This window comes from Cebidichthys violaceus, unplaced genomic scaffold (genome assembly GCF_023349555.1).
Source record: "Cebidichthys violaceus isolate CVI_PGR_0920_01 unplaced genomic scaffold, fCebVio1.0.p SCAF_5, whole genome shotgun sequence".
Taxonomy (NCBI): domain Eukaryota; kingdom Metazoa; phylum Chordata; class Actinopteri; order Perciformes; family Stichaeidae; genus Cebidichthys; species Cebidichthys violaceus.
The window spans coordinates 18,119,961-18,180,908 of NW_027176705.1; the positions used below are offsets into that span (position 1 = coordinate 18,119,961).

General features: G+C 42.8%; 2 protein-coding genes and 2 pseudogenes across 2 annotated transcripts; 3 read left to right on the top strand and 1 right to left on the bottom strand.

The window, feature by feature from the left end:
- Window positions 1-6,132: 6,132 nt before the first annotated feature.
- On the top strand, window positions 6,133-10,810 carry LOC137887778 (putative gonadotropin-releasing hormone II receptor). Its single transcript, XM_068730983.1, has 4 exons — window positions 6,133-6,221; window positions 6,861-7,470; window positions 8,511-8,715; window positions 8,880-10,810. The coding sequence occupies exons 2-4, from the start codon at window positions 6,922-6,924 to the stop codon at window positions 9,359-9,361; spliced, it is 1,236 nt and encodes a 411-aa protein (XP_068587084.1). The 5' UTR covers window positions 6,133-6,221; window positions 6,861-6,921; the 3' UTR covers window positions 9,362-10,810.
- A 12,509-nt stretch (window positions 10,811-23,319) lies between these two features.
- Window positions 23,320-24,280, bottom strand: LOC137887737 (high choriolytic enzyme 1-like; annotated as a pseudogene).
- A 65-nt stretch (window positions 24,281-24,345) lies between these two features.
- On the top strand, window positions 24,346-24,837 carry LOC137887738 (high choriolytic enzyme 1-like; annotated as a pseudogene).
- Window positions 24,838-30,350: 5,513 nt separating this feature from the next.
- LOC137887912 (solute carrier organic anion transporter family member 3A1-like) lies at window positions 30,351-58,096 on the top strand. Its single transcript, XM_068731160.1, has 10 exons — window positions 30,351-30,671; window positions 34,363-34,822; window positions 47,963-48,061; window positions 48,289-48,558; window positions 48,718-48,882; window positions 49,053-49,251; window positions 50,043-50,178; window positions 50,332-50,504; window positions 51,621-51,685; window positions 51,957-58,096. Exons 1-10 carry the CDS (start codon window positions 30,513-30,515, stop codon window positions 52,331-52,333), a joined length of 2,103 nt encoding a protein of 700 aa, XP_068587261.1. The 5' UTR covers window positions 30,351-30,512; the 3' UTR covers window positions 52,334-58,096.
- Window positions 58,097-60,948: the final 2,852 nt, after the last annotated feature.

Below are 60,948 nucleotides of genomic sequence, written 5' to 3' on the forward strand. Positions count from 1 at the left end.
CTGCTGCAGTCGCCCATGGTAGCTGTTGAAACAGTCCGAGCCGCGTGTTGAACTCCTCAGATTCATTTAGTAATGCTTATTTCATATCCTCAGCTATTGACGTTTCATTTTTGTCCAACAACCGTGATCAGCCATGACCCATCAACAGCTGTATCAGACTGAACTCTGATGCTGTGATAGTGGTCGCAGTGGTAGCATTGTTGAGACCATTACCAAGGGTCCCTCTTTGCTCAAATCAGTTCCCAAACGTATGACTTGAACTGAATGCCATGCTGCATAACTATGAGCAGATTATGAGTCGCTTTGTCATTTTTTTTTTGTTCTTCTCAATAACTCTGCCAGGAGGATGGCAATGCGTGTGTGTGTGTGTGTGTGTGTGTGTGTGTGTGTGTGTGTGTGTGTGTGTTTGTCTGTCCCCTGCTAATCTCGCATTCTGCTGCAGAAAATAACAAAACTAAAAAGAGTCCCCAGTTATGGCTTCATGCTCAAAGACCTCTTGTGGTTGCAGTGACTCACAGTTTCTCAAAACACCTTTCATTGCCTGTTGTTATGCTGCTATTGCTGACTCCTCACTCACCACTCTTAGCCGGCCCCTGGTCGGTAGGGCCGCTAGCGATAACACAGCTGAGTGCATATAGTCTGCTCACTTTTATTGTTTCGGACGGTGTGGTTGGCTAACTGCTAACAGCTAACTGACCATGAGTGTATGTGTGGCCACCAGGGACCAGTGAGTAGGGCCGGTGTAATCACAACGGATGAGAACAGGACATATGGAAACAGGCGGCAGGGTCTAAAGTGAGGGAGACGGGGATGCAATTAAGAGACTTGGGATGAAGCCAGAGTCACGGGCAGCTCTTGTTGTCCGGGGTCACACCACTTTCTGGTTTGTGGATGCTGGTATTAAGATGGGTGAAAGGTGTGTTGTTGTCTTACACTTAACAACTCAAACAGGCTTTAAACAGATTTTGACTTGCATTTCATTACTTGACATTTTGCATTTCATCTTGTATTCTATTTTGTAATGCATATTGTAAAGTGTGTGTAAAGTATTGTGTCTTATTTTGGTAGGTTTGTGTTCAGTATTTTGATGTTTTGGGGAGTAAATGCAATCTTATCTCATTTCAGAGTCTTTTGCACACGGCCATCGGCATGGGTTGTCAGCTGTGTTTTAGGGTTTTAACGTTGTTTCCTATTTGGCGCTCCCTTTTGTCAACCTGAGCCGAAGCACACAGGGTTTTTAGGGGTTTCAAGCAAAGTGCAACTAACCTGTCGTACAGTGAGTGAAGTGTACCTTCTTTTGCATGTTCACCTCCACAGAGTTAGCTGTGCGTGTCATCCGACAGGTTAGATTCTAGCCAGAATAGTTTCTTGCTGCGTATTTGGAGTTGTGCATCACTATGATCTAAACCTGTCCGTAGATCAGCTGTCAGGCTTGAGAACTGAACAACCTACTACTATAAAATACAATGAAAGACAACCTAATGCTCTGCAGCCTATAGGGCAGGGGTATTCAATTAACATTCCAAAAGGTCCAAATTGAGAAAATCTCCTTGGGCAAAGGTCCGGAACGTTACAATAATATCTAACTTGCGCTATTTAGTGCCAAGAAGCCTAGTAGTAATAATAGCGTCTCTGTGTAGCCAATAACTGTCAAATCAAATAAACAAAGTACACATCAATTATATTTGAACAATTATTATTCTCAGTTTTCAAATTTAAGTGGATGAATTATAAATAATACACAGAAATACATGAATAAATGTTCTTCTCATTTCAAGTAAAATAAGGGCTGGATTAAAGAATAACTGACATAACAGAAAGCTTGTGAAAAATGTGCATCTTAATAGCAGACCACTTCAAGGTGTCTCTCAGAGAGAACCAGGACATTCTGATGTAGCATTTCAAAATAAAAGCCCTTCAAAATCTCATTCATGAGCTAACTTCAAATCACATTCATGAGACAATTTGTCTAATTTCAGATTAGATTTTAGAGGAAATGGTGCATAGTTACAAAATCATTTCACCTCAGGTTAAAATTAAGTAATTCATTTTAGAAAAATGTATTTCACTGAATTGCCCTGCAGCTTTAAATGCAGTTCATTCAGGTGTGAAGTGATGTCAATCAAAAAAGCCACTTTATTGATTGACGGTTTATTTTCTGTCTTCATTTCAGATGTGAGTGGGTACGTTTGCTCAAAAGAGTTGTGCTTTGTCTCGTGGTGGCGCTTCACATTACCGCTTTTAATAATCGTCTCGGTCTCTGAACATATGAGACACACTGGTTTTAAACTGTCCGTGTGAAGAATGAACCTATAAGAGTCTGTTCATTCCTGTTTAAAGACTCTGGTCTCTCTGACCACTTCTCTCTCTTTGGAGAACGTCATGTGAAATAACTTCTCTGACTGACGTAATAATTCTCTTTGTTCTCTTTCCTCGTCTCCCCGTGTGTCTACATCTCACTCGAGTCAGGAAACTTGTCAGAATACCCATATTTGATTGGCCGAGCTGCATCACGTGATGTGATTTACGCCGCTGAACAAGTGCCGTAAAGGCTGGAAAAGCTGCGCCGGTTAATGTAATGTAAAATGTAATAATTCTCAATTATCTATCGGTTTTAGGTCCTGGGTCCGGATACAACGGCGTCTGGGTCCGGATCCGGACCGCGGTCCGCCTATTAGTGACCCCTGCTATAGGGTCTTTATTTATGATCTTGATAAATACATATTGTTCACTTGATGATAGCACTCCCGTGTTAGTGGTGTAGTATTGTGTCTCTTCGTAGTCATTTTGAGTCTCTTTGGTGTTATTTGGCCCTCTTTTATAGTCGCTGTGAGTCATTTTTGTGGTCTTTTTGTGTCTCTCTTTTGCAACTTTGTAGTTTTTCTGTGTCTCTATGTATTTGATTCATGTTTCTTTGCGGTCATTGAGCGTCTCTTCCTGTCAGGTACGTGTCTCTTTGAGTGACATTTAAGGCCAGGGTTACCCCTGACACAGCAAGCCCGTTCAGTAATCCATCCATATGCATTACATATCGTAATGAATCCTAATGACTTTGGGGATCCCCCCCAACTGATCCTTTAGTGTCACACGGTTGACATTTGTGGGTTTCAGCGAAATGTCTCAACAACTGGGTTGCTGTGAATTATCTTTTGCACATTTTGCCCTCACAACCATAACTCTACATCTAGCGCCACCACCAGGTTCGGGATTTAACTCGTCACATTTCAGTCGGATAAGAACCAAAACCTTTAACGAGGAGAAAAGGTCCTGCATGTTTGAGAAACAAACCGTATTATGGAGGAAAAAGCAGGTTTTAGGAATCCAGTAAACTATCAGCTTAAACACGCTGTTGTGTTGCAGTAATAAGTGCTTGTTGTGGAAGGTGAGGGCATTTCAGCAAGATCTCGCTGAAGCAACGAATGATAATAATACTGTGGATTAACGTGAAACACAGTCTGTAAAGCTGGGAAGGTCACTGCCTGTTTGGAGAATAGCCCAGAGTCTGACATTCAGCCAGCACCAATCAGCTGCCCCGTCCCTTTGAACGTGCTGATAATCCACCGCTGTAGAGTGAATAGAGGAGAGCTTGGGTGCGGCTGAGAGGTACGGCAATGATATCCCAACATGACATGAGGTAAAGGTCCTTACAGATTCAAATCAAAATGGTTCTTACATGCATATTACCACCACCTTATACCTCATGTTCCAGTGATGAGCAGACGCTGTTCTGTCTCATCACGTAACATAGCAATCTTCCTTCAACGGAAGGGAAGTGCCGTGATGAGCGAGCAGTATCTAAGCTACCAGATGCTGAAAATAGTATCAGTATCTGCCCATAGATACTGAAAATCCAAATAGGATTCATAACCTATTTGGTTTGAATCCAGGTCATGGCTTGTCATCCTGTCTCACCATCATTTCTGTCGCTCTCTTTTGTCTAATAAGTGGAAAGGAAACGTCCACATATACATTTCATTCAGTGGATTTAATTTTTACTCGTTTAATTTCTCTAAACTAGCAAACAGCAGAAGTGTGTGGTTCATAGACGACTTAAGGTTGAAAAGTGATCCGTTTGTTATCACATCCAAACAACGTGGCTGAATCTTTCAATCCTGGCTGTGCTATTTTCAGTAATGTCTTCCAGTCAGCGCCCTCTTTTTTTCTTCCTTGAGTGTCTCACTCATAAGACTTCTTTTGTTACTTCACATAAAGAGCTCAGATGATGTGAGTGTATAGAGCAGGTCTTTGATAACGTGCTGTAGAAGCCAGGTCTGCGGGTGTTTTCGTTCTTCACATAATAAGTTAAGTGTGGGACACAGTGCAGTCCCACTGGAGACCTTTTTCTCCTGTGTAATCCCATGCATGTCTATAACATTGTTCCACAACACGTTCAGTTGGGGACCTCCTTTCTGTGCAACGTTCACTCTCCTTTTAGCTCTGCTTTTGGTCTCCACCTACCCCTGAGAAAACTACATTAACCAGCTAGTCGCTAACTTTGTCCGTAGATCGGTTTAAGTACAGTACCGTAACGGAAACACGTGAGGCCCCCCCGCAGAATAACCCTGAGAGCCCCCCCCCCCCCATATAGGCAAGATATCAAAACTCACGCTTTTCTTTTGAGGGAAATGTATTCAAACAGAAAAAACAACAGCTCAACCAGAGAACAAATATTAGTATAGGCTACAGGCTGTCAAAGTAGAACGTTAGCGACGTGGTAGCATTAGCTATAGCAAACAGTACAACACCTGTTTCTTCTGGCAGATTAGTGCATCTTTCACCGGCCGGTCAAAAAATACTTGTTATTTTTGGAAGTTTGCCATTCAATTCAGCAATTTTATGTTTTGAATGCCGCTTTTGGGCACCGCTTTTGAATTTGCGTTTCTTTTTCTTCTCAGGAAAAATCAGCGCTAACGTTACCTAGTGAATCAGCGCTAACGTTACCTAGTGAATCAGCGCTAACGCTACCGAGTGAATCAGTGCTAACGTTACCGAGTGAATCAGTGCTAACGTTACCTAGTGAATCAGCGCTAACGTTACCTTGTGAATCAGCGCTAACGCTACCGAGTGAATCAGCGCTAACGTTACCGAGTGAATCAGTGCTAACGTTACCTAGTGAATCAGCGCTAACGTTACCTAGTGAATCAGCGCTAACGTTAGCGAGTGAATCAGCGCTAACGTTAGCGAGTGAATCAGCGCTAACATTACTGAGTGAATCAGTGCTAACGTTAGTCACCTATTTGCCGCGGGCGCGCCGGTCTGTGACCTTCTGACCTATGTCGTCACTAACCTAGCAAACAAAGAAAGCGCAATTAAATATATTTTTCTTTATTTTTATATCAACTCTGGAAACACAGACAAGACAATAAGACCATAGCATGCATCCCATGTAATTCAAATTGAAAAAAAAAAATGTTTTGGGGGGTGGGGGCCACGCGATTTATTTACTGCGCACCATTATTTGCCTGCCTGAGTTCTGCTAATGGAACATGTAACACGTGAGGTGAAAGCGTCCCTCTTGCTTTGACTAGAAAAAACAAGAGCATCGTGAGTCAGATGTGAAAACGGTGGAGATGGAATTTGTCACAATGAATAAAAAACACAGGTGAGGTGTGGGCAAGGTAACACACATGGCAATATAATGCAGGCCATCTCACGCAACAGCACAACACATGGCTTTAAGAATGACCAGCTCTCTGACCCAACCCGTAAAAAAACTGCGCCATGGTCTTACATTTGCATTGCGTTCGTTTATTTTGCGCCTATTCTTGTGATTTTGTCCGTCCCCTTTGTACCGTCGCGTGACCTTACAGCACATAATTACTGCAATTACAACGAGCAGGTTTGGTGGCGCTACTCGGGGCTGCGTGTGTCTCATCCAATTGACTCCGGCCACGGGTAAAATGAGAAACTAAACTGAGCCCGGAGCTCAGAGCTCAGAGCTCACCGAACTGACGCTCCTGGGATGCGGAGATCGCTCGTTGAAGCGCGCGCGCGCACACACAGCGGCGGACGCGCACACGAGGAGGGAGAGCGAGCTGCGCCTGGTAAACTCCTGAAGGGGGGCGCCGAGGTAAAAACTGAGAGGGAGGACCGGAGACTACTCCAGAAACTCGGTGCTGTGCTCATCAGAAGGTCCGGGGACTTCCAGAGAGAGGATTTCTTTTTTGGTATCACTATCTGATTTGGGAAATGCATCGCTCCACGACAACACGTGCGTAGATGTGAGTCTGTTCCTTCTATTTCTTCTACATGTTAATATACATATATTGTTTTGCGGAAAGGAAAGAGAGAGGAATTGTGTAAACAGGGTTCTTAACATGCAGTATTTCGTTATGTGACCCTTTGTTGCGCTGTGGTGATGGTACTACTGTTTGTAAGCATCATTGATATCAAACGTATATGTCACCAAACTTAATTCAAGATAGTAATAATTACATTTATTGTAGTGAGACTTGGCTGTTGCATTTTTTTTGGGGGGGGGGTGCAAATTAGAAGCCATAACTTGAATTTAGTTTATTGCAATTTTTTCACTATCAAAGATGGTTGTATCATGAATACCAAACAACCATGTTTTCTTTTGTACAATAAGTGAATATTGTCATTGGAGTGTGAGTAACTTGGTTGTCAGGTGCTGATGTAAATTCACTACTCTGGAGACCCCATTATGCACAAAGGGCAATCGTAGCATCTGTCCATGCATGTCAGAGAGCAACAAAGAGAGAGAGGGAGAGAGAAGTGCTCTATTGCTCACAGAACTATTATCTCAGCCTCCTTATGCAAATCCATGCAGATGAATATGTTGCGGCAACTTCACGCAAAAGCCTCACGTCGATGTGTTTTGCCTTATCTCCCTCCCGCAGCCGGCGCCGGCCTTCCATGTAGCTGAGCGTAAAACACTGACTCCTTGGTGAGGGTCAGAAAATGAACGCCTCCTGCGATCCTGCGGTCACGGCGTATCAGCAGAGCTCCGGGTGTGACCTCGACGGCAGCTGTGACTGGCTGCCTCCCCCACGCTGCAATTGGACGTCAGCGGACGGTGCAGCGCCGCGGCTGCCCACCTTCTCCACGGCGGCCAAAGTCAGAGTGATCGTCACCTTCATCCTGTGTGGCGTTTCCACTTTCTGCAATCTGGCTGTGCTGTGGGCGGCCAACGGCCACAAGCGCAAATCCCACGTCCGAGTGCTGATCATCAACCTGACTGCGGCCGACCTCTTGGTCACCTTCATCGTGATGCCCGTGGACGCCGTGTGGAACATCACCGTCCAGTGGCTGGCCGGCGACCTGGCCTGCAGGTTCCTGATGTTCCTCAAGCTGCAGGCCATGTACTCCTGTGCCTTTGTCACCGTGGTGATCAGTCTGGACCGACAGTCGGCCATCCTCAACCCTCTGGCCATCAGCATGGCGCGGAGAAGGAACCGGGTCATGCTGGCGGTGGCGTGGACTATGAGCGCCTTGTTCTCAATCCCTCAGGTAAGGCCAGGGGACAACGGGTCACTCGGTTGAGTTGAAGCAACGGATTCGGAGAGAAGTGCCGGGTTATAGGAGATGTTTTGAACTCTCGCTCGTGTTCCTTCAAACAGTAACACAGTGAGGTCTTCAGATTATAGGATCTGCATGCATTATCTCAGTTTCATTCTGGTATTAACGTGTGGGTGATCCACACTTGCTCGAGGAAATTAAAATCGCTACACACAGTTCATCATGCTCTCTACATCTCTGTGCATTTACATAAAATGTGGCAATTCGTAGAGGCTTTGATGCTAGCAAACATGCGTGTTTCAGGGAGCCCAAATGGTCTCGGTGTTGTGGGATTAGTGGCTCCATCATTTAGTTACACAAGGATAGGAATCCCTAATCCTAAATGGTATAAATGCTTTACTGTAAACAGTGAGACATATAGACAGCCTAGCATGCAACACGGTTGATCGGGTTCATGAGGGGGAAAACAAAAAGCTGTCGATACGGTGCAATCTCCAAACTGAATGTTGAATGATTCTGCAAAAGACAGTACAGTACAGTACAGTACAGTACAGTACAGTACAGTACAGCCAATGGCAACATTTTGAAATGGTCAGTGGCTTAAATCCGAAATTCCTGCAATATCAACACAGATGCAATTAGATTACAGCTGAAACGATTGCAAAGTAATCTGCATATATTTTGAGAATTAATCCATCCTTTTTAAAAAAAAAAAAAAAAATTCAAGCAAAAATGCAAATACGCTGTTGCTTTAATGCAGATTAGTCAACTGAATATCTTTTGCTTTTGGACTGTTTGTTGGAGGGACAAAAGCAATATTATATTAAAATATATAATTATGAATTTCCATCAAACACTGGCATTTGACCTACATGAATGTAAATCCTATACTGGGCTATTTGGTCAAACCAACATAATGCTTTAATCTTTCCATCCCACCTCTGCCAAACAAACGGAGCAAAGAAAATACTGCATGACAGCTGCCGCCAGCAAAATGCTAACCTTATATTTTTCCATTTGTGTTTCCACAGATGTTCATTTTCCATAATGTGACCATCACATATCCAGCAAACTTTACTCAGTGCACCACCAGGGGCAGCTTCGTCACTCACTGGCTGGAAACGGCTTACAACATGTTCACCTTCTCCTGCCTCTTCTTGCTGCCGCTGGTCATGATGATCATCTGCTACACCAGGATCTTCATCCAGATCTCCAAACGGATGACGACGAGGAACTGTGAGTTCACAGCCGAGTCTTTTCCTGACTCTGGGTGGGTCAGAAACAGACCTACATTTGATGCATTCATTCCATCCGTCCATTAATACTGGACTCTCTCTCTCTCTCTCTCTCTCTCTCTCTCTCTCTCTCTCTCTCTCTCTCTCTCTCTCTCTTTCCTCCAGTGCCCTCCAACGAGCCACATCTTCGCTGCTCCAAGAACAACATCCCCAAAGCCAGGATGAGAACTCTGAAAATGAGCATCGTCATAGTGATCAGCTTCATCGTCTGCTGGACTCCGTACTACCTGTTGGGTTTGTGGTACTGGTTCTTTCCGGACGACCTGGAGGGGAAAGTCTCCCACTCCCTCACCCACATCCTGTTCATCTTCGGGCTTTTCAACGCCTGCCTGGACCCCATCATCTACGGCCTGTTCACCATACGCTTCCGCAAGGGGCTGAGGAGCTGCTACAGCAAAACCGCGGCGATGTCCGACCGTGAGATGAAATGCACTGCCGCCGCTTTGCCCTCTAAGAGAGGGATGAGGACCGGTGAAAAGGACCGCAACTGTGGACGGGCTGAGCCCAGTTCGCCTGACGGCAGGCCTCTGTCCGGTCGAGGGGAAGGAGGTCAACCGTGCCATTTCAGTGCTGAGAGCACAATATGAGCAGAAGCGGGAACTTGATACGTGTGTAGAATAAGTGTGAACGCTTTCAAGAAAATCCATCAGCTCGACGTGTCTCTCTGTGTGCTGTCTTTGGGGCTGTCCATCAAACTTAAGGCTTACATCACATCTTCATGAACCTACTAAACCGAGCTGTTTGATGTTTTGTGTGTGGCTCCTATTTTAAGACGAGTTCGCCATTTACAATATGCTTTTACCAGTGTGGAAAAAGCTTCAGCGTGTCGTGCATGCAGCTACACACACGCTGCCGAAGATGACGGTGACGGTGGAGGATGAGAGCTTTCCTTTTGTAGCCAACACAAAAGAAGATTGTTAAATTAATCGGATGGATTATCCAGTCTATTCCCTTAGGAAAAACGAAGAACCAGTTGTCCGTCACGTCATAGAAGGAAAAGCACAACGAGGTCCTCGTTATGACATCAACGAGGCCCCCGTTGATGTCATAACGAGGACCTCGTCCCATTCAAGTGTGGTGGTCAATCAGTGTGACGGTGATCTTGCAGCATGCACAACCAACACAGGGACTTTGGAAGCTGAAGCAGCTAATTATTCACCGCAGTGTTTTTCATGCAGGGACATAAAAAGGTCCTCTGTGAAAGCTCCTCATGCTACTGCAGTGCACACCTGTAACACAAGTTTGACAAGGTTTGCGTTCATTCATCATAAGCAATGCTCTGGAAATGAGTTTAATAGTTATTTATGTTTTTCTTTACAGTTTGCAACAATATAGAAATAACTGCCTGCAGTGATAACGTGGAGGAAATGCAGGACAGCTGCTGACTTCCTCCTGCATGCCCTTTAAATCCAGATTACAGCATTAAAAGACATTCTTAAAGCCATGGTTTACGTTTGCAGTTGCCACCACTTCTTATTGGACTCCATTGATTGGATTATGTGAACACTGTTTATTATCCAATTTCTCTGGATTAACTGGTGTTCATTTCACCTGTACATCGGGACAAAGCCGATAAAAAAAGATGATATAGTGATGCCAATAGGGCTGCAACTAACATTTATGTTTGTCATTATATAATCTGGTGATTATTTTCTCAATTTATTGTCTGGTGTGTAAAATGTAAGAAATTGGTGAATTTTGAAGTTTCCAAGCTGGTGTTTTCAAATGAGATGTTCGGCTGGACCAACCCAAATCCAAATAGATTCAATTGGAAAGCAGCAAATCCTTATAACTGAGCCCACGGAACAATGTCATCTTTGGCTCTTTTTACTTCAAAAATCATCAAAATGATTAATCGGTTGTCGAAATTGTCAATGGGCTAATGGAATAATCGACTAATTGTTTAACTCTAGCTGTGACCAGCGGGTCCGTTCTCCCTCAGGATCGTTCAAGTGGCATATGGTTCACCTCCCTTTGAATATTTATCAAGTTATTGTCAAGTGTTTTGGGTGCAATATAAACAGATGCAACACAAAGCTTTTGTCGTATCAAATTTCAGAAACATGCTCATCAAATGTGTCCAAATAAATTGCAACGAAAAGTCATGTTGAAAAGAAACTATGTCACTGGAAGGTTGTCAATGAGTGAACATCAGCATTTTGTTTAAGGAGTTCATATTTCTGATAAGTGAGTCTTCATTATGAACAGGCGGGAAGTAGCTGAGGCATGGCCTCAACAAACCCCAATAGGCTAACGGTTAGCATGCAGCTACTTTCTAGTAACTATTGTTTCAACATTAATGGTAACACAATGTATTTATATGTATTGGATTTAAGCTGGAACCGTAATGATTCAATGATGACACAATTTATACATAACTTAACTACAATACCAAGCACTGGTTTTCTGATCAGAGGGTAGCGTCTGACATGACCCGACCAGAAATCAGTACCAGAAAACCAGTGATGGAGCAACTTTTGTGGCAGGAAAATCTTTCTGAAGATTTCTTTTGCAGAACAGCCAATAGGAACGCCCTCTCTCGGAACTGACCTGTGATTGGCCAAAGTTTGCCGTTCATGTGCTAGATTTTTCGAGAGCCTGGAAACAGGTGCAGGAGTCTAGTTTTCCACTTCAATTGCAATAAGCAGAAAGGTTATTATATAATTTTTGCCCAATGTTGCAAAGAAAAGAAAGACAAAAAACTGCCTACCCCTGATTTCATTATTTTGGGGCCCAAACTACTTAAACTACTACAGTAAATAGTATAGTATAGTAAATAATACAGTTGGTGTGTTAATTATACCCATGTTAAAATAGCCTTTAGTAAAGAGGAAAGAAGAACATCAAAATAACAGTTAGTTCAAAGCGTTTGATCTACAGTATATCTATATCAGGTAAGCATAAAGTATTCATCTTTATTCCAACCTCCGCCCTTTATGGAGTCTCTACTGCATCTATATGTTCAACACAAATCATTATTTGACATTATTGTCAGTGAATGAGATGACACGTGACACGTCTCTACAGCTTATGGATATTTAGTTTCTACTTTGGACAGACGGTAGCTGTGTGTCAATTAACTCTAATCAAGAAAAGCTCATTTTTCGTAAATGTCAAACTATTTATTTAATTCCATTCAGTATTTCTAATAATAGTCTATCATAAGTCATGATAGACAGCAGAATAATCCAATATTTGGGATGACATTTGTTAAACCCGTCATCTGCAGTGCAGTATAGTGGATCGTGCTGTTGTGACACTGCTGTGAACAGGATGGAGCGGATGGTCAAAGAGTCTCTCAGGGGACCGGGACATTTTATCGCTGATGTTTGTCATCTGGTAACCGGTCCCACTGAGTCCTCTGGAGACCCCGGAGCTGTGTCCCTGTTACCGGGGAAGTCAGCACATCTGGTCCAGGGCTTGAACTCGGTTCTGACACGAGGGAGAGAGTAAGAACACAGCACACAGCTCGTGACAACGCTTCTAATCCGGGTTGTCACCTGCATCCACATCACTGATACTGAAGCTGTTCTCAGTCTGATCCCATTTTCAGCCCAGACTGTTAAATAGTGTGTTTGATGACTGTTATCGCGTACATTGTTTTGGACTCGGCCCACATCACGGAGAATGCCAACTCACTCATTGCTCACTGATCCTTCCCAGGCCTGTCCGCTCCGATTACGTCTCCTCTGGTGTCGGGAGCGCAAATCGTCTGACGGGCACATCGACGCGCACGGGCCTCCCAGTCGTGCCGCGGCTCGCAGGACAGATGCGCGCACCTGTAGCTCGCTGCGAGGCAGCTGCTGATGAAGACGTGTACATGCTTTGCCTCATTGCAGCCGCCGATCCAGTGTATCGACATGAAACCAGCGCAGGTGTGGAAGTGTACGCAGCCACTCGAGGACGGCCCAGAGTCACGGACCATTGGCTCCGTGTGAATAGTGCTTTACCTTTCCAGAATTTCAATTTGAAAATCGTGCTGCTTCATAGCGCGGGATCAGCCGAGTGTTGTGCTCCGGATCTTTCAGCCTCTGGTGAAATCACCACCGCTCACTCTCGGGGTCCGATGATGTTTATCAGATATAATTAGCCTGCATGCATTATCTGGCCTGAGTGAATTTCATGGCCAGTAGAATACATATTTTATAGCTATTAGACTGTGGAGGTCTGAAGAGACTTAATCTCGTCTGTCACTGACAGACACGTTGCTCTTATTGTACAGAAACTACAATAGGAGCACCAGGATGTGCAGCACAGTAACGTGATGCCTACTGTCTTATCCAGGCGGTGTTGGAATCATTCAAGCGCTGACTGTTCAGTAAGTCACAATGCATTTCTTCTCTGTGCGGGAACACTCTTGAATGAGCGCCGTGGAGTTATTTGAGCCCATATATTGCCCCATTTCTCAGTGTGCACACTGCCTTCACCACTAAGTTATTACTGTGCAGGGTTTATATGCTCCCACGGGTCTGTTTTGGGCAGGAAAACATCATTTTCGAATTATCTTTTAGTAGCTTTAAATTCAGAGGAAGGTGCAACAAAGATCTCGCTTGATTTGTGCCAGCAAAAGCACCTTGCTCCCCCCCCCCCCCCTTGAAGACTTGGTACTCTATCTGCAGTTAAACTACTTTACCCATAGCAGACTAATGCATTTTTTTCCCCTGTCAAAGACTGGTGCAGATAAAGTGCAGAGATAGCACAAATGTGTGAAGGGCACATCTCATCAGAGTCCTCTTCAGACGCATCGTTGGTAACCGGATTTGGTCATGACAAGGTGGAACCTGTAGTGACCTTTTGACATTTGTCAACACTATCAGGAACTGGGCTGCACTTTGAGTTCAAATTCATTTTGATTAAATCAGATTACAGTTATATTCTAAGTGACATGTAGTCATCACGTTTCCTCGGTCATGATAATCAGTTGTTAAAGGATGTGTGGTGATTTTCTATTTTTCTTTGTGAACAACGTCTTTTCCATGAACAGATCCGACTAACTAACATGTGTGTGAACACAAAGCTCTGTACAGCTTATTACTTCTCTGCCAAGGCTTTTCAAAGGCTGTCAGCGTGGACTCCGCCTGGGAGAAAACTCTGACGACTGTTTCACACCGGCATGCTCCGTGTTATGTTGTTAAGTAAAGCGGAAGAGACGGCTCTCACAGTGTGAAAACCTCTCCTCACGTCGACCTCCACCGTTGCCCTAAAAACAGTCATATATTTTGAGTTGATGCGCTCGCTTTTATTATTCCCCCGCCGGACCACCGTAGTTGCAATGCTGCTTTCTTGCAGTGTGGTTTCATCTGCAGATGGGTCCTATCCAGAGAAACATGCAGCCTTATCTTCCTAGTCTCGTGATATATATAGGAGCAGAGGGTAATGGCTGCGCATGACAACACCACTGTTACTTTGGCTCTGTTGGAGGACACTGATAAGGATTCAAGAGCACAGTCGAGCTGATGATTACCATCTACGTCTGAACTCATGACTCATGGTGAACTGGGTCTTGAAAAGTTAAATCAACCCTGGTAGGCAGCCGAACTGCATCAAGAGGCTTTACAACTGCCTGGTGTCGTGTAAAATGCTGACAGAGATTTGACCACTGATCTACTTCCCTGGGTTTAATTAAGACTCACGCCCGATTGACCAAACGTGTACAAGCAACTTACAGTGCGCTGACGCATGAAGATGATTGGTCAATTCTGTTCGCAGCTCTATTAGAGGGTTCATTTTATTAAAAAAAGAACACCGTTTTAGGAAAACAGCTGAGGGGCTGAATGTGCTGCAGTGGAACATCCATCATGAAGTGATTTATTCTGAGACTCAAAATAAGGCAAATTCTGCAAAATGGTTGAGGTGATTTTAGTTCGTTTTTGGAAATTTAAAATGAATAAAGGACACAACGACAGTTACGTATGACAGTTAGTTATGTCATTTACCGACTTCCTAAAGGGTTCGGATTGGTCTTCTGTAATCCTTCGACTGGCCAAACACTCTGTTATCTGACTGCTGTGGGCTTGAGTGATTGTGGAATATCACTGCGCTTTGCATTCATGTATTTGTTAATCTCTCTTTCTCTGACGCCGTGAAGCTTGTTCTGTGGTGAAAATGTCAGATGGGTTTTGTTTTCTGTTAAAGGGAGCTTCCCTGTTTGAGGGATTAGTGCATACAGTCCGATTCAAACCATGAACTGCTTGGTGTAAACTAAACTTAACAAAAGACAGTATCTTACCAGCTTTAAGATGATGGTGATGGGACAGCGTAGTCCCTAGATGTGGCATGAAATCACTGAATGCTTTCACTTAAAGGAAGTAGCAGGACTTTGAAGTTTCCCGGTTTATAACTACACACTCATAATCAGAGAACAAGTATGACTTCTGTTAAAGGAAATATACACAGTTTATGATTTTCAAGATAATTCAACTTAACATTTCCAGTAGTTTCTCTGACTTTAAGTCTTTTGACTGACGTATGATGGATGTTCTTATATGATCAGCATATTAACAGACTTCCCAGCATGCATTGTTCGTAATGATGAAAAGAATGCAAACCACCTGAACACTTAGAGTTAAACAAGTTAGTAAGCTGTTTATTGAGCTTAATTCCCTCTATTGATTAAACTTGTCAACTCAAGTTCAGTGAACATAACAGTCGGTTTTACATTTTCATAACTCATGAAAAGACTTATTCTACTTGTGTTCAGTCAGTCAGTCAGGCATTGGGAAGGGATATTGTTTAACACTGCTTAGCTGGAGCTGTGTTATCTATTTTTTTCTGCATTTGCACAAAATATAATACTTAAAAAAAGGCTGCCTCCCATAATGTGGTGCACACACACACACACACACACACACACATACACACACACACAACTCTTCTCCACAGTTGCGGATGTAGTCAGTGAGTGCATGCCTCCATTTTGGACACTAAAATAATAAAATAACTTTCCCTTTAAACAATTAATGTGCTGAAGAGCTTGAGTGGAAGTGCATGGTTTACTTGTAGTGATTTATTCAACATGTTTAGGTTATTAATCTCAATCTGGGGATTCAGAATGATCGGATTAAATGTTTTGGTTGGACAGAAAAAGAAATAAAACAGAACTCAAATGAATTGACAGACAATCTGTTAACCATGATATTGATTTCACGTTTCGTCAGTCACTTAATTAACACTCCTAACCGGAGCAATTTAATAAGCCAGTATGGTTCAATGCTTCAGGGACTATTTCACAGGAGCGTTGACTGATATCCATTGAAAATGAATCCTTGAACTGTTATGACGTTCAGTTCTTTAAAGGAGAAATGTTAACAGCAAGACTGCTTCCAGCTAAGACGAAGGTGGAACTCAAGGTTCCTAAAAACATGTTCAGTGTGTAAATAGCACATTCTGGTATTTGACTAGCATTAGATTCATATTAGATATGTATTCAATTCAATGAATCTTTGTATAGCCCAAAATCACAAATTTGCCTCAGAGGGCTTTACAATCTGGACACATGCGACATCCTCTTGTCCCGGGACCCTCACCTCGGAACAGGAAGAACTCCCCCAAAAACACCCTTTAACGGGGAGAAAAGAGAAAGAGACCTCAGGGAGAGCAACAAAGGAGGGATCCCTCTCCCAGGATGGATGTCATGTGTACAGAATGAACAACATAACACAGAGTTACAACACATTCAATGCATATGACAGAACCACGACAGGAGGCAAGACCAGGGTCCAGGGATAACCAGGACCCACGGGAACCTGCGAGGCGAGAAAGCACAGAGACTCCGGTGAAGAAGCAAAGTCAGTAATGTGCGTTAATGATGTCGGTGATATAAAATAGTAATGTGAGTAATATTAAAAGTGGTATTAGCAGTGGGAGTCAGCTCTGACACAGCTCTGCCGTTTATCTATCTCTCACTCACCTCATCAGCTTATTCAGTGCACCTGCTAGTCACGCCCACCTCATCAGCTCATCACTCTCACCTGCTCACTCTGCTGCACCCACTATTTAGACCCCAGTCACACACACACACACACTCACTCACTGCCAGATCGGTCTCCGCATTTATGCCTGGCCTTCCAGCGTTTACCGTCCAACTGCCTTCCCGTTGCCGACCCTGCCTGTTTGGACTTCTCCGCCTTGCCTCTCCCCCGGTAAACGACTCAGCCTCCTGTCCCCGACCACGAGGTTCTGCCTCTGTCTGATGCACTTAGAAGGTCATTAGTTATTTTTTTTTTTTTTTACCAGAGCTGTCTCTGTGCTATGATGCTCTCTAAACCCTGACTAAAAATCCTCAAACTGTTGTTACGTAGAAAGTCACACAACTGATTAGCGACTGCTTTCTGAAGGACCTTTAGAGAGGAAGGGAAGGTTAGAGAGGTCTATAGTTAGCCAACACCTCTGGCTCGAGAGTGGGCTTCTTAAGAAGAGGTTTAATCGCAGCTACCTTGAAGGACTGTGGTACATGTCCTGTTAGTAAAGACATGTTGATCATATCTAGTAAAGAGGTGATAACTAACGGTGACACTTCTTTAAGCAGCCTAGTCGGTGTGGGGTCTAAGAGACGGGGAGAAGGTTTAGATGTGGACATTGTTGAAGTCAGTTGGTGGATGGGAGTGAACAGCCTAAATGTATATCAAGGTTTACAGCTGTTTCTAAGGTTACTCCATTTGAGGATAGATCGGTACTAGTCGAGGGATTAAAGAAGTTCGTGGAGTCATTACTGCTGAGGTCTGAAGGAATACTGTCTGCCTGGCTACAGTGCTGAAGAGAAACCTGGCTTGTTCTTCTTTTTTCTCTTTTAACGATGAGTAATAAGCTGCTCTGGCATTACGGAGGGCCTTCTTCTATCTTAAGACTGTCTCGCCAGACTAACCGAGACTCTTCCAAGTTAGTGGAACGCCATGTTCTTTCACGTTTTCATGATGTTTGCTTTAATTTGCAGGTTTGAGGATTATACCATGGAGCGAGCCTCCTTTGTTTAATCATCTTTTTTTTTTTTTTTTTTTTTTTTTTTTTTTTTTTTTTTTTTTTTTTTTTTAAGAGGAGCAGTATGTCTAGTGTCATTCTCAGTGAGCTTGTAGCACTATTGACAAGATGATCAATCTGGGTAGACTATTAAATCTTCCATTTTAATGCCATAAGTCAGAACCAGGTCGAGGGTGTGGTTAAAACAGTGAGTGGGTTTCTGTACATTCTGACAGAAACCAATTGAATCTAATTATAAGATAAACGCAGTACTAAGGCTATCATTATCAACAGCCACATGAATATTAAAGTCACCTACAATAGTTACTTTATCTGTTTTAAGGACTAGACTTGATTAAAAACTGAGAAAATTCCGATTAGGAATTCAGAATGCGGCCCTGGAGCCCAGTACACTATAACTAATATAACTGGCTGTATTGTTTTCCAGGTTGGGTGTGAAAGACTAAGAACCAAGCTTTCAAATGAGTTATAATTTAGTTTAGGGTCTAATAATAGGCTTGAGTCAAAGATGGCTGCTACTCCACCTCCTCTGCCGGTGCCTCGAGGAATGTGAGTATTAATATGACTTGGAGGAGTTGAATCATTTAGACCTATTCTTCATGACACAGCCAGGTTTCAGTGAGGCAAAATAAATCAATATGTATCTGTTACTCTGGCCGCTAATGACGTTTGAATTGAATGTCCTTTCACACTTCAACTCATGATTCAAAAATACAAAGCATAAACTTGGACTGCTTGAACCTGCACTCGGAAAATTTGGCCATTAGTCAGAATTTGTGTGACGCACACAAAATGTATGGTCAGTTTTTTTTTGTTCATTTGATTATTCATTTCTTGAACTTACACATACCGTCCTACTATTAAAGGAAAAGTGTTCAGATAAAAGGATCTACCAACTTTAACCTATGGACAGTAGGGGGCAGCGCAGTGGATTCGCCTTTCTACTCTGGACTGGAACGTGCGCCTGTTACGTCTTCATCCTCGAGGAGACTTTGAATGAGAAGCCACACGTATGCCTCCCTCTAAAATGTAACGGGCACAGAACACAATACAAATAACTTGGAGACGACTGGTTGTCCATTAATTTAGGTGATGGTGATTCTGTTTCATGTAGCTAGTGGTTGCGGTAGTTATCGTTGGGTGCTAGCTAAAAACATGATAGCACAGCAGTGCATTCCCTAGCATTTTCTGGCCCCCGAACATTGTATTAGTTATTTAGAAAAAGAAGCACATCGAATCTATGTTTTTAATGGGTCGTTTTATGCTAAATATGTTGGTTAAACGTTATGGAAAAATACGTATTAGTTGTTAGAGGTTGAATTAGCCAATGCTAGCCCCTGTCGGCTAGTTTAGAGACCGTTTGCCATTATCAGTGCGATATCTGTGTCTTAACATAGCTAATGTTACCCCACATCAATTTTTTTTTTTTTTTTTTGCAAGAGTGCAAAATGGCTGATATGGATTATGCTGCAATCCATTGTACTCTGAAAAAAACTGCCTCCGACAAGGAAAAGTGCAATTGAGCGGTCACTTCAATCCAAATTCCGAGGTTGAAAAGTTTCCCGACATCGAAACAATGGCAACATGGCAGCGCTAACAGTGAAATACCTTTTCATCATTTATTGTTTGAGTTGTGAAATGTGCTGCAACAACATTATTGACACTTCAAAGTGATGCATATGGATTATAGCCATTACAGATCTCAACCACACAATATATAAAACAGGCAAGCACCCACCCGGAAAAGGCACACACTGCATCCTACCAGAAACAGTCAAACGTGTACGAGCTCATCGCAGAGAATACAATATCAAGAGAAATCACCTTCTTCAGGCAATAAGGAGGTCAAACACTATTGGCCTCGTGCAAGAACCACTGGTACAATTACATTTGTTCTTAAGTGGATTGTACGAGTGATTTAGGAGAAGTCATTCCCCAATTGTCTTGTATTTTTTTTTTTTTAATTCTTAGGTAAGAACACAATGTACTAGTGGTCCAGACCTGTCGCAGGAGTCGTGTGCAATTATTCTGCTGTCGTCCAAACCTAATTCTTCCAATAATGGATAATATATTTCATGACTTTAAAGAGTATTTTGCATTTGAAAATCCTATATAAATTTCACGTTATAATTATGTTGAATTTTTTCTGTTTGACTCTGCAAATCGAATTACTAACTGTACGATATTAAAATGACCGTTTCAAACTATAAAACGACTTAGATGATGCTCTAATTGAAGGTTAATTTGTCCCCGTATATAAAGTCAGTGTAACCAGGCGCATCATGGCTGACTTGCCTCTTTTGGATGCCTGAGGGCCGATGGAAGAGAGCTTTAGTCAGCGTCCTGATATTAGCAGAGACGGAGGGATGGTTCTTCACATTATGCAAATCCATGTCCAGGAGGAACGAGCTCCTTTACTGTGCCTGACCACCTGTAACCAACCGTGTTCTTTGGTCCATCTCTGTGATGGAGACTTCCCCATGACCCCCCCTCCCATTGCATTCATCGATCGCCTTGCTGTGGCGAGACGTTTTATTTATGCCATTTTCATACTGAACCGTTTCTTCTTCATTCCAGTGACAGTACGACCCTCAGGTGATGCGACAATAGCAACACTTGTTGTTTCCTCCCATGGGCTTTAGCAGGTCCTTTTTAAGTCTGTGTTAAAAAGTATAGATTTTCCTTTATGGATCTCCGAAAGTCTAAACCCTCTGAATTTGTAAAGTTATTTGTATTCTTTGATGATATTTTCATGAACGAACAGTTCTGGACATATGGGGCAGGACACTAGGCCCTTATATGGTGTTATTGGGGCATTAATGATGCAAATTTACAATTCTCATGAACACTCATTTATGCACAGGTGGATTTCCTCATGTTTACGCCGGCCATGTACAAAGTTATCTGAAGTTCATTTGCTGATTCTGACATGGCACACTTGTATGAAGAGAAAGTTGGGATAATCATATGAAAATGTTTTGTATGAGGCCCGTTGATTCTTCATTCTCTTGGGGAGAAAAGCAGGCAAATTGCAAAAAGTGTAATGGTTTAAACATGTCAAATATGTTGTAGTTTTTGACTTGATACAGCAACTGTCAATCTGTATGTTTTATAAGTCAATGGGGACTATCGATGCTAGATTTACACCTTCACGCTTCCTCTCATTCCCGTGCTGAGACCAACCTGTCAGCTGCTGCTGTGGAGACCAAGCATGAATTGCAGATAAGAGAAGTTTGGTGGAGTAAAGGGACAAGATATTGTTACGGAATAGAGTAACGTAATTATTTGGTGCTTTGCTGCCATCTAGTGGCATAACGTTCACATTGTGCAACACTCACAAAGGACTTGGATGCATTTATGTCAAAAAGCCTAATTGTTAAACACGATAGTGCTTTTCCACAGAGGGCATCCTAACTTGTTATAGTAGGAAAGGAACATGGCTTTGTTAATTCAAGAGTCCCAGACATCCATGACGGTGTGAAAGGAGCCAGCAGGAACAACACCAGCACCCGGAAACTGAAGCCGCTAATTTCATTTCAGCTAAATTGTATTATTGACACCTGTTATTTTCCTACTGTGACATGTCGACGTGTCCTCTGTGAAAAAGGCTTTGAGTTAGCCTTTTATATGCTAATGCAGTAGCAGTGGTGATAATGTGCTGCTCTTTCAAAAACAGCCACAGACGACACTAAACCTCATTAGCAGTGTATTAGATGGTCACCTGAGAAGTTTCCAGCACATGGAGAACTCTTAACGATTGTATTTTAAACTGTATGCATTTGGCTGTTTTTATTTTACAAAAGGACAGATGTTTATTATTATTATTATTATTATTATAATAGATGTGTATAGTGTGGCTGTTGTAAGGTACCGTTTGCTCACTCAATACTTTAAATTCAAGTTTTACATCATTTTATATTGAATTGTATTCAGTGGTTGAGTAACTAAAATAATTATAAGTAAGTTTACTCAAGGGCTTTGCTCAAGGGCAATTCTGAGGTACATGAACGTATTTCCATTTTTTGCTACTTTATACTACTAGTACATATTGTACTTTTGACTGCACTTCATTTACTTGACGGCTATACTTTTCAGATTAGGGTTTTACAAATGAAACTTATGATCAGTATCTAAAATATGATGAAATGTTATTCATTAAATGATGCAACGGTATATACAATAGTGGATAGTAATAATATTCCAATGCATTAGCAACAATAATCAAATCTTTTTCCTGCACAATGAGTCCATAATACTTGAAGTACATTTAGAGGATCGTAGTAATTTAAAAGTCGTGAGGGTTCTCTTCTGATTCTGTGTGTCAGTCCTGTGATTGACAGGTGAGCTGACCGGCTGGGTTCAGCGAATGGACGGATAGATGAATTGAATCCTTATTGCAATTAACTTCACTGACCTCCAGAGGGCACTACAGAACAGTCTATAAAATGTAAACGCAAATGTCAGCATCGGTATTTACATTTAAGGCACGTGTCTTACCAGATCTAGTGATACATTAATAACAATATGAGAGCCGCGCAAATGACATTCTTCACCTACATCATGTTCTCCTTTGTGAGGCAAGAGAAAAACCACAGGCGTCAGCGCTGCTTCCATTGCTGTTGTTAGTGCTTCAATATATCAGAGAAAATAGGACATTTTTGGAGTATAATACATTTTATTATTTTATTATGACCTTTAATATTTATTATGATTATTACCGTAGTAGTACTGTACGTGTTTCTGAAGTTTCTAAACAAACCGTACCCGGTGTGCATTTCGCTGTTGCACGTGGTTAATTGGTCTGACTTGTACTACACTTCATAGCAGAGGGAGTTGGCAGGCGGGCTGCCGAGGTGAGAGATACCGCGGGGAAGATGGAAACAGATGGGATGAACACGCGATGGCTGCCTCTCACTGGGGCAAAGGGTGAAGCAAATCTGTTACAACCCCGCAGTTCATCCAAGGTGCACGAGCCTGAGAAAACCCGAAGTCAGCAGTAACTCAACCACTATTGGAAACAATAGACCGCATTCTGTAAACACCATCTTGAAGGCTGATATTTATCTATTGTCGCTCGCGTTAAAACAGCAGATGAAGCCCCCCCCACCACCACCACCACCACCTCCACCCACCCACATACATCACACCCCCACTGAGCTATAGGATCTGAACACCTGTTTCATTGTGGAGCTAAAAAAGGAACAGCTCTTCAGATGTCTCTGTGAGAGACTGTTAGTGTTCCTGTTACTTTACAGTAGTTTACACCATCAGATGCTGTGCCTGCAGCCAGTTTTGTTTTCTCGGGGTCTGTGAGTCCCAGCCTAGATGTTCACGTTTGTACTAATGTGTGTGTGTGTGTGTGTACTAAGGCATAAATACATACCAATAAGAAGGTGAAAATGAGTCATTTTGAATATTGAAAGAACATATCAACACTAATTTGAATCAGAAGTATAGTAGCTTTTAAATTATTACAGCCAGATGGAAAAAAAAAAAGTGAATTTGTAAAATTTGGCATTGAGCTCATTTGTTTGTCTAAATGAAAAACACCGGATGAGATACGTTGTTTTTAGCAGCCGTAGAGAGTGTTGATCCTCATGATGTCCCAGTAGGACATGTCCTGCCTCTGGCCGGTCTGGACGATGGGGGTGATGGAGTCCTTCCTGTACTGGATGGAGAAGGCTGTTCTTCCATAGTGCATGATGGAGGAGTATTAGTAGGAAGTGTTCAGGTTGTTGGTGGCCTGCTTGTGGAAGTTGTTAGCCATCTGCGGGTTGATGTTCTCCCAGTTGGTCCTGGCGTGGTAGTTGTGGTCGCTCCTGGTCTGTTCGAGCTGAGAGCGTGGTTGATCTCATGCTGGGTGATCCCGTGGTAGAGGCAACCCTGCCTGTTCAGAGAGAGAGAGAGTACCTGTCTGCCTCCCGTTCTGCCCAGAGCGGAGAGACATCCGGCATAGTTCTTGATGCTGATGTAGTCGTACTCGTTCTGACGGGGGACAAAGCGGAGGCAGGTCCTGCTGTGGAAGGCCTTCATAGCGGAGTCCATCTTCTGCCTCTCCCAGCTGGTGAACTCACTGCTCACGGTGAAGGGGATCATCACCAAACCGTCGGGAGGCTTTCCTCCACAGGCGGTTCTGGGACCAGCAGGTCTCCTTCCATCAGGGTCTCATCGGTGCCGTTGTTGGAGGTCAGAATCCTGGTGGTGATGTCGACGGTGTCTGGGCCTTCTTCTCCTCCTTCCTACTGGAGAAGAAGTGCCTGAGAGAGGAGCAGCAGCAGGCTGGCAGAGGGAGTCGTCTTCAGCGTCGATCTGGAGGCCGTGGAGCTGCTGTGGAGAGACTTCTTGAAGCTTGATGTTTGACTCAGTTCAGTTCAGGGTCTTTATACTCTCCTCTCTCCTCTACAGGTGTGTCTGCAGGAGCATTAAGGGTTGGGGCCTCCACTGCTTGGGCTGAACAAACCTTTGAAGGGAGGACTTCACAGACAAACTTTTAAACATGGTTTGTTATCGTTGATCATTAGATTGGACATGTTTAACTAAACTTCTCATATTACCATCAGCCATTCACAATTCAAACCTTAATGTAGGCAAATGTATGTTTATCTTTGCTGCTATCCTGCTGCTGCTGCTCGGCCTCTCTCAGGCACTTCTTCTCGTGGAGGGAGGAGGCAAAGAAGGCCCAGACACCGTCCACATCACCACCAAAATTCTGACCTCGAACAATGGTACCGATGAGATCCTGCTGGAAGGAGACCTGCTGGCTCCCAGAACCAGAAACCGTGCCAGGATGTGCTGGTCCCAGAACTGCTTGTGGAGGAAACGAACAGACCAGGAGAGACTGCGACTACCACGTCAGGATCAACTGGGAGAACATCAACCTGCAGATGGCGTACAACTTCTTACCACCAACAACCTGAACACTCCCTACGACTACTCCTCCATCATGCACTAACGAATGACAGCCTTCTCCATCCAGTACAGGAAGGACTCCATCACCCCCATCCCCGACCCCAACGTCCAGACCGGCCAGAGGCAGGGCATGTCCTGCTGGGACATCATGAGGTTCAACACGCTCTACGGATGTTAATAACAATTGCAATGCTAAATTATTTTACATTTTTCTCTTTTCCTGTCTCTTTTTTTCTGTAATTTATCAAAAGCTGCTGTAAGTTATGGAATCATTGCTGAATATTTCGCTTTCTTTCACAATATCCTTTCAAATGTGGAGACAACAGAACATAAGACTGCGCACTCGCCTAAATTCTCTGCAATAAAGGAAATGCAAAATGACTGCTGACTAGTTATTAATCACCACCTCTGTTCCTGCAAGTAATTTACATACGCACACATTAGCACAAACATGCAGTCACCGAGCAACGGGATTGATTGCTCACCGACGTTGAATATTTGTGCAACATGTGATCACCAAGGTGATTACAGTAAATCCTGAGGTGAACATGCATCCAACAGTTGTCAATTACTGAAAGCCAAAACGTTCACCGTCACGGTGGCACTTGGTCAAAAGTCAAAGGATTTATGCTCTGGAGACCATCATTGTCTGTCCAGGTTTTTATAACAAACCATCTGGTGATTGTTGAGACCTTTCAGTCTGGACCAACCGACCACTAGATCTCTCAAACCATGCCGATCACAAAAACATGCTGAGGTTTAAATCCTGGCTCAAGTCCATTCTTTTGTTTATGCTTGGATCACTGATTGTGCCTTTCATTTGTATGCATCACTTCTCTATTTACAACTGAAACGATTAGTCACTTGTTGACTAGTGAACTTAATTAGCTAAGATTAGCGAACTCTTAGAAGAATCAGTTATTCAATCAATTATTTTAATGTAATTTTTCAAACAGTTTTCAGCTTTTTTGGATTTTACAAAACAACCAATTAAAATCACCACCTTGGGCTTTAGGAAGTTGAGATTGTTTTCAGTATTCTCTGAGCTTTAATTGAGAAAGTAATTGGCAGATTAAGAGATAAAAATAATTGTGACTTAAAATTTAGTTTTTTTTATGTTACGTTAACATCGGGCCCCGTTTCTGTGTTGATCTGAGGTTTGAACCAAAATACTAGGCTAGCGTGTGATATTGTAATAACTTGTGTGCAACAAAGCTTTTGGCCACAGATCTCTGGAGAGTTGTTTTACAGCCCACTGCTTTCATAGACAATCATGTATCTGTTTAAAACAGCTCAGAAGCTTCAGCATACAGACTCTGTCATAACTCATGCAAGTCATTTTAATGATGCTTTTCATTATTGAAATGTCCTGTGAGGTCAAGAGCAACATGACCTCAAGTCACTTCATCACCAACATGACCGGCAGCCAACAGTCAGAAGGTCACAGTCAGACAGACCATGTTCTTCAGCTCTAAGATGTCTTTTTCTAGTTCTGCTCAAAGAAGACCACCTGAAAGGTGATGGCAGCTTCAACATGGCTTTCACACGACAGTTAAAGAAGTTCCCTGTTTTCAACAGTCACATAAAATACATTATATATGTGAATATATATATATATATATATGATAACCTACAAAAGTTTAGCATTAAATATAAACATCATGTGCCTTTGTGTTCTGGTAATTTATTTGTTTGTTACAGGATAAACGCATGAATGCATTCCTCTCTCTGTGGACCTTGTGATTAAGAGGCATCCTAAAATAATGTCTTCAGTTGGCTTGCACTGCATCAGCAGGCACCGTGGCTGATCTTAAATCACCCCGGGTACTCTGAGTGACTCCATGAGAAATGGACGCTCCCCCTGCTGAGTCCACAGTTTGCCTGATAGATTGTGCTGCTGCAGATGCTATTGAATTGGTCCTGATAGAGCATCTGAATGGTCTGAGGAATATCGTAAGCCAAAAAGCTGTGGGGTGAGTGGTAAGTGACCTTGGCACTGAGCGCTCTCTTATGATAGAGGATTTTTACTCTGTGTATTTTCTTTTGCTGTTGTCTTTTTTTTTTCTTACTGCTGTCTCTGTGGCGCTCTGTCCTGCCACTCTGCTGTCATTTTCATTTCTTCTGCATGACAAACTTCAGGGTGGATGAAGTCCATCATTCTGATCCCTGTTACAAACCAGACCAACCTTCGGATATGTTTATTCCCCCCCAAAAAATACAGATTGGTGCGCAAAGTGAATATTTATGTTATTCCAGGTAAAACGAGATTAATAAATTAAATTGGTCAAATAAAACTGAAGACGATAGAACAGCTGATAATGGGGGTATACCTGAAGTATATTGTTCAAATATGCCCTTTAACAAACCACCTTCTCATCATTTAATCCCTCTAAGGAAGTGTCAAAATATAGAGGCATATGGTGTAGATTATTATGGTCCCTGAGCATTTGTCCACAATGATAACACTGTGTTTCACCTTGAGTGTTCTCATGTAGAACAGCTGCAGCATGACAATACATTGGCCTGCTGATGTGTGTAATGGAGCTCTTGTGTTGAATTTGTAACCGTCCTGCAGCCAGCTGAGTACACTCCAGCCATGCATGAAGATCGGAAGATAGATTCCCTAAACTAAAACTACCGTAACATGACATGCACTGGGGGGCAGTGTGCAAAATACGATGGGTCTCGGGGGGGGGGGGGGGGGGAGGGGGGATCTGAGACCCTTTGATTGACACTTGAGACCCCTTGGAAGCCTCGTCGGCAAAATTTCACTTGTATTTGTCACTAAAAAACAACCATGTCCAGCAGTATTCATTGTTCAAATTACATATTTAGCATAAATTGCTGGCTGGATTGCATAAAGCATCCAGCCAGCAACAGGTAGCGGCAACGAGAAGAAGTGTGTGTGTCTTGTTCAAGTGTGTGTGCGCGCGTGTGTGTGTTGGGTTAAAGAGAGAGAGAGAGAGGTGAGTGTGCTCTGTGGATTCTGTCAAAGGGCCAGTTGGAGCACTACGTAGGGGGAGAACCTCTACTTACTGACTATGGGGTAACTGCTCATGCTCTTGTTGCAAGTGTCCTTATTCAACAAGCATCTGTGCCCTAATATACAGCTTCCATGCGTCACGTTTGCCCTAATGAGACCCTATCATGAAGAGTCAAGCATCAAGTGACTCTGTGGTCCAACACAGGGTCACTTGATGGTGCTCAGTGCCACCCTGTAGTAACCTTGAAGGAAAAGACCCCTAAAACAAAACCCCAACCCTTGACCAGAAGTGATGTCCTCTTTTCTACCTGCTTTTACCTGTCGCACCTGGATGGAACCGGTGGCTCTGTGAGAATCACTTTCTTTGACTTCTCCAGTGCATTTAACACCATCCAACCAGTGCTGCTGAGTGAGAAGCTGCGGGAGGTGGGGGTTAACGCGTCCACCGTCTCCTGGATCACTGACTACCTCACAGGCAGACCACAGTTTGTCCGACTGGGCCGTGAGCTGTCTGACACGGTGGTCAGTGGTACTGGAGCTCCACAGGGAACTGTTCTGTCTCCCTTCCTCTTCACCTTATACACCACTGACTTCCAGTACAACTCGGGGTCATGCCATCTGCAGAAGTTCTCTGATGACTCTGCAGTGGTCGGGTGTATAAGGGACGGACGGGAGGAGGAGTACAGGGCAGTAGTGGAGGACTTTGTGGAGTGGGCCGGTAGAAATCACCTGATTCTGAGCAAGACCAGAGAGATGGTGGTCGACTTCAGGAGGAAGACGACGGTGCCACAACCGCTGAGAGTTCTGGGAGAGGACGTGGACATGGTGGAGGAGGACAAGTACCTGGGTGTCTCCATCGACAACAGACTGAACTGGAAGGCCAACATCAACGCTGTGTACAAGAAGGGGATGAGTCGACTCTTTTTCTTGAGGCAACTTGGATCCTTCAACGTGTGCAGCAAGATGTTGGAGATGTTCTACCAGTCTGTTGAACATCTCCTTCATCTAACAGTCAGTGCACCGTGCTTCTTCGTAGTCTGCTGGAGGAGCAGCATTGGAGCCGGAGACACCAACAGACTTAATAAACTGGTTATGAAGACCGGCTCCATCATTGGCTGCAAACAAGACTATCTGGAACAGGTGGTGGAGAGGAGGACACTGAAGAAACTATCATCCATATTGGATAACCTGGATCACCCTCTCCACCACCTACTGCAGGGACAGAGGAGCACCTTCTCCAACAGACTGATCCAGCTCCGCTGTCACAAGGACAGGTACAGGAGAACATTCCTGCCCTCTGCTATAACACTCTATAATAAATCACCTCTGGCCAGATCAATCACACAACTATTACACCGTTACACTGCTTGTTTGTTTTGGTTACATCTTTGCACTATTGTTTAGTTAGTTAATTTGAATATTATTGTATTTGCATTTTTTATATTTAATATTTTTTACTCTGTCATTTGTATCGTTTTATCTGCACCATAAATGCTGCTGTAGCAAAAAAAAATTCCCCTTGTGGGATTAATAAAGTAACTATCCATCTATCTATCCGGCTTTTTGCCGCTGCCCTTTAACCCATAATTAAAATAAAGTTACTTTATTCCATGTATTATACATGATATATATATATATATACTTTTCTATTAGTCTAGGGGATAAGTAGGGACAAACACATGACGACCAAAGAATGTGAAATGTGAAATATGTCAAAAGTGGAAGTAACAATTCAAAAAGAATACAGCATTTGGTGTAACCACTGCATTATAAAGCAATAATACATCCATAACAGGCGCTTCAAGTGTTAATAAGGAGGAATACAAAAGTAACACAATGTTCAGTAACAAAGCAGCACCATCCACCTGCTTGACTTTTCTCTCTCTGATCTATTTGGTCATTCATGTCACTCCACTGTCAGCCATTCAGGTCTGCCTCTGACTTCTTACTTCTATAGATATCGTGATCTGAGTGACTGAGCATCTTCATCATTATCTCTCAGCTTATGGTGAATGTCATTGTAGTGCAAATACATATAAATAGCAGAAACAGCAGGGTTGTGCAGCAGGAGGCCGGACTATACTGTGAGTTTCAAAATATTAAATATTGTGAAATCTAGATACGAAATACTGGTCTGGTCTGGTGAAGCTGCGTATTAATTCATCTGCAAATGCAGCCTGATCTAAGATCAGATAAGGGAAGATCTGCTGTGTCATTTTTCACCCAGTCGATTCGTCACTGTGTGCTTTTGCAAAAACCTTCAGTCCGTGTTCTGATGAAATGTTGCCATTTGTTTTGGTAGCAATGATGAAGCTGAAAGTGTGCGCAGGTAAAACGAAGAGAGGGGGAGGAACGGAGACGGGAGAGATTACACCTCCCTCGTGCTGCTTTGCTCCGTGGATGGGAGGAGGAAGAGGAGGAGCATCGTAACACCGCTTTTTGAAGGACGCAAGAGCTGCGGTTCGGAACCGGGCTGAGAAACCATATCCAGTCGGTACCGGTCCTGGGTGGAGATGTAACATCCCGGATGTAGGGAAACGGCGTTCTGTAGTTCTACGTCGGGCATCAGCAGCCGTCGCACACACACACACACACACACACACACACACGCGCAGCCTACGTATTCAAATATGATGTAGCCGAGACGCACTGGCTGGACAGGCGGTGAAGAGAGGTCGCTGACGGACTGTGCGTAATGCTGAGTGGACAGCAGTATTTCTCTCTGTATATTCCAGCCCAGACGGGCTATTGACAGGAGAATTCGCACTCCTTTCTGCAGTGCCAGCTCGTCATTACAACCAGATGCTCTCCGCCGGACCGGACCCGTTCAGTTTCATGCCGTCCAACCCGACCGGAGCCTGAGCCGAAGGATGCAGGTGAAAAACCAGATCTGCACCGAGCGGAGCAGCACCGACGACCCGGAGCAGGATGACAGCGAGAAGAAGACCTCGTGTTTTTCCAACATCAAGATCTTCCTGGTGTCGGAATGCGCGCTCATGTTGGCACAGGGCACCGTGGGCGCCTATCTGGTGAGTTTTTTTTTTTTTTTTTTTTTTTCTCTCCACATAACAGCCGCCGCGGACACAATGTTGTTCTGACGGGAACGTCGCATCTCGGTGTATCTCAGGTAACATCGGGTTAACGTGGCGCCCTTCAAAGCGGCACAAGGCAGGCAGTGAGTAACGATGCGGTGCCGCCGCCGATGCGGTTAATAATTATATTATTCTGATCACATTAGAATAATCACATCCTCCAGCGGCCACGGGACGCGGCGCTTTCACTGATTGATGACTTGCTGCGTATTATCCATCAGGCCTATGCACCATCTGCATGACACAAAGCGCGTCACAGCGGCCGTAGGCTCCACGTTGTTGGTGGAGCTTTTTTTTATTCTTATTATATATATGCGTATGTGGATGGTCTGTTGGAGAGCAGGTTACGAAACGCCGGTTCAGGAGGTCCATCAGACCAGCCGGCTCTGCTACATCCTGCACCCGTATGCCTCAGCAATGCAGGAGGCCTTTGACACTGGAGGAGATAGGCCCAGCAGATGACGTGATCACCACAACAGAAGCAACAATAGCTTCTCTTGTATTTACACTGCATCCCCCAGTGACAGTTGGATGTGCTATTGTATGCGTTGATATCTTTATACTGATGTCTATATAAGAGGTAAGATGTATTCAATAGATGAACTGATGGGTCGAATGAGTTTAGGAGCCAAGAGGAAAACATATATATTTTTAAAATGATCCATTCCATATACAAATTGACTGATGCTGAGGTGACATTGAAGCATTCCCCTAACACCAAACATGTTAAAAAAAAAGCATATAGATTTAGATAGGTGATGAATGAATTTTGAAGTGCAATGTGTGTAATGTCAGCTGTTTATTGTGTGGCCAAAGCCCACCACGGCAGTCGTTAATGTATTTAGTGTGGTCTACCTTCATTAGTCAGCGATGGCCCAACCACTTACTGTAAATCTGTATAAACATGAAAGATGCCTCTTAAATCAAGATTAGTATTTGCCCGATCAAAGCCCCTGACAGGTGTCAGCTCAGTCTGTGTGCTATAAATAATACCACATGCAGACATGGGGCTTCATTTGACTCTTCACGGGGGACACGACGCTTGATAAAGACCTCATCTTCACACACATTCATATCAGCGCAGTCTAGGAAGGCAGTTTAAAAAGAGGCCAGCTCAAAGGTCACTTTCTTAAACGTCATCGGATCACAGATTATATCGGTGCAGCTTTTGCGTGCTGGTTTTGGGGCGAGAAAGAAAAAAGGCCTAAATTGTATGAAAGTGTACGCGGTCACATCTCCCAGTGGAGATGTTGAAATGGAGACATTGTTTAGAAAAAGATGCAACTTGCCAAAATAAAAGTTCTTCCATGTTTTTTTTTTTGTTTGAGACTGCAGCTGTTGGCAGGAACACAACTGAGCTGGTTTTAATGTGTTTTGCACCAGTCCCAAATTTAAAGTGCATAAGTGTTTACCTTGAAGACTGCAGTGGATCTTCCTCCTCTAAACCAGCATCCCGAACCAAAAGTGCACCTTTAGCAAATCTCGCTGCAGACAAAAGCACTGTAGAAGCACTGCCTGTCCTCCCCTGTATAAAATATAGTTTGTCATCATCTTTTACCCCCTGTCTCTTTTTTTAATTTTGCCACTAAGTTGGTTCACATTGTACATTCATTCTCTATGCTTTTTTTCCCCCCAGTAGCACATTATTTTCTGTTTTGTTTTTTTTTACAAATAAACTGCAGTAACTTACAGTAACTTTGAAAGAGGACAGAGCTCTAATGACTGACGGCCATCACTGTCAGCAGAGAAGCAGCTGCATATCAAGCTTCCAGGGCTAAGTCTATAGACGTCAGAGTGAAATGGTGAAAGCTTTTCTCTAACAATTTGTATTGTCTGGACTAAAACATCTAAATCTAGAAGGTGTTAAGCAGCCGTTCTCCATCAGCAGCCATCATACAGAACAGCTTCACACAAGAGTAAATCTTAACCCTGGCCTTTGACCTGTGGCCGCTCAGCTTATAACATCAGGGGAATATGAAATACAACTTTGTAATATTTGTGAGTGAACAGTAGAGACAGTGTGTGCGCTGAATGTTCAGCAGATTAAAGTAGTCATTTTAAATAATTGTTGACAGACCGTCTTGTCTTTCAGTCCCACACATGTACTGTATGGCTAGACCAAGGCCATGTTTTGTTCTCTTATAGTTATTAGGTAAACACTCTCCAATTGGACCCTTATAGACACCATATAGACCCTTTTAGTGTCATCAAAAAATATGCCTCTGAATGTTCCAGCCATCCAGACGAGTTAGCGCGCTTTCAACAGCCAATTAAAACTGTTAACGGTATCAAAATATCTGGTTGTTGCACGTTTGCTTTTCAGAATCGATATTCCATCGGCGGATTCAAGGTCTACAGAATTCCGACAGGATCACAACCTTTTCGGAACAGCGGGTGTTTGGGTTTAACGAGTGACCGTGTTAAACTGGTGACTTTGAGTGGAACGTGTCTGTGGTTGCTCGAGGTGACTTCCGGCCACTTGCCGATGTGTTCTACACACTCACCGATGTCACACAGATCTGACACTTTTTTTTAGGTTGCATTCGCCGTCTTTGGTGGTTATGCATCACAAGCTATTGCACTCTGCCATACTTCTGTTGCCAAACTGAGTGTGCACACTTAAGTCCTCACTGTTTACGAACTTTAAAATGATCTAAGTCCTCAATTGCTCAAAGGGCTCCAAGGGTTTTGGGGCTTTTTCTGTAGGAAAAAAAGAACATTAAAGTCGTCACCTTAGGTTTTAAGAAATTGTGACAGGTACTTGTTACAATTTTCTGACATTTTATAGAAGAAACAATTCAACAGTTAATTGACATATTAATGGTTAATGAAAATAACTGCTAATAAGCATTAGGCTATAGAAAAATGAATGGAGCATGAACACAGTCTCTCTAATTTCAGCTACATAGTCATGGTGTAATGCTCCTTTTCATCTGGAATGACTTCTAGAGGTCTCGGGGCTCATACTGTACCTTCTGCTGTGGATGAATGATTAATACAAGATTAAAATAACTCCTGTCCAACCTTTTACCGCCAGTCCTGTAGACGATCCGGCGCACATTTGATGCAACGAGCCACTTCATCACCCGCACACCCAGAACACAGCTGGTACGACGCGTTCGTGTCCGTTTCATAATTAGAACAGCTGCGTGAGGCTTTCTTGCTTCAAGCCACACACATGCACACATTTCTTTTCCTCAGGCCGGCATCAGGCTAGCCTCAGGCTTGTTTTGTGGGGAGGGGAAGGAGGAGGCGTGTGGGGATGGAGGTGTTGGAAGCAGAGCAGGAGCAGCTCAGCTACTGTGTGTCATAAACATGTTGCTGATGTTGGTTCGAGAGGCAGATGGCCGGCGTTTAATGAACAGCACCTGAAGCTCAATGCCTCGCTTTTAATGTTTAGCACAAACATTTGAATGTAACACGAAATATTGTGTAATTCGTACTTCTGACAGATTTGGTACATTAGTGTAGAAACAATACATTATTAATTGCTGAACATAAAATCAGGTGTATAAACCTGCATTAAAGAAATTAGTGGGTTGGATGTGATGTCATTTAAAATCCGAAATGCTAGTTTTGAAAGGACTCACACTTACTCGCTCTCTCTCTCTCTCTCTCCCTCTGCCAGGTAAGTGTTCTGACCACTCTGGAGAGACGCTTCAACCTCCAGAGTGCAGATGTGGGCGTCATCGCCAGCAGCTTCGAAATCGGCAACCTGGCGCTCATCCTGTTTGTCAGCTACTTTGGCGCCAAGGCCCACAGACCCCGCCTGATTGGCTGCGGCGGGATCGTCATGGCGCTGGGGGCGCTGCTGTCGGCCCTGCCGGAGTTCCTGACACACCAGTACGAGTACGAGGCCGGGGACTCGTGGCACGCCGAGGACGGCAGGGACATCTGCTCCAACAACTCCAGGTCAGAGAACCGAGACTCTGGGTTTAAATGTGGCAACAGAGCCAACACCAACATGATGTACCTGCTGCTGATCGGAGCCCAGGTTCTGCTGGGCATCGGAGCCACACCTGTCCAGCCTCTGGGAGTGTCCTACATCGATGACCATGTCCACAGGAAGGACTCCTCGCTGTATATAGGTGAGTAGCACTGAGCGGAACACATAAGCTGATCGTTGTTTAGCGTTGTCCAGTACGTGAACAAACTCATTTTTAACACTGAATCCTCAACCTGAACAGAGCACACGAAGTCACGAGTGTCAATAAATCAAAAGGGTTTTGCTCTGTAGCTCCCATCACTGCTGACTGAAAGCACTGGTGTCAGCTCAGCTGTGATATACAGAACGTTCCTTCCTGGTTAAAAGCCACAAGAACATTCACGATGTGATTCATATGTTGTGGTTTCATGAAACAAGCAACAGACTCAGATTTAGAATCACAGACAGAGAAACAGAAGCGATTAAGTTCCACATTTTACGGAAATGATTCGGCCTAACGGCCTGTTGAGGATAGGATTGATACTACACTGATGTACATACTCTAAATGTGAAGCTAGAGCCAGCAGGCAAGTAGCCGTCCTTAGCTTAAAGACTAGAAGCAGGGGCAGCTAGTCTACTTCCTGCATACCACAACTTGTCGTTTTTACATTTCTGTTAAAGATTCATTTAATTAGTCAAATTTGAGAGGTGTAGGTAGAAGGCTATTTTTAACTTTGGAGAGACCGAGGCTAGCTGTTTCCCCCTGTTTACAGTCTTTATGCTAAGTTAAGCTAATCGCCTGCTGGCTCTATATCTACATTTAGCGCACATGGGTGGTATCGATTCTGTGATTTAAATCTCGGCTTGAAAGTGAATATGTTTACTCCCCGAGATGTTGAGCAATTTCTTGAATGTTGCGCGTTCGGCCAAAGACCTAAGAGATCGGGTGCAAATGCCAGCAACACCAGTTGTTTGTCCCTCCACACAAGAAGATGGAGCGTACGGCTGGATTCAAATAGATAAGCAGACGTTAATATTGACTGTGACGTCCAAAACAACCACAACACAGGCCTTGGCTATGCTGAAATTTAAAACTAATAATCAATGAAGAATATATTTAAAACAGGGTTGAGCAATAAAAGACTTTTGATCCCTGAATGAAACCGCATCTAGCAACAGTTTGATTCTTCATGCTCTTATATTTGGCTGACTCGGCATTCCAGTTAGCTGGAAGCAATAAGAAACAAAGGCTAATGGCATAATACAATCTGTACAATCACAATGTCTATCAAAGTAAATGGGCTGATTATGTTGGCATGACAATTGTGACATTAATCATTCACCTGTGCACTAAATGATCAGCTCTCCTTAATTAAGGCAGAGGCTCAGTTTAGAGGAAGATTTGTGATATTACAAAATTATATTTAACAAAATCGGATCACTAATGTAATGTTCAGTGAATCATAATTGGTCATGATAAGATAGACGAATGGATAATGGCAGGTGTGCATGCAGCGAGGTACGTAGAAGGGCTGTGGCCGGGAGCTAAAGCGGTCTCAGGCTTTAGTTCATGTTTTCTGCGGCTGATTGACACGATTGTGGTCACAATCAAATCACAATGAATGGAAAAAGACACCAGAGTACACAGCAGATGGTGAGAGAGAGAGTGCCGGTCATGAACAATGCTCAGAAGGCCGTCAGGAGAAGAAATAAAGAAGAACAATTGATTTTGAAAATCTACCATTTGAAAGCACTTATCAGAGAACACTTTTAGATATACTGTATATCTGGCCCTATTAAAACTATTTAATTTTTTTCCACATTCCGATTCATGTTTTTCCAATTTGTTTGTTTTCCGTTTATATTTTTCTGAATTGTGTGTTTTTCATGATTTAAGCCCATTTTGTCATCAGACAAAAGGTCTAATCATGTGGCGGATGAATACAATTTCAACAACTCACATTAAGGTATTCAAACTTTAGTGACCATATGGTGTGGAAGTCCTCGGGCGCCTAGCTCTTTATGTAATGATACTGACCTGGACTTAGCCTTCATGCTAATGTCTCAGCCTATCATGTGCTCCCTAACCACAAAATCGCATTCCAGCCCCAAAGGTGTGGGAGGAGCAGGAAAAGTCTAAAAAAAGCATCAGTGGGGATTATTGTCTTAATTCCAATAGTTTATGAATCATATATCTGTAGTCTTTAAAACGACTGCTGATGGCTCTGGTGTTGCCAGAGTCGACTTACCAGATATCACCTGTCAATCAGAGCGTCCCGGTCATGTGGCGTCTTTGTCCGTGGTTTACATTACGGTAGATGATTGAGATGACAAATTCCTTTACAGTCGCTGACAGTCTTTGATGATTTGTGAGGAAGTGGCCGTTTTAATCAGTAGTGTTGGTACACTGGAAGCTAACAAGTAACCTACGCTCTGCTGTAGCTCTTATGGAGACACGGTTTTGTGTGCTGCGGAGATTTTCTACTTTACTTTGTTTAGTAAATCTAACTCACAGATGCAGGTTTGGTTCCATTGTTGTACGTCCGGATTAAAATAAGAATATCTGAAGTGCACACAATTTTATTTTTTGGTGGAAAAAAACAAAGATACTCTCCTATTACTGTATGTCATTATAGGAGATAAGACAGGTCCAGCAAGGGCCACATTCTGTGATACTGCATTGCACAGTATTGACTTGCTTGTATCCCGCCCTGGTAATGAGTTTGGCCAGTGGATGGAAATGTCCCTGGCTATTAAACATGTTAGTTATGTGTGAGGGGATGCATGAGTCTATCAATACTTGGGCTAGTTTATGCTCTTGTTTACTTAAGGCCTTGTGTTTTATACAGCCATGCTGCTCAGTATGTAGTGGCTAGGTATTCTGATACAGGAGGACTGCACATTTCATGCTAGAAGAGCAGTCTTGTGAAGAAAGGAATGTTTTCGTTTGATCTAATGTTTTCTCTATTGATGTGGTTGACGGGGAAGTTGTCAGTCCGATCCTGTCCTTTCTCGCCCAAGTGCCCCCGAGCAAAGCGCTTTATTCCCAAAGTCTTCCGTGGTCAGCAGCAGAGGACTGCAGTTACACTTACAGCAGAAACCAAGAGGTCGACATAACACGCATTACAGTCAGTCTGCCAAAGTTGCCAAGGCAACAGTACAGAGACGGGCACCGGGGCTCTGTGGCATTCCTGTTCGTCTCACCGCTCAGCGACCCGCTAGTAGCAGAGCTCCATCTGGGGAGATGGAGAGACAAAACAAATAAGGAAGATAAATGTACAAATATTTTTTTGTTATTAGTCTGTAATTAGATCTGATCGTTTGGAGTATTTTCACTTGCAAATACACTTTAAATGTGGTTTTGTTAACAGCAATTTCTAAAAAAAATAAAGATGTCCTGCCAGTGTCAAAATACACCGGTCGACCTAAAAAGTTCCCCTTTATTGTCCACTTCACATTTTTGCAAATGGAGAGCATTTCTTTATTGGGATTGTATTGGTAATTATCGGCCATTGTTATAGACTCAAATTCCATAATCGTGCGTCTCTTCTTATTGCAGTTCGCCCTCAATTGCAAATTTTACAGCTGAGTATGACATTCAATTATTGTATGATAATGTACACTAGTAAAACCACCATCACATTAAAACCTTGAAGAGCTGATGCAGCAATACGTCAAAGCTCCGCTGTGGTTTATTTCATTGTGTAAGAGTTGTTGTGCTGTCCTTAAGCTCCTCTTCTTGTGGATTCATCAGTTTAGGAACAAAGGCACTAAAACAAAATAAGAACACAGCCGTGTTGGTTGCCATGTGGCTAGTCGCTCCTCCTCACAGGCTTCTCTGTTCGTCCTCGGCTAGTTGCGGTGTCTCTGTTTGCGTTGCAGCGCAGACCTCTTGCAGGGTGAGAAGGCCTGCGGTTTGTTCTGTGCATGCTTTGATCTGTACAGTCTCTGTCAGCAGCACTCAGAGAGGAGGAGATGAGGGAGGGAGGAGATGAGGGAGGGAGGGAGGGAGGGATGGACAGAGGACGGAGCAAACAAGGCTAGCACAGAACCTAACATCCCACCCTACACCCCAGCTTGGCGAGAGGCCAACTCATACCAGATGCCTGATGTTCGACATTACACTTGATATTTCTTTGCTATTTTAGAAAATTTAAAGGAACTCGCTACGTTCTACTGATTATGATGCGCTTATGCTGAATCGGCCCGTTATAACGTGATAGCCCATTAGCACAACTACACATTTACCATCTCTGAAATTGCTTATTTATTCCATTTGTAAAATAACTTAAAACACATATATTTTCTTCCTGCTTATGCTTCTTCCAGTCTTCTAGAAATTCCATTTTTTAGAAGACTAAATATTGCATTTCAAATGAAGTTTAAGGTTCTTCTTTTTTGCTACAGCATATACAGTAGATCTGTTGTAAATTACCCTTCCTGTTCTATTTTGAGAAAGAGAAAAGACCACTAAACATGAAGTACAGCTGAGGTTTATGGGATTTTGATTAGTTTTGCAGGTATTTAGTCATAAATCAAGCTAGTGGACAACTTTTTGTTTTACCTGAGAAGTCAAAAGATCACCAAAATGATCAAAATTCTCCCCAAAGCCAAACAATTTCAACCTGCTTGTGGCGCCAAAGAAAAATTCAAGGGACTACCAACGTTGGCCGGATTCATCCTCTCGGGACCGTGAATGTCTGTTCAAAATTTCATAGTAATCCATCATGATCGACCGACATTAAAATCTAAACTAAATTGAAACTTTCCACTCGACACTCAGGCATGATTTTGCCAGAGAATGACTAACTGTGATTTGGGTTTGACTTTAAGAGACAGAACTGTCCGTATGAGTCTGATTGTCTGTTTATGTTAGTCCTGTGATGGACTTGATCTGACAGTCCAGTCAGTTGACCAAGGACGTCTCTTAACGGCAATCCTTCAAGAAATACCACCATTTCTTTCTTTCTTTTCTTTTTGACCTTCTTCAGCTGTTTGTAAATTTGCATACATTGCGTTTTGGACTCAGATTTGGTTTCATGGCCACTGTTCTATGTCCTGGCTCAGTCCACAAGGAACCGTCTCTTTCATAACATCCCCCAAGCTTCTTTCTTTGACACTTACAGATAGTCTATTATTCTTTTCTCCACACCACCCCCTCTCTGCTCGCATTTTTTTTTTTTTTTACAATCCCGGCATATTGATTACCATGGTTACCTCCTACAATGTGACTGCTGCGTCGTCCGTCGTGGCTCTGGAATCTCCACGCAGTACATGTATGTTGTGTGCTGCTTAGTGTTTCTGCTGCTTCCTTTTCCCAGTTTGAAGAGCTCGACGTGTGGAAACGTTGTAAGAAAAGCCCCGAATAATGCAGCGGGACAGAAGGGAAGCAGTTAGGAGTAGTTTAGCAAACATCTAACCAAATGCTTAAATATTAAAGCAGCAGTTGTCAACGGGGCTCGCTGACAAACCAGATGATAAAAGGAGTGACTGTTTTGTTGTGGGCACTTCACCCCGCATGGATCAGTGCTGCCTGAATGCCAGATTGAGGACACTGGGAATACTCGAGAGCAAACAGTACTCAGGTGTCATGACACATGTCCTCCAGCATTCATCTGTCCTGTATCTGAACTGTGTCAGCGCTGTGTCCTGTTCTCTCTCAAATGTTGAGTAGGCTTTCACTCAGTGTCCAGAACTCTATGTGTGTGTTTGTGCGAATCAACGTGAGCAACAGATCTGGCAGCTGACTGGTGAAAATAAACAGAGTCATTTTTCAGTTATCTGGCCATCAGATCATTGGGCCATCTGGCAGATGAGAGGACAACAGACATAGATGTAAAACCGGTAGTAATGAACAGCGATACGGTGAAGAGTGAGACCTGTGTGTTCAGAGTCGTGCCTCTGTGAGGCTTCACTTAGGCACAACAGCAGAGCTTTCATCTAAATGCTAAAGTCAGCATGCTAACATGAGCACGAAGACAATGTTACCTCGCTGATGTATATTCACACTGTTCACCATCTTAGTTTAGCATGCTAACATTTGCTAATTAGCACTTCACAAAGAAAAGCTGAGGAGGCAGGTTTGGACTAATACCCAATGATGACACAAAAATCAGTGGATAATTAAAGTTATTAAAATGGCCGTATATAACCACAAATGTCCACCTCATAGTGGTGCCATAAGTCAGGGGATCACCCAGGTCATAGGGACTCATCTTCGGGACAATGTGAGTGAGGATGAAAGTGGTGATCTGACTGATGGACCAACAATGCCATCCAACAGAGCCACTCTGCTCCTGTGGCTAATAGAAACTGCAGCACCTTTAGTGCGTGGACAATTGGACGTGATGTTGAGTCTGTCTGTGTGTGTGAGTGCGTTTGCGCATACAGTATATATCCATGTGTGTGTCCATGTCTATTTAATATTTAAAGTCTTGACCTCCGGCTTATATGACCAGAAAATGGCTTCCCATAGAAAGAGGAACCTGCTCCAGAGCTCTGTTGACTACAGCGTAATGTCCGAGCCGGATTGTAATTGGATTATTGATTGCTGTCTGCTGCGTGACTGATACCCCAGACAAACGCAACTAATCCTCCTATGTATTGTATCTTACAGAGCCTCCAACAGAAAAGCAGTGATTCAATTACAGCATTCATGCTCTGCGCCATTTTTTATATTTATTTTTTTACAATAATGTAGCCCCAAATAGTTTCTGCTTTCCATCCTAATGAGGTCCAGTGTGTGGCGCTGTGTAAATGTTTGTACCTCGCTAAAGGAAGATATACAGTATACAGTTGGTCTATGTGAGCGCCACAGAAACGCTACACAGTTTAGACTCAGTAGGCCGCTCAAAGGCCGTCACTTTTGTCTTGTTTTTCATGTATGTACGTTTGTCTGTAGTCTCAGAAAAGCAAATTTGTCCCTTTTTAAAATTGCTGTTTGAAGTCAAAATGGAGCTATGCAAATGATTTGTCAGAGGCACTATCAGCATGCCTCTAGGGATGGCCTGTCAGCTCACCACTTTAGTCCATACTGAAACATCTCATCAACTGATTGACTGCCATGAAATATAGTGCAGACATTCATGGTCCCCAGAGGATAAATTGTACTGACTTTGTTTTTTTGGTGAGCGACTGTGGCTCAGCGGTAGAGACACTTTAGATCTTCAATCAGAAGGTCTATGGTTCGATCCCCGGCTCCGCTATTTCCAGTGGATGTGTCCTAAGTGACCCACTACCTTCACCTCCAGCTCGACCATCAGGTGACATTTTGATTCTGTTATAAGACCAAAACCTCCAAAACTATTGACATTCCCATCAGCTGTACTTTGTGTTTAGTGCTTATTAGCTCATTTCAGCACGCTTAACATGCTTCACTAAGATGGTGAACATCGTAAACGTGCCTGCTGAACACCCCCCATCATGTTAGCATCGTCATTGAGAGCATGTTAGCATACTGACTTTAGCATTTTAGCTCAAAGCACTGCTGTGCTTACAGAGCTGTGAACTCTCTGCCTTGTTTTTACAAATGAGTAGTTAGTCAGACTAACGTCGCGCTTTTTCTTACGTCATTTTATCAGCTGTTGAAATCGTGACAAACTAACATGACAATGCTGTTACGCCGTCTCATTGTTACGTGAACGCAGAAATGTCACGTGACATTACCGTCATTTAGCAGACACCTTTATCCAAAGCGACTCAGACCTAGCACCTCAGGCATAGGCTGGACGACAACAGGAACGTTTTAAGGTCTGCAGCAGAGTGCTAAGTATCGGCAACGACACAGTACAGGACTGTAAAGCACAGTAACCGACAGTACACAACAGCACAGTAAAGTAAAAGAGCATCAGGAGCCAGAAGGGTACGGCTCTGCAGCCGCTGGGTCAGCTCCTCTCTTCCTGCCTCATATCTTAGCTGCTATTCATCGCCGTAATGCGTGTAATGAAGCGCTGTGAGGCTGAGAGAGTCCACTGCAGCAAAATGTTTTTACTCCAGTGGAGTTATTACTCTTCCGCCGTAGGACAGCAGAGGAAGGAATGGACGCTGACTCAGCACACGCTGTCTGCTCAGACCGGCCCAGGTTGTTTTATATGTGCACCTTTTAGGAGCACCTATGCCAAGATACAAAGTGCCAGTGAGTGAACCGTGCCATAATGTGAGTCTGAGTGAGAAATTATTCATGTGCTGGCAGTGTGACCAGGTGGAGGAGCCCCCGTCTCATACAGTGTGACCTTGCCTCTGCTGCATTCATTGCAGCTGGGTACAGAACAGGCATTACCATCACGTTAAGTCCCTTCTGCTCTGTATTAGATTAAAGGAACAATGTTAACAATACAAATGACCAGGTGACTACAGAGCACTGAATACATTGTATATATTGATTTGTGTTGTTATTCCAAACAGAACCCTCTACAAATCTGTTTAGTACTGCTTGTTACTTTACTTGTTTCGTCCCTGGTGTTAAATACACCCTTAGTCTTCAGTACATTAGATCTCCATCTAACTACTTTTAGATCAACTAATAAATTGGGTAAGATTTATTAATCCACAGGAGGAAAATTATGAAAATTAGAATAGAAGTATACAAAATATTGACCAAAATAGCATTCAGCGCGCTAGAAGAAGACGTTAAACCAGTATTACAGCATTTAGCATTACATGAGAAATAAAATAACCAATATATATATAACTGATCAAATAAATGAACTAATACAATGTAACATTTTAATTATCGGAATAAGTTATGGAGACCTCCTTTATGATTTCTAGTGAAAACGTGTGGAATCTGGTGCGTTTGGGGACTCATGCTCTCAGCCCATCTGTGGGTGAAACCTTCAATTGTTTTTGGCTCTGTGTGCAGGAGGCTTTGAATTGACTGTGATATTTTTGAGGCAGTAGTTTGTGTTTATGTTGGATATGATTGCATTGCAAGATGTCTGCACTAGTTCTGCTCCCACATGTATGAGGATGAGCAGGATTGCTGGACTGTTCTATTGGATAACATCGTATGTAATGCACATCTGTTTTTTGTGTGTGTCCATGGTATCATGTGATCTGTCACGGTGGACTTCCACCACAAAACTGACTCACCATTTAAAACCACAGGGATGTGAAATATTCCAGCAACACTTTCCATGCTATAAAGCTTTTTATAAGGACGTTTAAAGTCATAATGCTTCATTTTTTTTGCAAGGATCATAGAGTATTATAGATCCCATAGTTGAATTCATTGTAATCATTTTATAATGTGTTATAATCACTGTTATAATGCATTACAATGGGATGATACGTTACTCTAAGTGGTCATCGTTTGCTTTAAGTAAAGTTAAAAACATGTAATTGAATTTATGCAAGAACAAAAAAAACCCATCAAATATGTTTGACTTTACTTAAAGCTTAGCTTAACTTAACTCATGAAGCATCATGATACTTGACCATATAAGTCATTATAACATTATGCATGTATGGATATTTATCCATTATATGTTTAGAATGCGTTATAGACATCAAGATGGTGTTACCACATTTCTCCCTGTTAACCACCAACATGGCTGATCTGTACAAAGCTTTTGGCTCGACATCACTCCTTGTTCTTGTTTGCACACGTGTGTTTGGGCTGTAATCAATGTATAATTGTACTTTTCATATTGAAAGCAATATATTCAGGTCAAGTTTAATAGCAATACTATTATTTTAGGAACAAAATGTCAGGTTCAGGCCAAGGTGCAGACTACATATACAGTATTAAAATCACTTAGCCATAGGATTGTACAGAAAGGAGGGGCTGTTACATCCTCTACAAGCTCTCAGTTTAAGTGAAGTGTCTCTACCTGCCATTTCCAAATGGCTGGCTCAGACAAGCTGCCAGAGTTTTACATGGACATGGAAGTCATCTCCAAAGCTTTTCCCAGAGTGTCGGCACTTTAATAAATGATCCTGTGGATGGTGCTTTTCTCTTACCGTTACTTTCATTCCCCTAGGGTCACGTGACGCTGAGGCACAGAGATACAAATGAAGCTAATCTCCCATTAGTTTGTTGTCCGGCGGGAACGTATTACTGCATCTTTATGTTGCGCCTGTGTTCATTGACACAGCTTCTCAGGCAAAGCAGTTAGAACATATAGTCAAGAAGGATACGGCAGCAGTCTTGTTTTTATTTCATTTTTTTTATAGAAACATTGGAAATCCATTAAGGATCCCTCTGGGAATACTTCACTGTGCGCAGCATCTCCAGGGCAGAGCATGTACTGCTAAAACAGCCCACAGCGTGTGTTTGAGATGGGTGTCGACCTGAAACTCTTCTCTGCCCTCTGAAACCTTTTAAGGCATTTCAGTTGGCTTATATTGAGATGGTTCATAAAACATCTGTGGCGTTTAGTTCATCCTGTTTGCAATCGCAAGTTAAGAATTTGGTTCCAAAATGTAACATTAGAGACTTTTGTTTAGTGATGAACTTAATGCAATCATATTTATGTTTTCCAAAAATGCTCCCTGTAGTTTATATTGTTTTGTCTCTCCATCACAGGTGTTTCTTTTCTTTTTTTTTTGTTGCTGTGTTTCTAGTGTCATCACTGCTTAAATAAGCTTTCTCAGGATGATCACTGTGAGCGGCTGGTTTCACAGCTGTAGACCATGTCCCTGTGGCTGATGACCTGGAGGCATCAGTCCAGTGATGTGTGCTGCTACACTGTTGCTTTGCTGAGGACAGCTCTCGTCCTCGGCCACACTGAGGCAGAGCTGCAATCACTGGAAAGTCAATAAATCCAAAGGGATTTACATGCGGCCTCTAATGAGCAATCACGAGTTAAACCAATCCTTTGAAAATCCGCCTCAGACACATTTTCTTTTTTTTTTTATAATTAATGTATTTAGAAATGTGTGCATGCATCATAACACTGTTGCAGTGGCTGCTGTTGTTTGCACCATTTTTTTCAAATTGCGACGCAGTAACTTCTAATTCAACAGCACAAAGTCAGAGCATAACACGTTCTGTAATTTTACAGGTTTAGGTCACAACTAATATGTAAACTGTAACCGCCACTGTATGATCACATTCAAATATACTCCCATACAATTTGTACGTTTTAAATCTCAAAAATCACTTCCTGATGTATGTCCCCAATCACAATCAAATGCATCACAATTGTATTCCTCCCAGCCATTTATTGTTGGACTATTTGGATATAATAAAAATGTATATCAAACAGAATATTATCATTTTACATAATTGTGTTAAAACTCTATCCAATTTTCTTTCAGCATAAAGATACATGCCAAGCAGGTTTGCACATACAAGAAAGTTGTACCGGTGTTTTGGTGCATAGCAATAAATTAGACATGTGAAATATCAATGTTTACAATAGAAAATGTGAATAACTATAGATACATAAATATAAAAAACATAAAAAATGATATATATATATATATATAAGTTTTTAAAATGGAAGAACTGCACAGTTGTGTGCACATTCCTGCACACAAGTGCTGAGGAGGGGATGTGCAAAAGTGAAGCACACTTTCAGATGTGTGAATAAATAAAGTCCAATATTCAAATAGTGTATACAGTTTCAACTATAGGCCTACAGTATTAAAAGTTGTACTTCACGGTTAAAGCTCCAGAAATGCATGGCAGTAAGAATGATGCTGGCCCTCAGCTGTGTCTCCCAGGACATGGCCTGAGACGTACCAACTGTTGAGTCCAGACACCAGACCGCCGTCGCTCCTGATGGGCGTCAGGCAGCTGTTGCTTCAGGATCGTCAGCTCTCCGTCGTTTCTCACGCCACAACAAAGCTCAGCGGTTATTTTCTCTCCGTCATCGTGCATGTTGCTGCTGTGTTCGTCAGCTGTTTCCCCTCGTCACAGGAGTCACGGTGAAGCTGGTTGTGCCCACAGTGACGTTCACACCATGTGGAGCTTTGGGGTTTTTAGTAGATGAGGTTGGCTTGGATTGGCTCTGCTAATGTGTTTATTGAAAACAAAATCACTTGAAAACTGGACAATGTGTGTTGTGAAATTGTCACAAAACTCTCTCGTCCACCTTTCTTAATCTAACTGTAATAATTGGAGTTACTAATGAGACATATTTGGCTGCCTGTGCTCCTTTAAGACCCCACATCTGTCAAAAGAAATATGGATGTGGCTATTCTAGGCACTAGTCATGAATCACAGTGGCCCTGTGATTGACCGGCCCTCTTGTTCTCTGTGGGGAGCGGCCACTTCTGCTCGGAGCTCTTTTTTCACACACACACACACACACACACACACACACACACACACACACACACACACACACACACACACACACACACACACTGTATATCCGTGCACAGTCTGCTGTTGCTTACTGGAAACCTCTCAGCCTCTGGGCCAAAGCAGGGCAGCGCTGCTTTCAAGAGAAAATCAACCCGAGCTGCTGCTGCATCAGTGGCTCCCCACCGCTCTTACACTAAGAACCCATTTCCTGCTTGATTATTTATGATCCTGCGGGATAATCTAGTCTTAGATCAATTACTCTGTGCAACCTATGAGCAGCATATTACAGTGATGTGAATAAATCTGCCAGTGGGAGACATCTGATTAAATTTAAAGTCCCTTGGCATGAATTCAGTACTTAATCTTTACTTGAATAGAATGCGTTTCACTCTCGGTCAGTGGATTTAACAAGCAGAAGTGTGGTAGGAAGCTCCATATTACCACATATTTAATAAAACAGGCTTCAGTAATAGCCACTTCACAGTTTTGATACAATGCTGCCCTCTGCTGAAGTATAAGGTGAAATGCACTTACTCTAAGTCTTCAGCCTTTTTCTTAGCCGGTAGATTTTAATTTACATTTTTTTTAGTCAGGATTTTTAGTCCAATGTGTTATACAGATGGATATTCACACACATGTATACTCACATCCTCATGCACACATACGCATGTAAATACAGAAACAAATATATCTATATCATATAATATAAATATATAATATAATATGTATACACTCATATACATAAATACTATTTAAATAAATAAATACAAAATAAAGTATTAAACTATAGATGAATAGATAAGTAATTAAAGACTCAAAACACAACAACAGCAGGTATAACTAAACAAATAAAGCAAATAAATAACATTTAAAATTAAAAACACACCAAAAGTATAGATACAAGAAACAATGTAAGTCATGATGTTGACTCTGTATATACTTTAGATTTAAAGTATTCTGATGACAATTACAAAAATTCAATTTACTGCTTTTCCATTTCAACAAACTGACTGTTCATGCTCTCTCTCTCTTTCTCTTTCTGTCTTGCAGGTATTTTATTTTCAACATTAGTGTTCGGCCCGGCCTGTGGCTTCATCTTAGGTTCAGTCTGTACCAAAGTCTACGTTGATGCTGTCTTCATCGACACCAGTGAGTTGGCAGTTGCTTTTTCTTTGTATTCCTTTTAGATGCATCCTTGAATTTGTGTTCATTTCCATCGTAATAGTAATATTTGTATTGACCTTAGTGGGAAAATTAAGACTACAAAATAGATTTCTTCTGGAATCCAGTTTTCTTCACATTGACCAGTGAAATTCCATCTAACAACATCCTTCAACATCCCTCCTTTGTGGTAAATGTCCCTGCCTCTTGTCCAGGTAAGCTGGACATCACCCCAGATGACCCTCGCTGGATCGGGGCGTGGTGGGCCGGCTTCCTCCTCTGCGGTGCCTTACTCTTCGTCTCATCCCTCTTCATGTTCGGCTTCCCCCAGGCGCTGGACGAGCAGGACATGGACGGTGGAGGGGAGAGTGAGCAGGCCATGCTGCCTTCCTCGCTGACCATTGAGTACCAGGGCTCTAAACCCAACGGGGCCATTCATGGCTTCGACATGAACAGCGGACTCTCAGTTTGTGAGCATCTGAGAGGTAAAGAACTCAGAAGGGTGGAGACACCAAGGAAAAGGATTGAAGAGAAGTGGGGAATTTCCAAATGTAACGTTAGATGTGCTTCATCTATTGTTGCTGAATTCATTTTGTCTCTGTCCTTCCTATCCCTTTTCTCCTCTTTCTTCTTCATTGACGCAGTAATCCCCCGGGTAACCAGGCACCTTCTCTCCAATCCGGTGTTCAGCTGCATCACGCTGGCAGCCTGCATGGAGATCGCTGTGGTCGCCGGCTTTGCTGCCTTCCTCGGAAAATACCTGGAGCAGCAGTTCAACCTTACCACCTCCTCAGCCAATCAGCTGCTAGGTAGGCGGATCATTATCTTGTCTGAGTGGAGGGTGAACCTTCATTGTTCTGTTTAACAATCAAACAAAAAGAAAAAGAAAGGCAAATATAAATATCATGGCATTTTGGCACATTTGTGCAGTGCCAGAAGCCTCGACTAAGGAGTCAACATTTTCGAAACACATCCCCAGGTATGACAGCCATCCCCTGTGCCTGTCTGGGTATCTTCCTCGGGGGGCTGCTGGTGAAGAAGCTGAACCTGTCCGCTCTGGGCGCTGTCCGCATGGCCATGCTGGTCAACCTGGTGTCCACTGCCTGCTACGTCTCTTTTCTCTTCTTGGGCTGTGACACCGGACCCGTCGCCGGTGTTACCGTAGCCTACGGCAACGAGTAAGCAGGGAAACCAACTCATGCATGTTTTGATAAACACGCTCAAGTTAAACATGACATGTTTGACGCAACAAAATATGCTAAAATGCTAAAAGTAATTCTACGGATTGCAACTTTTTTTTGTTTAGTTACAGCTATGTAGCTGTTATCGTTTCTGTTTACGTTGATATCTTGTGTATCGGTGCTGAATTCAAGAGCCGATCACTACCGTTGTCACTATGATCGAGGTGATCAAGCTCGGAGCTCGTGTTAATGATTTATGGAGCTTTTCTCCATAAATCATTAACAGTAAGCGCCGACGTTGACTTAAAGCCGACTGAAGCGCTTTTGTGTGACGTGACATCACGTACCAATCTCTGGGTTGATGCCCACGACATCAGAGAGTACAGACACCTGAGTTTACTGTCATTACGGCCATGAGCATACACTGTTTCATTACACTTACACTGTACATGAGTGCAAGGCAGGTGGATAATGCTATGGTAGTAAAGTGTATGATTGTACATGGATGTTAGAATTAATTAAATTCTAACGAACAATGCAATTCGTTAGAATTTATATTATATTATTATTAAGTATAACTTTTGTTGTGTTTCTGTAGCTTGGTTTGCTACATTTCTCTGAGGGGGTGGAGCTTCATTTAATATAGATTAACTAGTAGCTTAGCTCACTACACTTTCCGAGGAGCTTGCCCAACACTGTTTTTTTTTTGTTTTTTTTCTCCTCCATTTGATGTGAACATCATCGTACACGTGTGTGCTCCCCAACATGACCTTTGACCTCCTCCATAGGACGCTGCGGTCCTGGCAGCGACCTGAGTCGGCCTGCATCAATAACTGTAACTGCTACACAGCATCAGTGAGCCCCGTCTGTGGTTCCAATGGAATCACCTACCTCTCGGCCTGCTTCGCTGGCTGCACCAAACCAGTGAGTGAAGCGGTCAACACTGACTGAAGCGGACACGGGAGAGCTCCAACCAAACGCCAGACACGAGAATACATACATGCATACTTACATAATACGCTGTGCATCAGTCCTGGTTTAGATAAAAAAAACAACAACATTTTGATCTCATTTCAGAACCTGACCAGCTGCACGTGTATATCCAGCACCAGTGAAGAGGCGGTGGCTTTACCGGGGAAGTGTCCCAGTCCGGGCTGCCAGCAGGCCTTCCTCACCTTCCTATGTGTGATCTGTGTGTGCAGCATGATCGGAGCTATGGCCCAGACACCCTCTGTCATCATCCTCATCAGGTAAAGAGACCTGTTGCTGTACATGGTCCGCCCACAAGAGGGAGCCATTGATATTCTAAACCGCTCAAAGGCAAAACGATGGAATCACTTTAGTCATCTTTAGTACAAAGACTTAGAAAAGACACAGGGCACCACGCATACAGTGTCAACAAACATCGTATATGTAGGTGAGCAGATCAGTATGAACATCACGCTACATAAATATAGTAATCTGACTGTACATCAAACAATACTTTGGGTTTATTGCAATTTGGGAGCTATTTTCATCCTTTTCCCACATGTCAATATAATTACATTGTTCTTGCAAAATAAATAACATTGTACGTATCAATGTAAATGCTCTGTTTGTACATGGTCTGTGATCATGTCGACACTGCTAAAAAGAAAGGCGGCAGGGGCAAGAACACAAACAGTGAGAGGATTACTCCTGTTTCTCCATTATAGTTTGAATATTTTAGGAAATATGCTTTTTTGCTTTCTTGTCGAGAGTTAGAGTAGAAGATCGATACCACTCTGGTGTGTACGGTAAATATAGAGCTGCAGTCAACCGACGGTTAGCTTAGCTAGCATAAGGCTGGCCTGGCTGTGCCCAGTAACAACACAATCAACCTACCAGCACCTCTTAAGCTCCTTCTTTTCATTCTTTACGCTAAGCTAAGCTAAGCTGACTAATTGCTGGCTGCAAACAATGTAAATGGTAAAGATGCCAAACTGTCTGTCGTACCGTCACATTTGAAACACTTACCACACCTACTGTATTTGCTGCAGTTATGAGTGCACAACAGTTTTTGTACAATAAGCACGAGATACCAACTTTTTGGGTGTGCTCACTTTCTGTTTTACCCCCAATTAAAGTGGAAGATGTCTAAACTGTTGACTTTTTTCACAACCTGTCTGATTTCAAACTCGGTTGTTGCATTGTCATCGTGTTCCCAGATCTCAGCAGAAGCTGCTTTAGCGTGAACAATGTTCTCATAACTTATAGAACTGACGGCCCGAGTGACAGAAATCAGACTGAAGTTTTCATAAAACGTACAAACCAGCTACTTGCCGCAACTTTGTTGTTTTTGGCTCACCAGCACAAAGCGTTTATGCCAATTCTGTCTTTGTCTTCAGAACTGTAAGTCCCGAGCTGAAATCGTATGCCCTCGGCGTTCTGTTCCTGCTCCTGAGACTGATCGGTAAGAAATGTCGTACATATTGACTCTATATACTTTACTGTCACGCATTTATAACCACAGACAATGATTTGTTCTTCATTTGACTTGCTACACATCCTGTAACACACTGCTGTGTTCATGACATGTCCACTGTTGGCCTGTAGCTTTGCTCTGTGATCACCTTGAATGAACTCTTGTTTGTCTGCGTCTGTTCGGATGTAAAGGAAGCTCAAACTCATATGCTTTTTGAACCTCTGACCTGCTGTCTGTCCGCAATCCCCTCCCTCTCCAGGCTTCATCCCTCCCCCGCTGATCTTCGGCATGGGCATCGACTCCACCTGTCTGTTCTGGAGCTCCGTCTGCGGCGAGAAGGGAGCCTGCATGCTGTACGACAACGTGGCCTACAGGCACCTGTACGTCAGCATCGCCATCGCCCTCAAGTCGTCGGCCTTCGTCCTGTACGCCACCACGTGGCAGTGTTTGAGAAAGAACTACAGGAAATACATCAAGAACAGCGAGGGTTACCTCACGCCCACCGAACTCTTCGCCTCCAATGTGACTCTGGACAATTTGGGCAAGGAGATCACCCAGAACCCAGCCAACAGGACAAAGTTCATATACAACCTGGAGGACCAAGAGATGTGTGACAACATGGAGTCTGTTTTATAGTGGTGGTCTGCACTGGAGCTCCAGACTGGAGCTGAGGCCGTTAATGTGCGACTGATCTGACGTGCGACGTTTCCTCGGTGTCGTATCAGTGTAGAAGAATGTTCTCAGTAAGGGTCTCATCTTCTTCTCGCCCAAAACATCTGACATAATGAAACAAATTGAAGAGACGTTTCCCAAAATGCTCTATATCCGCATTGCACTTTTTACTAAAATACAGACGATCCAATCCGGTCAACGAAAATATAAGATAACTTTCTTTTCTTTTTTTTTTTTGACATTTCCTTAATTCGACAGCAAACATGGGGAAAGAAATGAGGAATTACATGGAATGACTTTGCAGTTTATGCATCATACCACTAATCCACCAAGACTCCCCTGAAACGCTCTTCTTTAGTTCAACTTCATTAATAACAGTTCAGTTCAAATTGGATTCATTAAGAGACCAGAGCTCTTTGAGAGGCAGACATTTTGGTCATTCATTATCTCTATTAGACAGTTTATTTTCCTTTAGAAGGAAGTACTTCTCAGGTCCAGATGCCAGATAGAAAGGATGACAGTCAGCACGGTTGGTCATCATTAGCTTATGCATACTTTAGCTCTTGGTTGGAGTAGTTTTTCCAGACACAAAGTACATACAGTCTACGAAGCAACCCTACTACAGACTTATTAACAGACTTGTGTGTTCCCTCACTCAATTGTCTAAGTTTAACACAACGAATTAGGGACAACAGATATGCATTGACTACCTACAGAGGCCCATGTAGAAGAACACAACCACACAAGAAGCAAGGGAGAACCAACAAATCAGCAACAAGAAATAGAAGTACAGGATTAAACATAATCCAGTAGTTGATAATACTAATTCAATAAATAAAGTATTGGGCAACATTTTACATCTGGACGGCCCTGTTTCCTGGCTACATTGTTAAAGCCTCCGAGCATTACAGAGTCAAAATATATAATAAGTAAAGACAACGTACGAACCCCTCTACCCCGAAACAAAACCAACTAATTTCTAACCAATTACACAATAAGTGCATTTCTCTTTCATCTTAATACAGTGAGCAGAAAATATTGGTACTTTTATTGTTCAAGATCTTATTAAAAAAAAATGTGCCAAAAGGGAACAGTTCAACAATATTCGTCACAGAAAATGATTTTATCTTGAACTTTGTGCCACCCGTCATTTGACAAGATCAAAGGGTGGAAATCCCATTTTGGAACAAAAAGCTCTTCAATTTGAGTTGATGTTGCAGATATTATTCAGACTTTAGAACATCTTTCTCAGTAGCTTTCAATGTAATTGGCCCGTTCTTGTTGTAGAGGGCATTTTAGGACATTTGTTGAAGGTAGAGGAGTGTTGAGCCGGTTACGTAACAATGATCCCTTTACTGTGTCATAGTGCGAAGTTTTGCTATGAATGCTGGACAAGATTCTGAGACAAATTTTCTGTTTTAGTGTCACAGAACTGTTTTGTTTTTTTACTTCAATACCATTTTGTCAGTCCTTACTCTGGCATTTATAGAAATAAGGTGCAACTTCCAAAAGTAAATAAAAAAAAGAGAAGTCCTTCTAGATATTTAGCCGGTGATCTAAAATGCAACGGACTGTGAGAGAGGATGAAAGAGTCTGGTGGCCCACCTGTGAATAGCTGGACAAGACCTGAGCCGACTCAGTACCCGAACCTGTGACATCTCAGTTTCATGACTATCTATCTCACCGCCGCCATTATAATTCTGCCAGGAACACTGGTGTCGATGGCGAATCGAGACAGAAATACAGTTTGACTCTGCGGTGTAATTCTACTCCTGGGGACGCCCCCTGCAGCAGTAATGCATGGAATACACGGCAACCTGATAAATAACAAGCAGGGAACGTTGCAAATAAGACTCTCCAGGGTAAATGTCCGTAGTAGGGCCATAGCAGGTGGAGGCTGTGGGGGAGGAGGCCTTCACCGATAGAATCGGTAACAGCAGCAAAGCTCACATGAGCGCACAGACCGAGAGCGTGGAGGCATTTAAGTAGAACGCCAAATGGAGGCACTGAGACATGATGAATGTGGTGGGCTAGCTGTCAGCAGACACAGCATAGCATGACGCACAGTGTCCAGCCAGAATTAGTTCATTTAAAAGCATGCTGGTAAATGCATGCAATGTTAAAAAAGAAATATTCCGTATGTCACTAAGCTGCACAGACTCTGTGGTTTGGTGGCCATGGTAATGGTTAAATACACATTTAACTCCAATGGCCTCCAAATTCTATTTTAGACCATGGAGAAGCTTTATAATGCATAATGCATTGTGATGTTGACGATTTTTTAGCAAACCTCAGCTGACTCACTCACACTGCAGTGATTGTCTAAACACAGACCTTTTTTCTTTTTCTTTTTTTTGTCAAATGATAATTTTGTTTTTAGGAATTCTATGGGATTCTGATTTCTGACATATCCAGTTTATAAAGAGAATATATTGTTTTTCCTGGCTTACTTTGTAAGTATTTAATATGTTTTGCATCAAAAATATGGACCTTTGTCCAGCCACTCACCATCGCAATAGATTTCATCCCTTTGATGTTTTGGAGGTGGAGGTTAAAGGAGCAGTTCGACATTTTGGGAAGTAAGCTTAGTCACTTTCTTGCCGAGAGTTGGACGAGATCGATACCTCCCTCGTGTTTGTACGTCATCTATGAAGCTAAAGCTAGCAGCCGGTTAGCTTAGCTCAGCACAAAGCCTGAAAATGGCTTTACGTAACGAAATCCACCTACCGACGCCTCTTAAACTAGTTTAGCATCTTACTGCTTAGCTAAGCTAATGCTACTGGTTGTAGCTTCATATCTACCTTACAGACGTGACAGTGGTATTAGTCTTTTTAATCTAACTGTCGGCAAGAAACCAAACAAAGCGTATTCCTGAAGATGTCTAACTGTACTTTATAGTTACAGTTCCATGATTCAGTCTCATTTTATGCTACCGCTCATGTTTTATGAGTACATTTCTTTGCAAATGGTGGAACCTATGTTGGATCCACACTAGTCATATGATGCATTTAGTTTAGCACTTCAATGAACTAATAGTTATAAGATTCAAACTATACATTGATGATGCTTCAGCATCATAAATAATAAAGAGAATCTTCTATAAAATGGGGGAAAAACAGACAGTTGTCTGAGAATGTCTGAGATCAACAATGGACCTACATTCAACACAGAGCTGTGCCAGACCAGACTAATGTCTGCTTGGTTGGATGTGAACAGCATAACGAGAGCATAAATACAGATGTTCAGCACAGCAGTGAGACTTAAATTCGAGCACTGATTAGGTAGTGTTTGAGACCGTCTCTAAGCTTAAAATTTGACTGTCCCTGACGGGAAGATTGGCTCCAAAGCAGGACATTCAGGACAGTCGGACATAATGCCAAGAGCTTCTAATGGGGAGGAGGGTGTTAACTAACATTACCAGCTGGCCACCATCTCCTCCTCAGTAACCCCCCCCCCAACAGGTGGCGCTGTCTTTGATATCTGTGACGTCCAGTGTGTCATAGTGCTGACTCCTCTGTACATAATAGTGCCATACAAGTGCCAAAGTGACACCATAGAAGTGTTCTGTAATGTCCTGCGGAGAACTTTGTCTCACCACGCTGGAGCTCAGAGCAGATCCTCCAGCTGTATGTAGCCTTTCTGTGATATCCCTCCACTTACTTTCACCATATCATACAAAAGTGTCCCAAAAAACATATTGCCTATAAAAATATTGTATATGGGTCTAGATAACAGTATTATTTAGGATGTAATAACTGTTAATATGTAGGACTTTTCTACTAGTGAAGGTATTGTCTAATTTAGATTAATCTGTCTTTTCCATCAGTGGCAAAGCTGATAACTGTTTGTTGCTTTTGGTCCAAATAAAAACAACACTTTGCTTGAAATAAGTGGCACCAATGTTGAGCTATAGCCTGACATTGTACAGTAGACAAGGCTGACCGTAGATTATCAGCCAGACTTCACTGATAGCAGTCCTGCACCTGTGCCTGGATACTGAGCTCTCCTCGGAGACCTCCTGACGTTGTGCCATATCAACCTGTGCACTGTAACATTCAACACTCGCAAAGAAAAAGCCAACGTGTTCCGGGTCCGTCTAATGCGCTGGCAAGTGTGACGGCGCTTGCTTTGACCTTGTATTCACCTGCGGCGACAGGACTGTTTTGCCTTGTGATGAGAAAATAACTTTGGAGCATAAATGTTTGGGTTTTTTTTACATCCTATTTTTCTCATTATTCTCTTTTGATGACCTTGCCTTGTGGTAACAGCAGGTTGACTTTTATAGCAGATCTTTAGTGACAGAAGTATTGACGTATGAAGAGTTTACTGCCAAAATATGACATTTGTGGGCAAAAAAAACAAAAACAACTCTTGAGGTTTATCATTCAAGAGACATTTTGACATAGATGGACAGTTATCCTGTAAATAGGCCCATCATTTGTTTTTGTTGCTATTAATTATTTCTTACGGACAGTCGCTTTTTTTTGTAAATGATGGATGTTATTTTGGAAGCAAACTCTTCATATGCAGAAAGATAATCCTTTGGTTTGAGCCTTCAGGCAGCATGTTGCCTTTGATGAAAGTGAAACCATGTGCTAACCATGTTAGTGAGGGTTTTAGAGTGATGTGTTTGCTTATGCTGTGGGTGGTATTCCATGTGTGGATTTCATGGCTCTATGCAGAGGACCTTTGAAAAGAAAAGGGCATTGAAATAAGAAAATATCACCTATATTTTCAAAGCATCACTAAAGGTTTTTGGATATGCTCTATTGCTTCTTTGGAATTCTTTTCTTTTCTTTTTTTTCTTTGGATAATATGAATTTATATTTAAAAGCTTTATGTTCTGTATATTTCTTGGAAAAAGATTACATGATTGTATGTTTATTGTAAATACATTAAATATACTATTTTTGTTTTTAATATGACATTTTCTGCCTAACAACTATCAACAAATCTATGTCGATTTTGTGGTCGATTAGATCTCGTTGTCACTTTGAGGTGATAATTCTTAGCACCATTACAATTTTGATATGCCAGAATCACATGAACTTTAAACCAGCCAGAAATATTTTTTAACAGACGTTTACACGTAAAAATGGTTAGTTGTGCAGAACAAGACTAAGAGTCTGAATCCATGCCTTTGGCTCTTTGAGACTATACTTGCTTTCAGCTAAATGCTAATATCAGCATGCTAACATGCTCATAAGGACAATTAATATGCTTATGTTAAGCAGTTTAACATTTGGTTCTGTTTACCATCTTATGCTATGTTATTTGCTAATCAGCACTAAACACAAAGTACAGCTGAGGCTGGTGGGAATGTTCATTTGTCCAATACTTTGGTTTATGACCAAAGTATTGGACAAATTAGGGAGTATGACTATTTGGACCAAATGTTATGACATTTGGTCCAAATTCACAATGTGAATCTCATGGCGGTGCTAGAGAAAAAGTCAGGGGATCACCAATGCCAGTGGGATTGATCCTCTGGGGACCATGAATGTCTCTACCAAATGTCATGGTCATCCATCAAATAGGTATTTCAGTCTGGGCCAAAGTGGATGACCAACCGACAGATCAACTTTGCCTTAGAGCCGTACAGTTAGCGGGGCTAAAACGAGGGTAGCAGAAATACCCAAGTAGCAATATTTAGCCAGAGGCTAATGAATTAGCCTCCCTGTGTATGCTTCATCCTAATGGGGATTGAGACCTTACAAGTGGTAACAATTTGAGGGGTCGTGAGATGATTAACAAGCCAGAAAATAAAAAATAGATACTGTATATTTCAAATTATGTTGGGTTTTTTTTCAGGCCCTTTTCAAACCTTTGCTTCTATCTTGTGCAACACTAAATCATTTACCTTCTCGGGACTCTAAAAAGATATAAGAGCTTTCATTTTGATTAGTTTGTGTGTGCAGTTTGCTGTATGACATGTACATGCTTGTGATGAAGGGCTGTATTCACTCGGTGAATGCCCGGTCAGATGGGGTGAAAGGTCCCATTTTATTTTCTCCTCTAAACGCACTGACAGAAGAAGATAAATCCTGACATGGGTTTAATTGAAATGTGCTTGTGCTTTGCCATGATCTAATTTCCTGTCATCCAAGCCCTGTGTTTATCCCCGGGCCTCCCTGCCGCGCTACGACAGCCAGTGGAGATAATAACCGGGGTTATGGATTGACCGGTGGATCACCTTGTACCGCTGTTTTGAAGGAGCGGCGTACGTGTTCGGGGCCAGGTCGCAGCGTTGCTTTTATGCGAGAGCCGAGGCTGAGAGCGCTCCTGTTTCTCGAGTGCAGATGGGGTCTCGCCGGGGCCACGGTGCAGTGAAATGGAAGGCATGCCATTCCCTGTTCCGCTTGATGCCTAGTGACTCTGAGAGGTTGTGTCATGTTCCTTGGCTATTGACTCAATGACTTGGGACTTCGCGACGAAAGCCTGAACCCGTGCGGGCTCTCTGCGTGCTGACAGAGAAATGTGTCTTCCACTTGTCTTCACATTGACCCGAGGACTCCGCTGAACTGACGTGTCCGCATCCCCGAAGTCTCACCTCCTGGACCCAGAAGTAACCTTTCCACGACCTAGCCTGTCTTTCACGCTCTGTTAGCTGTGGGTCTGGCTGCTATCGAAACAATTCACTGAACTTGTGCTTTGTTTTTTTTCTTTTTCTTACTGATATACCTATGGATTACCTGTCTGTGGCAGTCAACCTATTCAGCTTCCGCTACACGGATGACATGGCTGGGAATTCAGCCTTATGTGCCGCACATTATTCATCGCTGTCACAGCGGGTTCGGAAGTCAAGGCACAGAGTTAAGCACAGGCCATTAGCTGGTGCTGAAACGACGGCTCAAAGAGCCAGACCTTCAGGGCTGCCTCTGCCCTCCAGTTCATCCACAAGACAGAATCACCATATGCCCTTCATTTGCTGGACAAAAAAAAATTAGGATATCTGGACTCGCCCGGCTGCGATTAAATGATGATGTATTCTTCTTTACATTGTATGCAAAAAGGATCATTCTGCATATATCACTAATGTCTTGTCCCATGACGTGGCTCCGACAGCTGACCTGATTTATTGCAAGGTTCCCTGCATTGTTAAAAAAAAAAAAAAAAAAGAAAAAAAACTCTGACTCAGTGACAACGGCCCAATTATCCCTTTCATGCAGAAAAGGTCCATATACAAAAGAGGCTGTGAATTGCAAATCCAGCTGCTGCCTGTCCTTGCTCTCCTCTAATCTAATAATGTGATCCATCATTTCAGTAGCGACGGCTCTACACCCGGGCTTGGAAAAGAATCCCTCAGAGGATTAGTATGAAGATGTTTGCATCTCCATATATGCAGTCCTGAGAGGCTGAGGGGGGGGGGGGGGGGGGGGGCACAAAAAACATGTTTATAAAAATGTGTCACTTCATACCTTTGCACTTCCTGTGTCCAAGACTTAAAAAGGACTTTCTTGATTACATATTTCTAGACTAAACTGTTATCGGGTGTCAGTAACCTTCCAAACACGCACTTGGCATCCATAACCAGCATAGATGACTTCAGGAAATTAAGAGGCAGTCCTGTTTCAGGCAGGGGGGGGGGGGGGGGGGGGGGGGGGCAACCCTGTAAAACCCGATGTTTCCTGCTGAGCAGTAGTGGCGCTGTTGGTTGAGGGATGGTCCCGCAGCAGAACCATCCATTACCCTGATGAGCCCACAGCCCCTGAGCTACGACAGCACAGCCACACGATGAGCAAGACAGGCGACTGCCACGATTTGTTCCGCTAAAGCATTCATCACACTAATTACCCATGGTGCCAAGCAGCTCCTGTAGCCCGGTGAAGCTTTGGCTGCTCGTTTGGAGCCGAGGTGAGGACGGGAAAACCTCGGATGAGTCTAAACAGGAGGCCGTCCTGCACATAATTAACTCAGCAGTGCGGCAACTTGACAAATTGGAATGATGAATCTGGCCTCTATGAATAGATACAAATACATGATCAATCAAAAACAAAATGCCGGACAGTGTTCTCAGTCTTAGGAAATGTGCCGCTGTGAAGGACAAAAGAAGTGTCTTCTGCTTTGAATGGCATTTGGTCGGTAGAAGAGTAGAGAGGGAGGGCTTGTGCATTTGCCTGCAAAGATAAAGACGCGAGTCAGTGCTAAGAGAGACGTGCAGAGAAAAGTGGTTGGAAAATCTCACCGTTTCATCCCTTAAATGCCAAATTGAAATCATTATATTGCAATTATCCATCCATAACGCCTGTTTTAAAGGACTATGCAACCTACCTGTCTGCAACTGTTTCCCAAATGCAGACCGACGCAAAGGGACACTCTCAGAGTCTCTCTGAATTACAGTCATTTATGCCACCAGACCTGGAAAAGCACCAAGAAAAACTTTTTTTTCTTTTTAGCTTCTGTTTCATTCAGACAAGCCTCCAACTGTCCATGTCCCTTCTGGCCTTCACACAGCTGTATTACATTATATTATATTATGCCGAATCCTCATCATTGTGCTTACAATAGTTATTGTAATTTGGCACCAGCATAGTTCAAAGTATGTAATTCTTATCCTCCTATCTCTCTGTCGGTGGAGC

What these genes read in the sequence shown, in the direction of transcription:
- LOC137887912 (XM_068731160.1), top strand. Translation starts at nt 30,513, where the DNA reads ATGCAGGTGAAAAACCAGATCTGCACCGAGCGGAGCAGCACCGACGAC. An exon ending in GGACTCCTCGCTGTATATAG is followed by an intron (nt 34,823 to 47,962) that starts GTGAGTAGCACT and finishes TCTGTCTTGCAG; the next exon opens with GTATTTTATTTTCAACATTA. An exon ending in TGCTGTCTTCATCGACACCA is followed by an intron (nt 48,062 to 48,288) that starts GTGAGTTGGCAG and finishes CCTCTTGTCCAG; the next exon opens with GTAAGCTGGACATCACCCCA.
- LOC137887778 (XM_068730983.1), top strand. Translation starts at nt 6,922, where the DNA reads ATGAACGCCTCCTGCGATCCTGCGGTCACGGCGTATCAGCAGAGCTCC. An exon ending in CCTTGTTCTCAATCCCTCAG is followed by an intron (nt 7,471 to 8,510) that starts GTAAGGCCAGGG and finishes GTGTTTCCACAG; the next exon opens with ATGTTCATTTTCCATAATGT. An exon ending in ACGGATGACGACGAGGAACT is followed by an intron (nt 8,716 to 8,879) that starts GTGAGTTCACAG and finishes TCTTTCCTCCAG; the next exon opens with TGCCCTCCAACGAGCCACAT.